This window comes from Mus musculus, chromosome 12 (assembly GCF_000001635.26).
Source record: "Mus musculus strain C57BL/6J chromosome 12, GRCm38.p6 C57BL/6J".
Lineage (NCBI taxonomy): Eukaryota > Metazoa > Chordata > Mammalia > Rodentia > Muridae > Mus > Mus musculus.
This window is the reverse complement of record NC_000078.6, coordinates 43,145,778-43,217,866: the sequence shown is the minus strand read 5'-3', so window position 1 is coordinate 43,217,866 and position 72,089 is coordinate 43,145,778.

The window sequence follows — 72,089 nt, the reverse complement described above, 5'->3', positions numbered from 1 at the left end:
TGAGTTAGATCACTCAATTCATAGAATAATGACATATAATGAATCTATTCTATAGTCTTTTGATTTACTAATTTATGTTATTTTTAATATGTATATTTTCTTTCATTGAAAATATTTTGATACAATATATTTCCCCTTATCCAGTTCTTCTCAAAAGTTCTCTCCTTTCCCCATGCACCATACTTCATGCCATTCTTTCTTTGTCTCTTTAGAAAACAAAAAGTAAAACAAACCAGAATGAGATCATTAGAGGCACACACATATGGTCAAAACCCATAAAGACATGAAGTACAAAAACATAATATACAAAAAAAGGAGCTCTAAAATAAAATTTAAAAAATGTCCAAAGTATTATGACACAAAAAGTCTGTTAAAAAAATACCATTGAATCTGTTTTGTATTGACCATATAATGCTGGGTATAAGGTTTACCCTTAAGTGTGGTGAAAATATCCAGTGAGACTCCATTGGAGAAACCTGATATTTCTTTTCCAGTTTGAGATATCTTCTTGTTTAGTGATGGGAATACATCTCCACTTCCCTTTGTCAATGAATGAGCCCCATATGTCTTGAATCTTTGCTTACCCTTTAAATGCTGCCACAGTCACAATTAATTCATATGTGGATCAGTTTAGTAATGTTTTGAAGACACTGTTTCTTCAGTGTCATCCCTCCCCTCTGGCTCTTACAATTATTCTACCTCTTCTTTCTCATAGCTCTCTGAGCTCTGAGGGGAGGTATGTGATGGAGACATCTCATTTAGCATTGTATATTCCAAAGTCTATCACTTTCTGCACATTATCCAGTTTTATATCTCTGTGTAAGTTCCTATCTACTGTAAGAGGAATGTTATCTGATGATAACTAAGCAAGACATTGCTCCACACAAATAGAAAACTGCTATTAGGAGTTATGGAATTACTATGTGCTTTTAGTGGAATACTAGCATTTGGTTTTCTCCAGGCACATAGTTTTTCAATCTAGTCTACTTGAGCAGTGTCAGGCACAGGATCCATCTCATGGAATGGGCCTTGTACCTACTCAGACAGTAGGCAGCATATACCAGCTGTTATGAGGCCCCCAACACATACACAGCAGATAAATGCTGGGTTTGAACTCAGTGAGAGAAGATACACCTAACCCTCAAGAGTTTGGAGGCCCCAGGGGGTGGGGTGTGGGGGTGAGACATCCTCGTGGAGTTGGGTGGAGGAAGTCTGGGATGTGGAAGATTAAATTTAAAAAAAAAGTAGTTTTGTGGGGAGCCGCCCTCACATTCGCCGTTGCAAGATGGTGCTGACATCCTGTGTTCTAAGTGGTAAACAAATAATCTGCGCATGTGCCAAGGGTAGTTTTCCACTACATGTGCTCTGCCTTCCCCGTGACGACAACTCGGCCGATGGGCTGCAGCCAATCAGGGAGTAATACGTCCTAGGCGGAGAATAATTCTCCTTAAAAAGGGACGGGGTTTCGCCATTCTGCCCTTTTGCACTCTTGCTCTGGCTCTTGCTTTTGCTCTTGCACTCTTGCGCTCTTGCGCTCTGGCTCCTAAAGATGTAAGCAATAGAGCTCTTGCTCGCTTGCACTCTTGCTCCTGAAGATGTAAGCAATAAAGTTTTGCCGCAGAAGATTCTGGTTTGCTGCGTCTTTCCTGGCCGGTCGAGAACGCGTGTAAGATAGTTTAAGTATCTTCCTTTAGGTAACACCATTTTCATTGTTTATTGATTAAATTTGAATAGTTTTTCAAGAGGAGAGACAAAATTATGCTGCCAACAATTCATTTTATCTAAATGAAATGTTGTGCAAATATCTTTTAATGCTTTCATTAATAGTTATGGGCATAATATTATTGTTGTCAATGTATAGATTCCAGAATTTTTCCCTGGAAACAATAGCAATAATAGTAATGCTTTGTGTGATTCTAAGTAATATTATAGCTACTTGAAAAGTTTTCACTTCTAAAGACTATCAAATATAAATATATACTTTATAAATATTCTGAAATTGGCTAAAATTTCTATATACAATATAAATATTTATATATACATTTACTTATATATTCATATATATGTATATATATGTATATATATATATATACATTTTGTTCACATAGGGTTAGGTTTGTAACCCTGGCAACGCCATGAATTCAGATTATATTCTTAATTCTCTCAGAAAGTACAAACAAGTGAGTTAACAAAGAAATTTAACCACTGAAAATGGTTACCATATTATTATTTGGTTCTCTCCTCGCTTGATTTAAATTTAAGGTCTTTATAAACAAAATTCTGATTTTATAAACTGAATGTATGTACTTTTTAAAAGAAATTTTAATAATATAAATGTCTGTTTCCTGTTATTATTCATTCCATTTAAGTTAATAAATAAGATATAAAGGTCAAAATGAGGACTTTTGTTTTTATATTTCATTCATAATTTAAAATCTGTGTTAATAGAATTGTTTATATTGGTTCATTTTCCCCACATCAGCTTTCATTATTTTCCTTAGTTTAGAATTTAAGACCTACGTAGGTAAACTATGCCATATTGAGGGCTATTCATTTTGACTTTATACATTATGTTGGCATGTGACTTTTACATTGGTGGGAATTATTTGAACGTATTTTAACATTGTTAGTGGATAGGAAACCCACCTCTTAAAGGTAACTGTGGTTTATGCTGGCGTACCCCTTAGTTTCATGTATCTTCCAAAGAGTTTCTGCTGCTATACCTCTGTCCATAAATCTATCTGAAATTTTCTGTATGTGAATTGCTGCCCAGTTCAATATAGAGATAATGGGACATATTTCTGTTTTGCTCAAGACCTATAGCTTTCTCCTCATTTATCACCATGGTCGAATCAGGACTTACTTTGATACAAAATTTTAACAATCTTTTGTCCTCTCCAAATTTACCTCTTTTTGATCTTCCTTGTCTGTTTCTAGGTAATTAATTAAATTGTACATTATATAAGTGGATAAACAGTTTGGAGTATTATTTATGTAAATTCCTTTTAATCAAATAAATTTGGTTATTTGTATTTTAATTTGCAGGTAATTTATGTTTTCTGAAGTCTGGTAAAATCTCATCATGCACGGACCTTCTCTTACCCACCCAAGTCTTTGCTTCAGTTTATTAATAAAAGAGAATTAATTCGTTTGTACAACTTAACCCATCCTATCTTCCTCTTTACCTTCACATCTCTTCTCACTTTCTGTTTTAAGAGTGCTAAGAGTCAAACACAGGGGTTCAAGCATTCAAAGCAGACACTCAATGACTGAGCCACTCACCAACAGCTTATTATTGATTTTAACTATAAAGCCTACTTTTTACAGTGTGTTTTTCCTCTGCAACCACAAGGATTATTATGTTATCTTGTATTTTATTCTGCTGCATAAGCTTATATAATTTTCTTTATCGTCTTACAGTTGACAGAGCAGGGGCAACCCCACCCATTCTTGTTCTTAATAATGATCAAGATATTATCTATATTCTTTTCTTGTGAAGACATTTCAGTTTTTCATGATATAGAATTTGATTAAAATATTATGTTAATTATTAATCCAATGTTTCTTCAACTAAACCGAAAATAGCAATTTTCTTTGGCAAATCGGAAATCTGGCAGGACCTTTTCCTAAGCAGTGCTCCATGATTTCTATAAAACCAAGCAAATAAGGGATGAAATCCACTCTTTTGGGTATAAAATTGATTACAAATCATTTTATTGTAATTTTAAAAAATAGAAACTTGTAAAATATACCCTGGAATCCTTTCAATCAGTATATAAATGAAGACCGTTTTAGAACTTGATGTTTATAGGTAGCCCCACTTATATTCACATATTCAGGCATCCCATAAAAACACAAAAGTATCAGGTATGTGTGTGTGTGTGTGTGTATAAAACCTGTAGGTAATAAGATAATACATTAAAAAAATAAAGTAAAAAAGAAAAAGTAAACATATTCGTGATCACTGGAATATTTTGTCAAAAATCAAATGACAACATGATAATTTAAAAGAGATTATATTTTTTGCCCAATTATGTGTGCACCATCTGTTTTACATTCTAATTGCCAACAACAGAAAGACTTTATTCATGACTGCACTATAAAAAAGTTAAATATGCTTTAAATGTATTTTTTTAAGGATTTCAGATTACCTTAGAAAAGGGGTGAATTTGAAAATTACTGTATTTTCTTAGAGATCAGTTAATGTTTCTTCAATAAATTCATCTTTGTTAAGTAAGTAATGATGTAGTATGACACAGGGCAGAGAATGATGCTGACTTCCACAAGGATTCTCATTTAAAGTAGTTATAATTGGATGATAAAAGTGAAGCTCAGAAAAATCTCTTAATTTTTTAATGTAGTGATATTGATGACTAAGGCATACTATAAAAGGAAACATTAGTTAGAATACCGTTGACCATCTATTATCAGTAGCATCTGCTTTGGTGTAAGTATTATTCCTCTTGTGAACTGTTTTTCCCCCTCCCCTTCGATTGCATGCAGCTAGGTATACATGTCAATCAAAATGTCAAATCTACCCACCATCAATTGCTAGCAGGAAACCTGCAGCCAACCGTCAGTTTTCTTTGTTAGAACGGGAGAAAAGAATGTCGTTGGATTGGTTTTGCTTGTCATAGAATAAACGCTTCAGCTGTCTGGAGCTCTGTGACTTCCACCATGTGGTGAAGAGATTCAAAGTTCTGACACTGCTTGAACTCTTAGGCCACATTGTACTTGAAGCCAAATCTTCCCTGGATTTTCAAACAATATTTAAAAGCACTGAATTATTCAGATTCAGATACATTATTTTTAATTGGATATTTATTTTATTTACATTTCAATTGTTATCTGCTTTCTCGGTTTCCCCCCTGGAAACCCTCTATTCCATATCACCTCCCCTTGCTTCTATGAGGCTGTTCCATCTACCCCTCCCGCCCTGGTATTCCCCTACACTGGAGTATAGAAAACTTCTGAGCACTAAGGGTCTCCTCCCATTGATGCCCAACAGGGACATCCTCTGCTACATATGCCGCTAGAGCCATCGATCCCTCCATGTGTCCTCTTTGGTTGGGAGCTCTGGGAGGTCTGGTTGTTTGATATTGTTGTTCTTCCTATGAGGCTGCAAACCCCTTCAGCTCCATCAGTTCTTTCTCTAACTCCTCCACTAGGACCCTGTAATCAATCTGATGGTTGGCTGAGAGTTTCTGCCTCTTTGTCAGGCTCTGGCAGAGTCTCTCAGGAGACAGCTACATCAGGCTCCTTCCAGCAAGCACTTCTTGCTATCCACTGCTGCATACCCTCTGGGTCTCTTTGTCTGCATGGAACAACGGGTCTCTAGTCTCGGGTGGGCAGACAGATGCACACAAGAGAGGTTGTGTGGTATCTGAATGTATTTTCAAATCGAGCATCAAACTTTTTATGCAGAAGACAATAAGGAAGTTGGGTGACACACCAGCAAGGTACAAAGAGGTTACTGGATTCTTACATAAAACAGAGGAATGCAAACACAGAAGTTCTAATAGGAACCACCTGGGATAGAATTCATTGTTAACAACTGGGGTCAACAAGGGCTCCACCTAAGATCCACTTAATCTTAGAAGCCAGGGTCAAGGGCTTCGTGCCCTTGCCATAGTTCTTATTTTAGTCTATTGTATAGTCCACCTTCCCCTTAGGCCATTGTAAATACTTTGTATGGGTGTAACTCAGCTATAGTCTTAGAAGCCAGGTGTGAGGTCTTTACTCTCTTAGGGCAAGGGCTTTCACACCCAAGTCATGGTTCTAACTAGGGAGTTCCATTCTAGCTAACCATCTCATGAATAATGCAATACTCTAAAACCACAGCCTGATCTACTTCCTAAACCATTGTAAATTCCTGTATATGGGAGCGACTTGACTTTTATTCTAAGTGATAGTTTAATACCAGAGGCTATTCTGAATGTCACTGTCTAGCTCAAGGACGTTCTAGGACTGTTGGAACACTGGCTTTAGCTATGTCAGAATTCAATCTTAAAAGGCACTTATAATAGGATAATACTGGAAGAGAGCACGTGGATCCATACACTAGACTAACGCAGGAATGGAAAATTAATGTATGGGTTAGAGAGAACGCCAGACTCCAGGAGCGAGTTTCTGTGAAACTCCTTTTCCTCGTGAGTAGCTTTCAAGCCTCTCAGCTTGTCAAACTGACTCGACCGAATTCTGGGTTTGGTAAATGTATATGGGATGGATCTTCAGGTGGTGCAGTCTCTGGGTAGCCTTTCCTTCAGTCTCTGCTCTATACTTTGTCTCCGTATTTCCTCCCATGAGTATTTTGTTCCCCCTTCTAAGAAGGACTAATATGTATTCTCATTAATACTTGATTAAGTAACAGCACATCTGTACAGAAGCAAAACTTTGATTAATATAAAGCTGGCTTTATATCATTATGAATTTAAAGTGAAATGCATAATGATTCTCATGTGAAAACTTTATGTGAGAATAATATCCCCATTGGAAACCTTCTTATATTCTTATGCCAGGCTTTCAATAAAGTGCTTTATATGCAGTATTTACTTAACCACTTTCATAAGTTGAATGTCTGGATTTTACTTTTTATTAATCTTATTATTTCCAAATATTTTAAATATAGATATTAATATGAGAAAAATAGTATATTTAACTTAAATTATTTTATACATAAACAGGTATGTTATAAAAAAGTTGCAGATTTTCTCTTAAACACTTATATTTAAGCCTGCCCAGAAGTAGAAAGTTTTATTTATTTTCTTAAATGCTTGTAGAGATTGTATATGCTTGTTACAGTGAGTGCCTACTTATATAAATGAAAATGTGAATGACTTTTAGTTTTGAGTACAAGAAATCCAAGTATAATTAAAGTTTTAAAATTACAAATTAAGGCTATATATATATATATGGATGACAAAGATAAATTACTCCTATTAATATCTAGGGGTAATTCTTTAGGAATATTCTGACTTATTAAATGCACAATTGGTTGTGTTCTTTTACATTTTGTAAAACTGTGGCTCATAATTGTATTTCCTTGGGAAATAAATGTCAACATTTTAAAAGGTGGACTTTATGGTTAAAATCATAAATGAGTTGTTGGTTTATGGCTTACTTATTGAGCTGACTTGTCACTAACACTCTAAAAATAGTGAGAGGAGATGTGAAGGGAAAGAGGAACAGTGGATGGGATAAGTTTTCCAAATGAATCAATTCTGTACGCTTAACAAACTAAAGCAAAGACTTGGGTGGGGTAAGAGAAGGCGAGTGCATGATCAGATGACAAGAACTAATAAGAAGCCCATGAACAGGTACTGATCCTCACAACCTGCTCAGCCTACATTTGTTTTATTTATTTTTTTAAATTAGATATTTTCTTTATTTACATTTCAAATGTTATCCCCTTTCCTAATTTCCACTCCGAAACCCCCTCTTCTCTTCCCCTGGTCCCAACTCACATACTCCCACCTCCTAGCCTACTTTCTTATACAACCCTGATCCATAAATCCAGGGGTGGCATGACTAATAATGGACTTGGCTCTGCCCTACCAATCATTATTTAAGAAAATGCCCTACAATTCTATCTTAGGAAGATATTTTCTCAATTGAGCTTTTTTCCTTTCTGACATAAAAATATCCAGTAGAATTATGAATCTTTATTAAATGCATAAGTTGTCAATAAGAAAAACAAAGTGACTTTTGCCTATTAAAATAAGAAACCTATTGCTAACCAGAGGTAGGAGATAATAGTGATGGTGTGATTACTGAAAAAAACAGAGCAAATATGTAGAGCTAGAAACAGGCATGTAGGACTTCTTTTCTCTTTCACCTGTAAAGTAATGTTCTGGAAAAAATCAATAGAATTTATAAAACTCAACCATCACCACTCAAGAGGATAAGGTAGGAGGCTTCTGAAAAGTTTAAAATGTATTAACAGGTTATTTCTTTAAGGATTATAATTTATAATTAACATGTTTATGTGTGGAAATACTAATTTCTACGATGAAATTGTCAACAGAGATGGCATTTTCATGGATCTCACTTCAGATATTCTCTAGGCAGAGCCTTGAGACTAATTTTTAAATAATTTCTCATCTTTGAGCATAACACATCTGAATGGAATTAGTTTATTACTTCTGCTATTAAAAACATAATTTTTCTAGATTTAAAATTCTCAACATACAGAGGGAAGGAGAAGGTGAGTATAGTGAAGCTTTCCCAGACTTGTGCAAAAATATAAATAAATAAATAAATAAATTTTTTAAAAAAGGAAGTACCATCGAACCACAGGGATGACTATGAGCTGTATATAATGAAAAGGATGTGTAAAAACACCCATAAGGAAAATTACAGAGAATACATGACATATTTAAAGGAACCAAAGATACTGATATTAAAGAATAACTAATATGATGATTATCATGTATGATTGATTCCCATAGGACCTTGATAGGTATTCTGGTCCCTGGTTTAGCACAGGCTTGAAACCCCGGGTACCCTGCAGGGGATAACCCTGCAAGGAACTGTAAGCATTTTGCCATACTCCTGAGTCCCTGGCTCCTGGCACAAGGCCACCGTTCTCCATGATTTTGTATCCATCAGTCATGTAAGGGCAACTCCCTAAGCCTCTTCACAGATAGAGGACATAGCCTCAAGACATATCTCCAATTTAATGAGCTACCTGAAGTCCTGAAGAATCCAAGCAAATTAAGCTGTCCTTCACAGACATTGCTCTCTGCAAAAGGTGTTTAACCTCAAGCCTACGCTGAGAAAGTGGGGTATGGTTTTACTAGTCACAACTCTGCCATGACAATAGATGCCTTAAAACCATGGACTGTGTCTTTTTTATCAGGATATGCCTTGAGGAGCAATGGAACAGGCCTTAGTCTAAAAAGCCACATCTAATCTCCAGCAGAAAGCTACCTAGAGCTCCCAGCCATGGCCTCCTCCAAGGCCACCTGCCAGCCAACAAGCCAAGGACTCTCCTCCCCGCAGGACCCAGCAGGAACTCTCCCTCCATTTCCCCTTCGCACAGGTTAGATCCAGCTTGAGGTATGGGGCACTTGATTCTCAGCTTTTCTGCAGAATCTGGTGTCTACTGGGTGCCCAAGAGCCTGAGAACCAGATGGTCCAGAATCCACATGCCCTCAGGCTGATTGCGCTCCCCCATCTCCAGAGCAGTGTGCAGCAGCAGTGTGTGCAGCCTGACACCTACCTGGTGCCTGTGTGGAGTAAGCAGAGTCAAAACTTCCTGCTTCCCATCTCCCTGAGTGGCCCAAGCACCGGACACTCAAAACCCAAAAGATTCCCGAACGTTTTTCTCTGACTTCCATATACATACTATGTCACACACATGTACATCACACACACACACACACACACACACACACACACACACACACAAACACACATAGACAAAATATAAAAATAAAAATGTAATAAAAGATAAAAATATGGCAAAATTTAGAAGAATCCTCAATATAATGAAGTTGAATTTCTATAGTTGAAAGACAACTATTTGAAATATGTTATAAAGATTTAACATCAAAATCAACACAGATAAGTAAAGAAGTAACTTGTTGGTTAAGTAAAAATATAAAAATGGATAAATTAAATTTAAATATTGAGCAGGAAAGAAACACTTGGAAGTGACAGAGAAAGGCTTCAGTAAATGTGTTTATGATGAATCACAATGTCTCTATCAGATGTGTACTGATGTAAGAGAATATGAGACATAGAACTATCACACAAAATAACAACTATCTAATTTTAAACAAAGTTCCCCCAAACAAATCTTGCTCTGGATGCTCTAGGGAAGAGCATCATGTTTCATGCTCCTGAATTCCAACACAGGTAAAAAGTATACTGCAATCAATACGAGGCATTTCAGAGTGAAATCAGTAATTTAGGATAAAAAGCAAAGAGAAAGGTGATTTAAAACAAAACAAAACAAAAAAAGTAGACACACTACTTACTAATCACTAGAAATATCAACCAAACCAAACCAAACCGAACCGAACCGAACCGAACCGAACCGAACCGAATCGAACCAAACCAAACCAAACCAAACCAAACCAAAACAAAACAAAACAAAACAAAACAAAACAAAACAAAACAAAACAAATGACTTTGAGAACAAGGGAATGTAAAGACATTTTGTTAGGAATTTTAAAAAAATTACTGAGAGAAACTAAATATGAAAACTAATTTAAGGATATATTTTGAAGAAAAACATGAATGTTCATATGGACAGCAGAGAAATATGTAATAATAAAATAGTGAAATCACTCAAATAAATGTGTAACTTCATACATTCATATATACATACATATATATCAACTATATAGATGAATATAGTATATTAAAAAAACTGTATTTGTTTAGTTGCAGCATAATAACATTTGTAGAAAGAACTTACAAGTTCTAATAATTTATTTTATTTTATCAAACACTCAAAGTACATAATTTTTAGTTTAGGTTAAATCATAATTTGAATTAAATCAAGGATGCTCATAGTCACAACTTTAATAAATAAATTATTTAAAATGTTAACCATTGCAATAAAAGAAAAAATGAAATACTGAAGATATGAACAGGAAGGGCAAAAATTAAATCTTTCCTGTTTTCAAATGACATGACCTTGTACTTAAAAGACCATAAAAAAATCTTTAAAATAGTTTTTAATTGATAAAAAATTCACCACAGCTGCCAAATATAATTTCAACATTCAAACAGAAGCATAGTTTCTACGTACTCATAGTACAAAAAGAAGTCAAGAAATCTTCCATCCACAAAAGCTTCAGAATAAATAGAATTCCTAGAAATGCATCTAAATAAGAAGATGGAAGTTGCCTATAGTGAAAATTATAAAGAAACTAACGATCATCATGTGGAGGCAGACTAAGAGAGAAAATCACTGCATGTTCTCTTCAGTATACAGATTCTAAGATACACTAAGACACACACTGCATCAATTAAGAAAGACAGATATTTGGAAGCAAAAGCAAAGAGACAGTGAAGGGGAATAATTATGATTAATCATACTTATTAGTACATACAAAAGCCAAAGGAAGCACTTATTTTCTAATTAATATATGCTAATATGAAAATATACTAAGTCTTAATAAAGATATATAGTCTGAATGTGTCTTAAGGAAGACACTTGAAAAGCATCAAGGACTATTAAAAATGTAGCAAATTAAATGTATGATGAATAAATGGAAGAAAATACCAAAAATATCAAAATTGAAAGTGTTACTTCCAAACTATAGTTGAAATTCAACAGACTGAGTGAACGAATGAGTGAATGAATGTACTCTTAACGTTGTGCAGGAAAACTTTTCTAGGGATACTGACTCATATCTCATCACAACATTACTGAGAACATCAGTGTGAAGGTGTGTACATGTGAGAAAACAGCTCAGAGAAAACAACTGAATGATTTCCTTTTTATCTCATGGATACTGAGGCAATTTCAGTGAGCTAGCTAGCATTGTAATATCATATATAGAGATATAAAACATTAAAATCATGAAAAGAAAACACAGAGGTTTCCACCATGGAAATGGAGGCTGCTCTGGTGGAGTGGATGGTGAGTGGAGAGTGAAGAAGACCTACCAGGAGCTAACTGTGGAAGAAAGGGTGGAAATGTGAATACACAGTGCTGGATAGTTTCATAAACAATAAAGATCATAACTAAACAATGAATCCAAAAGCCTGCAGAAAGACAATCTGATATAACTGAATGACCAAAGAAGGGATAAATGCTTATATAAAATAAATTTTCCATCATTTGATTCAAGGACTTATTATCATTATTATTATTATTATTATTAGTCATAGACTGGTTTATTCTCTTGGTCTTAGCAAAAATGCTGAGAAGAGATACAGACTGTTTTCTTATGGTAAAATAAATTGGATTGAAAACACCATAGAAGTGAGCAGATGACTTAAACCATATTTGACATGGACTATACTTGACCTAAGAACTTATTTTCTATATAAGAATAATCTGACAAAATGAAAATAATATGAAAAAAGATGAAGTGTACTTATAATCCAGTTATACTTACATCCACTATATCGAAAAGAAATATTACTACTACTACTACTTGATTCATTAACAATTACAAATTAGGATGCCAAGTCCCCTGGCCAATAAGTACATAAAAATAATTATAGGAAAAATATATCTATTCGATAGAGGGCTGTTCATATTCATTGGTGAGGGTTAAATGGAAGGAATTGATGAACAAGTAGAAGTAATTAAAGTAAGAATACTAAAAATTCTATGAGTTTGAATTCAGAAAAATAAATTCCCTGTTAAGCTTCTCATATGTTTATAGAGTTTGCTTGTAATTCTGTATGTGAAGGAGAAAAGCTAATAGCTTTCACACACACACACACACACACACACACGCACGCACAAGCACACGCACACACATATGACAAGAGGGCCTTTTTGTTCATTGTTTGCTGTGGTCAATAAATGTGAAAATATATTTATACTCTTCAAAGTTTAATATTTCATTGAAATTTCTCTACAGCAGTCACAAGAATAGATGAAAAAAATGATGACTGTATGAGGACTAGGAAGTATGGTTTAACATGGCAGGCTCATATGAAGTACTACTCTGAAGGAAAAATGTATGCCATTTTTACTGTGCTTGAAGTTTACAAGTTTTGTGATACAAAATCAGTGTTCACAGATAGAGGACTAAGAGCAGCCCATGGGTAACCCTCCAAGAGTGACTCATTGCTACGATGTGTGTAACAGTCATAAACTGAATTGTCTGTCCACATTCAAACAGATGCTGGGATTGTGTTTTGTTTAATGAAATGAAGTAATATGCAATGAAATGAGAAAACAAATATTGTAACACACAATTCCATCGCTGAACCTCACAAAGTCACTGCTGAGCAAGAGTATCTGGAACACTTGAGTGTGGTTTTTAAACACACACAGAAACACTAGGATGATTGAAGTGATAGTCTAAATGTCCCTCTCATTTACAACTTGTTAATGACCTGCTGAGCAGCAGCCTCAGGCGATCCTTCACTTTTACTAAGTCAGTCATTAAGAAAAGAAACTGTAAATGACCAGCAGGAAGTAAATTGTCCTTAGTTAAAAATGAAAATGTGTTAACTTCTCTTGACTAATAAATTTACGTTTGGCACTAAGCCACACAATAGAAAACAGCTACAATCCCTGCTGAGCAGCTTAAGGGGGAAGGCAAATGCTTTGTATGGTGGTGCTTCTGCATGTGAAATGCCTCAACTCTGACAACCTTACATTGCAAAAGGCTAGAAAGTGCCTTATCATTGATACATTAAATAGGGTTTTTTTTTGTTTGCTTGTTGTTTATTTTTTTCCCCTCAAAAGAGCTCTCTAATGCTATCAGTATGCCAAGACTGTTTGACATTTTCCCCAAGGCCACAAATTCCCATGCTAAATGCATATGTTAGGACCATATTCACTATAGTTGATATATATGAGTGAGTGCTCTTTTTTTCCTTCCTCTGTATTTTTGAATCTGATTTGATCTGGGAAGACATACCTCACATTTTTGTTTTTCTACTTTCTTACCTACTCATTGAGTGTCCCATCTCTAATACTACTTATTCCAGCAGTCCTTCTCCAATTTAACTTATACATAAAATGTAATGGTGATCTATTTCATAATCATCTACCCATGCTTTTGTAACAGTATTTTAGAAAAACATCTTTAAGGTATGATCACATTTGTGTGCCTCTGGAACACACAATCTATTGTTTTAGAAGGATGGGAGCCAATATATACAATATTGAGTGCAAACTTCATGTGTTCTCTGCTCAAAGTAATTTTCTGATCATTTTCATAGCTGTTTAGTAGTCTGTGTTTACATTGGCTCATGTTTATCTCATTTCTTCTTCGTGAATATCTGCATGGTTGAGGGGGATTAATATATGTGTAGATATGTGTAAACCTGTGTTTCGAGGGGTCACAGAATAACCTAAAGTGTTTTTTTTTTTTTCCAAGAACCTTTCAGCTTGTTTTAAATATAGTTCCTCTTTGTTCTGGTGCTTTCCAATTTGGCAGGTCCTCAAGCTCTAGGGATCCTCCCGTGCTTCTCCAGTGTTGGAATTACAAACACATGCCTGTGATTTTATACACATTGGTGCTGGTAATTGAACTTAGCTGTCATTCCTGGGTATCAAACAGTTTCCCAACTGAGCCATCTCTCCAGCCTTACAGTTCGATGGTAGTAGTCCGTATTGCAAGATTGATGAATGGGATGATATTAATTTAACAGTTGGGGTTTAAGGAGCCACTTACCAAAGATATATGATTAACCTGTGATTTGTTCTTTCATAGATTCCTCTCCTCCTTTAATAGAATTTTTAAAGTACCATGTACTAGGCAGCCTGCTCAGTGTGTAGTTAATTTATTTATGGTCAATGTCATCACAGACATTAAGTTGTACTCTTTTCTCTGTATGTTGTAGATGGAGATCTGGAAACATAGAGGGAAAGTAGCTGAGCTACAAAGAAGGAAGAAGTAACAGTGAGCAACAGCAAACTTCTTACATCCTATGTTATGGACACATCTATTGTCAGTACTGTGGGTGGTATCACAGTCAATACTTTAACACATTATGACAGATTCATCCAACAAACTCTGTGTGTGAAGACCTCCAAATGACTTTCCCAGACATCAAGATTTCTACATTGTCCTTCACACATCACTCATATTTAGAGGTTGTATTTAGTGACATAGAGGTGGCACTTCAAATATATGAAGGAAAATAAATTGCTCAGAAAATCATAAATATTGATAGTTTGAGATACTTTACAATCACGAATGAAATCATATTAGAAATTTATAGTATAATACAATATATTCAATGTTAACTTTTTTGTTACCTTTTAACAAATTGCTTAATACATAAGCTTGAAATTATGATATTGTGGGTCAGAGTTAAAGGATTTATAAGCAAGTATTTCAAAAATATGGCCTTAATAAAACCTTGACTTTAGAAAACATGGACTTTTATTTTTATTATAAATCTTAAAGCAAATCTGTGATTATAAAATATCATATGTATACATTGGAGTGGAATATCATTAAAGCACCAGATAAACAAGGACTGAGCATACTCTGTGTTCTCCAATATTTTGTCTTTAATTATAGTTATGTAAACCAGAACATTGTTCAATGCTTTTGGAACTCTAACTGAGTAACACTGTAAGTTTAAATTATGCCATTATCAGTTGTGGTTTTGAAGAATTGCCACATCTCTTTGGTGTTAATATTCACAAACAGGAAATAGCATAGAGTCAGATGGTAGCCCACATATTTCCAGCCCCATCTGCAGATATTCATGTGATGATGTAAATCAATGTATATTTTTCAGCATCAGAAAAATTCCATGGGATGTAATGGCACAAATTCTTTGTTGCCCTTATGCCAATCATAGCATGTCCTCCTCTGCACACTGGAGGATTTTTACAATTCAGGAAAGTTTAATTAGATCAGAACAGTATTTGAGTACTCTGTCCAAATTTCTCAGTAAGATACAATGAAAATATAGACCAAGATTTTAAAATGTCACGAATTGACAAAATAAAACTCATGTTTTAGAAATTGAGTAGAATTTACTCTGATTGCAAACAGCAATTTTTGCCTTTAATTTCAGCATTGATTTTTTTCCTTTTTATCATTTCCTTGGAGGTACATGAACTTTTAGTTGGATTCAGTTCCAGTTGTTGGTTTTAGTTTAGGAGCCATGTCTAAGCAGACTCCGGAGACTACCATCAGACTACAAGCTTTTCATGTGTACTTTCTTCAAGCAGATCTTCAGCTTCTGGTGCTATGCAGAAACTTCTCATCCATAGTAAAGCAAATGAAACAAAAGTTCAACATCTCTCCAGAATTTTGGAACTTCGAAAGTGATAATTTAGCCAAAATATATGGATTTATTTCTGAGTTTCAGGATCTGTTGCATTAGAGGCATGCTTTTTGAATCACTATGATATGATAATATTAATCTTATAGTCTTTTGTTTGTCTTGTTTTGTTATTCTTATGCTAGCTTTTTTTATTTTTTATTTTTGTCATTTATTTGTTTGTTTACACTCCAGAATTTTACTCCCTCCTGGTCCTCCCTCCCTCTGTACCAAATTTCATACCTCCTCCCCACTCCTCTGTCTTCATGAGGATGCCCCCATCAGATACCCCATCTGACCTCTAAACTCCCTGAGAACTTCAGTCTCTCAAGGGTTAGGTGCATTATCTCTGAATGAATACAGACCTGGCAGTTATCTGCTGTATATGTGTTGGAGGCCTCATATCAGCTGGTATATGCTGCCTGGTTGGTGTTCCAGGTAAATTGAGACTGCTTGTCCTCCTCCTCAGTCTTTTCCTAATTCAACCACAGGGGTCAGCAGCTTACATCCATTGATTGGTTGCAAATATCTGCATCTGACTTTTTCAGATGCTTCTTGGGTCTTCTGGAGGGCAGTCATGATAGGTCCCTTATTGTGAGCACTCAATAACCTTTTTAACAGTGTCAGGCCTTGGGACCTCCCCTTGAGCTGGATCCCACTTTGGGCCTGTTGCTGGACCTTCTATTCCTCAGGTTCCTCTCCATTTTCATCCCAGCAGTTCTTTCAGACAGGAACAAATGTGGGTCAGAGTTTTGATTGTGGGATGGCTACTGCCTCCCCTGATGCTCTGTCTTCCTGCTGGAGGTGGGCTCTATAAGTTCCCTCTCTCCCTAATGCTGGGCTCTTTCATCTAAGGTCCCTACCTTTGAGTCCTGAGAGCTTCTCACGTCCCAGGTCTCTGGTGCATTCTGGAGGGTCCCTCCAACCACCTACCTCCTTCCATTCTTTCTGCTTCCATTCTTTCTGCTGGCCCTCAAAGATTCAGTCCTTTTACCTCACCGAATATCAGATCAGTCAGATCAGGTAGTCTGCGCAAGCCACATCCCCCTCCTCATCCATTTTCCCTCCAGGTCATTCCTTCCCTCTCACTTGTGATTGTTTTTTTCTCCCTCTTACTGGGGCACTCTAGATTGTTGACCTTTTCTAGCTCTGTGAACTGTATCTTGGGTATTCTGTTCTTTTCATTTCTTTTCCTTTTTGGCTAAAATCCACTTATTTAATAATAATAACATAAAATGTAGTAAGATTTTTAAAAAGGTAACACATCAGAGTTGGACAAGACAAACAGAAGGAAAAGAGTAATTGAAGGCACAACAATCAGAAAGCCATTCTTTCTCACTATCAAGAATCCCATAAAAAGCATTAAGTGGGATCTCTCTCTCTCTCTCTCTCTCTCTCTCTGTCTCTCTCTCTCTGTGTCTCTCTCTGTGTGTGTGTGTGTGTAGACAGATGACAAATATAATTTTTACATATTGCTTAATCATAAGCTAAAAGATTATTAATTATTCAGTATGTATATATCAGTACAATGAAAAATACTCAAGACAATCAGAAAATAGCTTTCTTTTTTCTGTACCCAATTATTTTATTGGTTATTTTATTTATTTTACATTTCAAATGTTATCTCCCTTCCTGCTTTCCCCTTCACAAACTCCTTATCTCACCCTCCCTAAACTCTGCTTCTATGAGGGTGCTCCAGCCTTGTTTGTTTGTTTGTTTGTTTGTTTGTTTTGGTTTTTTGAAACAGGGTTTCTCTGTGTAGCCTTGGCTGTCCTGGAACTCACTCTGTAGACCAGGCTGGCCTCAAACTCAGAAATCCGCCTATCTCTGCCTCCCAAGTGCTGGGATTAAAGGCATGTGCCTCCACTGCCTGTCTCCAGCCTTCCTATTTTCCATTTTGTTAAAATAACTAGAAAACAGAATGCATTCTCAAACATGAGTATTTTTAAGAGTGTTCAGGTACGGTTTATAAAATATCTGGAGAGTTTATGAAAACCATTGAGGCATGGGCACATACCAGGGATATCAAAAGTAGAACTATATCATTATTCATATCTAACAAAGTTTGGAGCAGAGACAAAAGGATGGACCATCTAGAGACTGCCCTATCCAGGGATCCATCCCTTAATCAGCCGCCAAACGCTGACACCATTGTATACACTAGCAAGATTTTGCTGAAAGGACGTTGATATAGCTGTCTCTTGTGAGACTATGCCGGGGCCTAGCAAACACAAAAGTCAATGCTCACAGTCAGCTATTGGATGGATCACAGGGCCCCCAATGGAGGAGCTAGAGAAAGTATCCAAGGAGCGAAAGGGGTCTGCAACCCTATAGGTGGAACAACAATATGAACTAACCAGTACCCCAGAGCTCTTGTCTCTAGCTGCATATGTACCAAAAGATGGCCTAGTCGGCCATCACTGGAAAGAGAGGCCCATTGGTCATGCAAACTTTATATGCCCCAGTACAGGGGAACGCCAGGGCCAAAAAGTGGGAGTGGGTGGGTAAGGGAGTGGGGAGGAGGGTATGGGGGACTTTTGGGATAGCATTGGAAGTGTAAATGAGGAAAATACCTAATAATGTATATAAATAAAAAGCAGTTGTATGAGAAAATGGAAAACATGGTTTTATTCCTCTTATATCCCAGTCTTCTGCACTAACTACTAATGACTGAACACAGTAGAATTCCAGAGAGCAATGAAGCCCATTGTCACAGCCCACAAAAGGCAGACTATCAAAGAGTAAGGCAGTATTGGTAGAATACAAAGGAACCTGGAATGGACACATATAACTTCAATGTATATTCCCCAAACTACCTTCATGAAATACATCACACATTACTCCTAGGCCCTTTAACAAAATGCAGGAGTTACATATACATATATGTTTCAGTCTCATTGTTATTGTTTAACGGAAGCCTCACAGTTCCAGATAGTTAAAATCTATGATGGTAGAGCAGGAACATCCTAGCGCTCATGTATTAATCCACAATCAGGAATAGATAGATGATAGATAGATAGATAGATAGATAGATAGATAGATAGATAGATGATAGATAGATAGTTTGATAGACTTATAGATAGATTGATAGACAAACTGGGAAACTGGGAAATCATGGAAGTCTTTTCAAACATCAAAACCTGTCTCAATTGTTGACACACCTCCAAATCCATTCCAAGTAGTTCCTCATATTGGGGACAAAGCATTCAATAGTATGAGCCTATTAACGGTCATCCTCATTCCAACCAACATTTTTCTGGACTAGGACGAGTTTTATACATTTTTCTTTTATATGTTTTCATTCTAATTATCAGTGTATCTTTTTATTGTATTGTCTTTTAAAAATTGTTACCTATCAGTTCTTTCAGATGTATCTGAGGTCAAAACACATCATGTGCATGCACCAATGTTACAGTCCAGTGTTTTACGATAATTTAAAGTTAATGCTGGTTTATACCTTTGTTAGTTTTTAACTTTTGAAAGTTGAAAGTAAGGATTATAAAGGAAATTACTTGTATCTAATTTCTTTTCAGAGATATGGGAGTTAAGGTTGACATTGCTGCAAATTTGAAGTCATCATCTATCTATGAACAGATTTAGATAAATTTGGCCCTTTAAGGAATAAACTAATCTCACAAAATTTTTATATGTATATATGTATATATATATACACATAAATATATACACACACATATATATGTATACACACACACACACACACACACACACACACACATATATGACATTGTATCCATAGTGCCTTCTGCAGTGCATTTTCCATTTATAAAACTGCAGTACAAATCATAAGAAATCTCTGATCTAGACGCTCGTCAGAAGAGTTTAAGACACTATTAAAACAATATATAATATTACTATTTACCTTAGGTTCACGCTGAAATTGGACGGTAAGTTCCTGTAGCTGAAGACACCATTCACTTGGATATAAAACTCAGAGGATTTGAGCTAGATCTGACCTGAAACTTTTCTTCCTCATGATTAGATTTCATGGCACCAGAAGGTGTGAGGCAAGCCTCAAAGGGAGGAAGGCAATCCATCATTCCCCTAAGCATGGCATAATAACTCAAAGAGTACAATACTGTCACTCATGTCTTGACAAGAACAAACAGCTGTATAAATGAATTCAAAGGGCCGTTCAATGGAAGAGAATTCATGTGTGGTACTAGAAACATAGACATCTAAGAAAATCATGGATATTAGAGTACTTTACTTTCCTAACAGCATTTTAAATACCTTCAGATAAGCATGGGGATAAGATCATTCACTTTGAAGATGATGGAGACAAATATGGAAATCTAAATGAAGAAAACAACTGATGATGGTGTATCCAGTCCCAAATGATGCATCTGTGAAACAACACACAGACCTAAGGCTCAGGGAACATTGGTGAAGAGGAGCTGGGGAGATTTCAAAGATTTAAAAGATCAGGATGTCTGCTCTGTGAGATTGTGTCTTCAAGACATGGAAGAGGAACAATATACATGAGACCTCACCAATATGACTGCCTAGACATGACATAAGCAATAACATCAGTTGATATGCTATATAGATGGGGAAAATATCATAAGACACAACTCCTAGAAATTTAAGTTTAAGCAAATAATAACTGCTGAGGGTAGGATAATCAGGGTTTTTTCCAGGGATAAGCCTCTAATTGGCTAACAACAGTATATAACACAGACCTCAAATCAAGCAGCAAAAAGTGGGTTAGGCAATATCTATATCTGTATCTGAATCTATAATGATATAAATAAATATCAATATATATGACTTAATGTATGTTAATATATTACATGCATATATATGTAGATATGTAATCAATGTAACACATACATGTATTACCCATTTGTAACAAGACATGAATAAAGGAAGGTATGTTTGCATTTACATGATTTCAGGACCGAACACTTTGCCTTTTTTTGAGAGAGGTTAAATCTTTGTCTCTCTGTGGTCATTGGTTGTCTGTAGTTCTTTCCTATGACAGTGACTTTCCTCTATCATGTTAAATATCTTATGATATTATCATTGTCTGGTCTTATACAGGAAGCCGTATTATTGAGGTATCACAGATTTCATGCTGTTAAGAGTCTTACATTTTTTTTTTTTGCCTCATTTCACTAAGATGTACCCTGAGCTTTGGGAGAACGAGATGTGTTTGTTATACACATATTTGTTGGGGTTCCGCATCACCCAGTACCATGATCTCTGCATTATAAGTCATTGTGGTTTTTTGTGATGGTCATCCATTGCTGTAAAGCAAAACTTCCTTGTCTAGGGGTGATGTATAAGGTTAAGCTCTATAATGGAATACAAATTACTCTTATGTAGTAAATATTTCTCCTATGATCTATATCATTCTTACCCTAGTTGGCTAGGTTTCTAGTACCAGGTATGATTTCCCTCCTACTGAGAGTGTCTTAATTCCAATTAGACAGTTGTTGACTACCTACAAGATAATTTGGCGGGTATTATTTCTATTTTATCCATCATATATATATATATAACTATTAAATTAACTGAGAGGGTGTGAGTGGCAGCATGGGAGAATTTAGGAGGTTATATGATAAGTACTGAATTGAGAATAGGGAAAGGGGGAAGTAGTATGACATAATTAAATATAGATATATTTTAAGAAAACGAAGCCATACAATTGAAAGAGAGAAAGCAATGTGTAAACATAAGAGATATTGAAGGGAAGAGAAGAAAGGGGAAATTATATAATTATAGTTACATTTCTTTCAAGTTGCAAAAAATAAATGGAATCATTAATATTATTTCACTATTGTGTGTACCATATTCATACAAATGAATAAGTGCATTTTCCCAATTTTATTCTTTATAAAGGTTCAGAGCCGAGGTCAGAAGTCTTGAAGTCTTTTAAAGATTGCCCAATTCTCAAGTTGGTTATGTCTGTTAGGGATCATCCTGACCTCTATGAACCTCTTTCATTGATTGTGTGCTCCCAACAGACCTTTCAGTAAGCCAGCTTCTGACTTTATTAGGCAACCTGGGGCAGGTAAATTGTAACCAAATACAGTTCTCTATAGATTTTATCCATGAAGTAACATGAGTACTGTCCTCATCTCCTCAATGTCTTTGATTTTTATTCAATAACAACTGAATGCTACTATCAGGGAGTGTAGAACCATCTTTTTTGAGTAATTATTTTCATTAACATAATGTAGGCAGAAAAAAACCTGTATTGAATAATTACTGATCCCTTGTATATTTGTTCCAATACTAAGTTTAGATTCTATGATTTTTATTTTTGTTCACGATTAATTTTTCTATTCCTTTATTTTATGATTATTTGCTGAAATCTGTATATTTGAATTCTGAACACAGGTAAACTCAGGAAACTGTGAGTTTCCACTTCTGTGTTTGCTAGGCCCCAGTATAGCCTCAGAAGAGACAGCTATATCTGGATCCTTTCAGCAAAATCTTGATAGTGTATGCAATGGTATCAGTGTCTGGAGGCTGATTATGGGATGGATCCCCGGGTATGGCAGACTCTAGATGGTCCATCCTTTCGTCTCAGCTCCAAACTTTGTCTCTGCAACTCCTTCCATGGGTGTTTTGTTCCCAATTTTAAGAACGGGCCAAGTGTCCACATTTTGGTCTTTGTTCTTCTTGAGTTTCATGTGTTTTGCAGATTGTATCTTGTATCTTAGGTATGATAAGTTTCTGGGCTAATATCCACTTATCAGTGAGTACATATCATGTGAGTTCTTTTGTGATTGGGTTACCTCACTCAGGATGATGCCCTCCAGGTCCATCCATTTGCCTAGGAATTTCACAAATTCATTCTTTTTAATAGCTGAATAGTACTCCATTGTGTAAATGTACCACATTTTCTGTATCCATTCCTCTGTTGAGGGACATTTGGGTTCTTTCCAGCTTCTGGCTATTATAAATAGGGCTGCTATGAACATAGTGGAGCATGTGTCCTTATTACCAATTGGAACATCTTCTGGGTATATGCCCAGGAGAGGTATTGCTGGATCTACCAGTAGTACTATATCCAGTTTTCTGAGGAACTGCCAGACTGATATCCAGAGTGGTTGTACAAGCTTGCAATCCCACCAACAATGGAGGAGTGTTCCTCTTTCTCCACATCCCCGCCAGCATGTGCTGTCACCTGAGTTTTTGATCTTAGCCATTCTGACTGGTGTGAGGTGGATTCTCAGAGCTGTTTTGATTTGCATTTCCCTGATGTTTAAGGATGTTGAACATTTTTTCAGGTGCTTCTCAGCCATTCAGTATTCCTCAGGTGAGAATTCTTTGTTTAGCTCTGAGCCCCATTTTTTAATGGGGTTATAAGTATTTCTGGGGCCCAGCTTCTTGAGCTCTTTGTATATATTGGATATTAGTCCCCTATCTGATTTAGGATAGGTAAAGATCCTTTCCCAAACTGTTGGTGGCCTTTTTGTCTTACTGAAGGTGTCTTTTGCCTTACAGAAGCTTTGCAATTATATGAGGTCCCATTTGTCTAGTCTCGATCTTACAGCACAAGCCATTGCTGTTCTATTCAGGAATTTTCCCCCTGTGCCCATATCTTCTAGGCTTTTCCCCACTTTTGTAATCCACACTCTCACCTGCACAGACTAGTCTCTGAGGGATCCTGGAACCCAAGATGGCTCCCCCAGTTGCTCTGGCAAAACCCTCCCAGGCAGGGCATACACCTCTCTGCTGGCAGGGAATGTGCCCAGATGTCTGGAGCCCGAAACAGGGTCTGTCTCAGAATCTGTCCTCTAGGGACCTTGGGGGTGTCCACTGACTCTGTGCCCAGGTGACCCAGTGCTGGTGCTGACCGGAAGGGACTTGGGACTCTAGTCAGGCTGTGTTTCCTGCTTTCCTAATGCTGTCTCAGGTCCCGTGCAATTGGATTGGAACAGAAGTTGTGTTCCACTCACTGGCATTCCTAAGATCACGTGGAGAGTCCTCTAGGGAACCTGGGGGGTGTCTGCTGACTCTGTGCCCAAGGTGACCCGGTGCTGGCCTTGACTGGGAGATGATATAAGATTTATTATCATCTTTAGAATTGTTTTTTCGTATGTCCTGGAAATATTGAAACAAATATTCATGGAACAAGATAAAAGAAATCTAAATGTTAAAAATTACAAACAAGGATGAACTTTCTTTATCTTTGCAAATATTATCTTAGGAGTTTAGGGAGATGTGTTCAAACATTAGAGAAATTTTACTGGTAGCTATAATCACTAATTATATTCTGAAATTTCAAACGGAATAAACTGAGCTTCAAAATGCCTTAGTTCAAGTTATAAATAGATAAAAGATTATCTGGTAATAAAATAAATTATAATGTCATTATAATTATCTAGAAAAATTTTGTTTCCTTTGCAACATTCATATAAATGGACTCCATAAACTTTTAATTTTTATTAAAAAATAAAATTATTTTCATAAAAAGAGATAAAGGACTGTAGGAGAGAGGATCACTAGAAAAATGAAACTAATTTTAGGAAGATTATTAAAAAAACCAAAACAGGTGTTGAAACAGCCTACCCATTTTACTGACCTATGTCAGATGTTCAAATATTTGAAACACGCTAGTGTTTGTCACTTTTCAGCATAACATTACAATTAAAACTGTTAATTTAAACTAGATATTTTATTATTTTGAAGGTCTGGTATTAACCAGAATAAAAACAGTGCACAAAACACAATAATTTTCCAGATTGCTAATTGGTTATAAATATTCTACCTCAGTAATGACCTGAATATGAAAACAGCAATTACAGTAGCTATTTTAAATAAACTGTGCCATTGTCATATGACAACCGCCCAACTCTTTTTAAAGAATGCTTACTACAATCAAAATACAATTATCTTTAGAATATATTTAGAGTTAGAAATGCAATTTTAGAAAACATATACATCATAATTACATTTGTGCAAATTAAATAACACTAGACTAGGAGCAAAGATGTAGGCCTATAATCCAATCACCTAATAGGTAGAGGCAGGAGAAAAAAAGTTCAAGAATGTTTTTTTAGAAGCATATGATGCTATTTAAATATGCGTCATGAACACATACTGAATTTGTATTCATTATGGTCTCATGGTAAAGCATGGATATCTTAATAGTAGGAAAATTTGAAGGTTATTTTCCTCAACCTTTCATACAAACAAAGTTAATGCAATTAAACATATGAAAATATTTGCTTACATTTTTGTTAATTGTGTAAAAACAAGTTTGCTTTAAAAAATCAAATGGAAAGGGTTGGGAGAAGAGAGGGAAGGAATAAATGAGATAATTACTTAATTTCAGAAAATTTTAAAAAATGCATATTACAATGAAACCCTGTACTCATAAATTTCTTATACTAACCTTCCCTTACATCTTCACAGCCCATAGATTGTTTCTTGAATGCTGTGTATTCTTTTTTATTGGATATTTTCTTCATTTACATTTCAAATATTATCCACATTCCCTGTCCCCTCCACCCCTACAACAACCTATTCCATCCCTGCCTCATCCTGCTCCTATAAGTATGTTCCCCACATACTCACCACCTGCCACCCTATACTGCGGCATCGAGCCTTCACAGAACCAAGGGCCTGACCTCCCGTTGATGTCCAATAAGGCCATCCTCTGCTACATATGTAGCTGGAGCCATGGGTCCCTCCATGTGTACTCTTTGGTTGGTGGTTTAGTCCCTGGGAGTTCTGGGGGTCGGGTTGGTTGATATTGTTGTTCTTTCTATGGAGTGTCAAAGCCCTTCAGCTCCTTCAGGCCTTTCTCTAACTCCTCCACTGGGGACACTCTGCTCAGTCCAGTGTTTGCCTGTGAGCAGAACATCAGCCTCTGTATTTGTCAGACTTTGGCAGAGCTTCTCAGGAGACAGCTATATCAGGTTTTGGTCAGCAAGCATTTTTCGGCATCCACAACAGTGTCTGGGTTTGGTGACTGTATATGGGATGGATTCCCAGGTGTGGCAGTCTCTGGATGGCCTTTCCTTCAGTCTCTGCTCTGCACTTTGTCTCCCTCTTTCCTCATATGTGTATTTCATTCCCCCTTTTAAGAAGGACCAAAGCATCCACATTTTGGTCTTCCTTCTTGAGCTTCATGTGGCCTGTGAATTGAATCTTGGATATTATGAGCTTTGGGGCTATTATCAACTTATCAGTTAGTGCATACTATATCTGTTCTTTTGTGATTGGATATCCTCACTCAGGATGATATTTTCTAGTTCCATACATTCGCCTAAGAATTTCATGAAGTCATTGTTTTTAATAGCTTAGTAGTACTCCATTGTGTAAATGTACCACATTTTCTATATCAATGCTTATTTTTTATATCAATAAAGCATTATTGAAGGACATATAGTTACTCTTAACATTTTAAATATGGAAAAATAAAATAAAATAATAACTTTTCTGGGAAGGATGTGTTGCTGTTTTCACATACCAAAAGGTTGTCAATGTTTATGAGTTAGGTAGCATACAAGAAAACTGTCCCATTATATGAGCAGCTGTAATATCCTTATCCACTCAGACTTTTGGTATCTCAACTTTACCTATAATTAGTAATGTTTCTTTTCACATGGAGTAAGCAATGGAGAAATGTTTTGTCTACATATTCTCTTGGTTCTCACATGTGCATTCTAAGAATTAAGTTGCTAAGATAAATAGTAACTGTGATAAATATCTTGTGCAATTACTAACTATGATCCAAGGTGTGGCATCATCATACACTTTAGCCTGGAATAAATGAAGGTTTCAATTCCTATATGACACAATTTGTTATTGTTCAGCACTGTAGCTATATTAATGTAGGATTACATACTGTGTCAGATAATCATGGTTACACAGTGCAAGATGGCTGGGCAAGAAAAGCACCTGCTACAATCTGTGATGGTCTAAGATCAATCTGCAGAAAGCATTGTAACCTGACACAACCCACTCCTAGAATTTCTCTGAGTTTCACACATATTTCCTTATATGTGCAGTCAATGTAATAAAACAATACATTATTATTATTTAAAAGGTTTCTCTCAAGCATGTACAAAAGTCCATCTCCGTTGTACATTCTGGATCTCATTGACTTGCACAGAAGTTCATTTCCAAGATGACAAGGTGATTCTAGATTTCATCAATTTGACAAGTCAGGTTATTCATATTGATATCCAAAAGATATTTCAGCCTCTATTTCATATTTCAAAATAAAATGAGTCATTAGTTAGCATTGTCTCTATTTGTTGTAAAATAGTATGTAATGTCTGAAAGAATGGTGGAAGAAATATGGACGCCACATGGGCATGAGAAAGAAGAAAGCAGATAGGAGGAAAGGATTAGGAACAAGGTACCATTTAAAAAAAAAAAAACAAGGTACCATTTAAAATCGTGTTCTAGTGGCTTATTTTTTATTGTAAGAACTGAACTTCTAAAGTCCCCAATATAGTGCCACCAACTGATGGCCACATGTTCAACATAAAAGCATGTGGGGGCATTTCATATTCCAACCATGGCAAACTTTATCACTTATATTCTCCTCTGTTGATCCTGCAGTTTTTCTATGTCACATTTATTTCTCTTTAGTTTTCAGTTTGTTATGTATATGTGTACATGTTCGCTTCGGTGTTGATATGTATGCGTGTGTTTGTGTGTATGTGTGTGTGAGAAAGGTATAATTTAGTGTTAGATTTCTTCTGTGTATCATTCTCTATCTTGTTTTATGAGACAATACCTCTCTCTAATTTTGGACCTCCAAAATTAGCTTAAAATGGCTGGTCAAGGAATTCTGGAGACTCATTTGTATCTATATTGCCCTTTCCTCCTCAGTGCGGGAGTTACAGATATGTGAAATTTGCCACATAGATACAATGAGTCACATTTTGAGTTATTCGATTTATTTTTACAATCTGTTTTAAGTACAGAAAAACTGATTAGAAAAACAGACTTGTTATTATATTCTCTAGACATATATGAACAGCCTTTCCAAATGACATTATCCCCACTCAGCAGTACATGCTGTATACTAATGAACTTCCACTGAAACATCAATTGCTGGGGACCTGCCCCAGTCTTTGGAGGTACTGAGGTAGAACACAGTGTTGGGTGAAGACCGGAGGCTGTTGATCTCTTGTAATTCACTCTTACTGTTCTGAGAGCCAGAAGCTGATGGCCACTGGGAATTTAATTCTCTCTTGCTATTCTGTGGCTAAAATCCATTGGTTTCTGGCAACTTGACTCCCAGTGTTAGCCACAGGAGATTAGGGGAAGTCAGTTACTTGGCACTTTTCTTTCAGACTCAAGGACCTATCACTGACCAGGTAAGAGGCTTAGAGTTTATGATCTCTTTGTGAATCAGAGAGCAAAGAAAAGAAAAGAATAAAGAAAACACGAACAGAGACCACATACTGGATGAAGCTGAAGAATGTTGCACCATTGTTTTATTGTGGTTCTTAGCTTTTATACTTGCTCTAAAACATTACCTCATACAGCTGTCAGGTAGAGCCATTATAGGAATATAATTAGCTACATGATTTTCTAAATGTTTTTACATTCCAACAAGTTCATATTAAATTTAAAGAATAATTCATGTTATAAATCACTAAGGGTTTAGGAATTATAACAGAATTGTTTACATGTCTTTCCACTAAATGTAGTATCTGACTAAATATTCATTATCTGTTAATAGCCCCTCCCCTCACATATAAGTTCATTATTAAGTTTAAAGTAGTAATTTTATGTCACAAGTTAGCATAATTTTGCCAGAACACAAATCATTTGCCTTGTGTCTTATTATTTTAAGCTTTGTATAGATAAACTATTCAATACTTTTTAATGTTTTGTCCTTGTACCTACAGTAAGTTTTCCATTCCCAGTTTATTACCTTAGTTACTATATAATAGCCTAGTTCCTAGCCTAGAAAGAATGTTTTTCTTGATCAAGCCTGCTTTCTTTCCCAGTGAAATTAGCCCTTAAATCAGAAGGTTTGCAGAGTTTTATTTGCTGCTTTCATTCTGCTGGGGACTGAAATTACTTGTATCAGTTTAGAAATTCTATAAAATCATTATCAGGAATTATGAAATCATCAATTTTTCTACACAATATTGCTATATTAAAGTGCATCTTCATGTTGATATGCAGAAAGTATGCCCAACAGAGGGCCCAGGAATCATTAGACTATGTATAGTAGTGATAGGAAAGGCATATCAGCATCAAGAAATAATCTTGGAATGAAGCCTTTAAGGACCTTGTATCTCAGAGCTCACCATTGCAGGTCATGCAAAATGGCTAGTCGTCGCCAGAAAATGGTAAGGCATCTCTACTTGCATGCCTAAGCCTTTCCCAGATGTTTTCTGACAATCAATGTTTCTGAAAGGTCATCATTTTTCTGAGTGTTCACTTTTGGTTTCTTTGTTGTTGTTTCACCCAAATTTACAACTCCAGGTAGTTACCATGATAGCACCATATAGAATTTGTCTACTTTACAAATTCTCTGCATTTCACCTTTGTCTTTTGGTCTCTCAGCTCTTATGCCGGCACAGCAATTTATATCTGTTTCTGTGCTTTTGCTTCTTCTAGAACGTCATACAGCTGGGATGATATAATTGATAATCCCTTTTCACATAGTCCAGTTATAGCATTTTCACATTAATTCTAAGTCTTTCTTTTCCAGTTCTGTCTTTCTTGACATCTTTTTCATCCTTTGTCCTATGATATATGTACTTTAAAACATCAATCTTGAAAATAAACCAACAAATCACATTGTCTTACTATTTTATTATTTTTATTTTATTTTATTATTATTTTATGTCCCTGTCCTTCCTCACAAAAATTAGAGATCTTTCTTTTTCTCATTTTCTTAATAATCCAATTTGGAATGCTTACTGTCAGGCTGTTTTCTCACTTTCAGTTTGCTTTCACCAACACAGTGAAATCAAGCTTCCCTCACAAACATCCATAGTGTCCATCCCTTGCTGGATAATCAAGGACTAACTTCCTTTGACTTATATGTGAATAAAATACCAGTTTCATTGTATGATTTCTTCTTGATGTAACTTGCTAACAAACATTTTTCTTCTCTTCATATTATTCAATATAGTGCTAAAGAGAAAGACACCACTATAAACAGTGTCCTTTAATGATCACATTTAAACCTGATACATGTGTTATAGTAAAACCTCCAAATGTCCCGTGCTTTGCACGACACATTATAACTAAAACATGTACAGATAGAAATTATGTCTTTGCTTTTCATGTATATAAAATAAAAGCAAGACATCTATACACACAAGTTTTAGCTCACAAAATAATGTGTAGATTATGAAATGTGTTAGTTATAGGTCTCATTTTATACAGGTCTCTATACTTGAATAAGTAACATTTATATAAGAATATATGAGTGTCTTTCGTGAATATATGTCAGTACACCAATTGTGTACATTGCTCACAGAGGCCAGAAGAGGCCATTGAATTTCCTTGCAGTTGGTGGTATAGACAGCTGTGATTCATTATGTAGATGCTAGGAATCAAACCCTGTTCTTCCAAACAACATCCAGAGTAATTCACCACTAAGTAGTCAGTCATTCAGTCATTGCTACAGTCAATATATATATATATATATATATATATATATATATATATGTGTGTGTGTGTGTGTGTGTGTGTGTGTGTGTGTGTGTGTTATGATTTGTTTTGTTTTGTTTATCCAAAGTATTTTGCTGTATTTCTGAAAGCATTCTTTTTTTTATTGGATATTTTATTTATTTACATTTCAAATGCTATCCCCTTTCCTGATTTCTACACACCCCAGAAACCCCTATCCTATCTTCCTTCCTCCTGCTTTTATGAGGGTATGCTCCCAACTATCCACCCACTCCTACCTCCCCACCCTTGCATTACCCTACATTGGGGTATTGAGCCTTCACAGGACCAAGGGCTTCTTCTCCCACTGATGCCTGACAAGTCCATCCTCTTGAAATTTCCTCAGAAAATTAGAAATAGTACTACCTGAGGATGCAGCGATATCACTCCTGGGCACATAACCAAAAGATTCTCCAACATATAACAAGGACACATGCTCCACTATGTTCATAGCAGCCTTATTTATTTTAGTCAGAAGCTGGAAAGAACACAGATGCCCTTCAACAGAGGAATGGATACAGAAAATGTGGTACATTTACACAATGGAGTAGTACTCAGCTATTAATAACAATGAATTTATGAAATTCTTAGACAAATGGATGGATCTGGAGGGTGTCATCCTGAGTAAGGTAACCCAATCACAAAAGAACAAACATGATATGCACTCACTGATCAGTGAATATTTTCCCATAATCCCAGAATCTTGGAATACCCAAGATACAATTCACAAACCACATGAAACTCAAGAAGAAGGAAGACCATAGTTTGGATACTTCTATCCATTTTAGAAGGTGGGAACAAAACACCCATGGAAGGAGTTACAGAGACAAAGTGTGGAGTAGAGCCTGATGAAATGATGATCTAGAGACTGACTCACCTGGGGATCCATCTCATTTACAATCACCAAACCCAGACACTGTTATGGATGAGAAGAAGTGCTTGCTGACAGGAGCCTGATATAGTTGTCTCCTGAGAGGTTCTGCCAGAGCCTGACAAATACAGAGGCAGATGCTCTGCATTCAGCCAACCATTGGACTAAGCACAGGGTCCCCAATGGAGGAGTTAGAGAAAGGACTGAAGGAGCTGAAGGGCTTTGCAATCCCATAGGAAGAACAACAATATCAACCAGCCAGAGCTCCGAGTGTCTAAACCACCAACCAAGAAGTATACATGGAGGGACGCATGGCACCAGCCATATCTGAAAGCATTCTAAAACATACAGTGATGGATACAACAATTATGTCTATACATGATCTTTCTAATCTTTATCTGAATACTTCTGGACATACTCCATAGACATTTCCTTCACTGAAAACCATAAAGATTCAGTGCTGGTACTATTTTAACACAATGATCCCTGCCTTAATGTTGTTAGCTACCTAGAATACAAGGAAACCGTAAGTAAATAACTAGACACATAGTATATACACAATGATCACCCGATATAGGGGACTACAAGATATTTTCTTTAATTTTGAAGTTGATTTTATCAACTTACTCTATGTCCTATGGATACTGTAAAGTAACATAATAATTTTCCATGCTTACACTATCTTTTCTGGACAAGCTGCTAGGTATATAATTGTGAGTTAATAAAATTTTAATGGACGACTTGATAAATCATTGAAGAACTATCTCTGAAAATTAAAAAAAAAGACAATAAAAGTAAAGTAATGTTTTCAAATAATGATGTCACACTAACAATTATGTTCATTTGATTAGAAGAAATAAATAAGAATGAGTAAGCAATGCCTGCTGACCTGGAGGAACCCGCATGAAAAATAATGGTACCCAATTACCACAAAAAGAAATGAACACAATTACAAGATGCACGTATTAAAAATAATAGTTCAAAATAATGTGTTTGCTGATAATTATGCTGCTGTACTATCTTTATTTTATGTACATGAATTGCTTGAAATCATAAAGCAATTCTAAAGCATTGTAAAACCACTACACAGACTCCATTAGCTTTAAAAACGCATGCTTTATGTGGTCAGTTAGCTTTTCTAGGGACTGTATACACAACTTGTATGTTCACTGATACAATTTTTAATTTATTTATCTAACATTTATGTGTATAGTATTAACTATTATACTGACATGGTATTTGGAATGTCTAGGCATTTAATTGTATTTCATAAACAACAACTCCCTCCACAAAATAATAATAATAATAATAGTTCTATTTGAGTGTGATCACAGGATTAGGGAACTGTACAAAAAAGTGCTAGAAAACTGGAGACATGTATTTGGAAAGAAACATAAGGAAATATCTTAAAAACCAAGCAATAAAAATTAAAAAATCATTGATTCAAAACAAAAAATCTAGAAATGAAATTATACTTTCATTTTAGGTTTTTGCTGTTTATACATGGGTATTCTAAAAACTGACATTTTGAATTACTGAAAAATAAAACAGTTTTGCTATAGAAAGTGTTAGCCATTATCATATTCTGCAAAGGCACCAGGTAGATATAGCTGATAGATGCCTTTTGAAATTGGTGATACCATCTGGCTATAGGAGGTGGCCTATTCAGGTTCATATTCCCACTGCTGTGGATCTCAGCTAAGGGCATTCCCAAAGGAAAGGGAGCCTCCTTTCTAGGATCCTCACTCCTCCCAGTCTCTGGCACCTGCAAGAGATTTTCCGTACACTCCACACCCGAGGATAAAACACCAACTCACAAACAAAACTTTCCCAAATTTGTCCTGTCTAAAAAAATGTCAGGGGAAAAGATGGAGCAGAGACTAAAGGAATGACAAACTAATAACCTGCCCAACCTTCAGACCCATCCATCCCATGGGCAAGCACCTAACACTATTGTGCTTGCAGACAGGAGCCTAGCATAACTGTCCTCTCAGATTCTCTTCTGAGAAGCTGACTGAAGCAGATGCAGCTACCCATGGCCAAATATTGAACAGAGGTCTGGGACTCTTATAAAAGAGTTGGGAGAAGGAATGAAGGCCCTGAAGGGGAGAGGAACTACACAGGAGGGCCATTAGAGTCAAATAACTTGGACCCTTGTGAGCTCCCAGACACTGAGCTACCAATCTGAGAGCATACCTGAGCTGGATTGAGGCCCAAGGCACATATGTAGCAGATGTGTTGCTCTGTTTCCTGGTGGGTCCCTCAACAACTGGGGCAAAAGCTGTCTGTCCCTAAAGCTGTTGTCTGAATGTGGAATCTGTTCCCCAGTAGGTTTGCCTTGTCTAGGTTCAGTGGGAGAGGATGCACATAATCCTGCAGAGACTTGATGTGCCAGGGTTGGAGGATACCTAGGGGGCGTGGTCTTGGAATGAAACAAAGATAAATTAGTTAAAATTTCAAACAAACAAACAAACAAACAAACTGGCAATTCTAAATTCAGAGACAATCACAAGGGTGACTTTCCATAAGACAATGGAATGAAGAATTGGCAGGCAAGTTTTGTAAATTGATGTGAGTGATATTTCTTCTCTTATAAAACAGAAACACACATATGGCCATTTCTTATAATAAATCTACCAAATACACATAGCTGTGTATCATTTCATACAAAATTTCTAAGTATTGATAGGGTTTATGATAGGATTTGAAGACCAAGAAGGTTATGATCTAAGTACATTATACACATACATATACAGGAATGTCACAGTGAAACACATTAAAGTATGTTAACAAGAATGTAAAGAGCCAGGCAGTGGTTGCATATGCCTTTAATCCCAGCACTCGGGAGGCAAAGGCAGGCAGATTTCTGAGTTCGAGGCCAGCCTGGTCTACAAAGTGAGTTCCAGGACAGCCAGGGCTATACAGAGAAACCCTGTCTGGAAAACAAACAAACAAACAAACAAAAAAACAAAAAACAAACAAAAAGAACGCGAAGAAGAGAAATCAGAGACTAACAAAGCAAGTATGTCTTAGATATTTCCTCATGATGTGGTCCAGTTCGTCTAATAAGGTACAACACTGAAGAGTGTCTATGGTTAGAAGTTCAGGCCCAGAATTTAATTTAATTTTAGAATATTTAAAAATAATTATTTTTATTAAAGTATATGTCTGGTTAAAGGAACCAAAATTAAATATCATACAATCATAAACAAAAATAAAAGCAATGTATTCAAATGTTGTAACACTGTGAAGTCAATACTGCACATGGGGTTGGGTGGCAAGGGGAGAGAATCTTAATATTAGCCAGTATGAGCAGCAGTGGAGGAGAGGGAAGGAGACATAGCCTGTAACCAGAAGATCCACAGGGAAGAACCAGTAGATCACTGTGAACCCCGTTGCTTCCAAATGGCTCAACTGCATAGTGGCTCCTTAGTAAAGGCTGCAGAGATGTAATCTTTAGGACAACCAAAACATAGCCTAAAGCATTTTATGATGACAATAGACTTAACCATCATAGAGAATAAGGATTGTTTTCTGAAGATATGAAATAAAATTTGACTCACTGGTGTAGGTGTGTATTACTCTGCCTCAACATTTGTATGCTATATTTTAGAATATAAAAAAAAAGGATCTGTCCTTCTTTCGTTAATATTTAATATGTTGAATGTGCTAACTCTAGTTTACTATTGCCATTCTGAATGCTGTATATACACTCTGCTCTGTGTTAGCAATATACCTCCTCCTACTCAGTATAGCCAGAAAAGCCTCAAAAGCCAGGTGAAGAATGGATCAGCATTAGTATGGCCACAGCATGGTATCAAATGCTTGCTGTGTGAATCGACTTATATTCATTTCTTCGAACTGTGAAACCATATTTCTTCATATAGATTTGTTAATAGAAGATTGGTACTCTTCTCAAAATGAGCTACAGGTTGCTAATTTAACTCACACGCTTCAAGAAGTTTAATATATAGATAGTGCTAATGTTTGTGAACAAAGTAATAGAAATAAAGTGATTTAGGATTTTCCCTCAGAAACATAAATAAATGGCTATTGGCATCGGTAATATATGCTTTTATATGCCAACATAAAAGGGTTCTGTGGAATGTAGTTTTAGTTTCAATGTCAAAATTGAATTCCATAATATAGTTCATTTTGGAACTTTATTTGCTGTAGTTTACTACAATAAATGTACTTGATTTCCCCCCAGAGATCATGTGAAAAGTACCACCCAGAGATCCTTTTGCTCTCACAGGAAAAAAAATGTTAGGAGGTACAAAAATCAACACATACTTTGTGATAGAAAGCAACAGAAATCTCGAATCTTCCCAATGCTACAGACCAGAAAAAGAAATGGAAAATGCATTTTCAGACTCTCAGTAAGAATCCTGTCTCATTTCTCCTTACCTTTTGCTAGAGTGCCAAGACTTTTGCTTTTCTTCACAAGTGATTCACTCCAGTATTTACCATCTTTCACATGATCTTCTCCTTATGGGTCTCCACTTTCAGATACTGCTTCAGGAAGACATTTGTCATGTCAGGTTAGGCATCTATCCTGCAACATCATGACTTCATTCCAAATAATGGCATTGATAACCACCCAGATTGTCTTATGTCCCGTGTTCCTATAATAAATGTTGAAGTCTGGGTAATTTATAACAAGTAAAGATTTACTTGTATGTGATTTGCAGATATCTGGCCAATGGCATCTTTTTTTTTTTTTTTTTTTTTTTTTTTTTCCATTTTTTATTAGGTATTTAGCTCATTTACATTTCCAATGCTATACCAAAAGTCCCCCTTACCCACCCACCCCCACTCCCCTACCCACCCACTCCCCCCCTTTGGCCCTGGTGTTCCCCTGTACCGGGGCACACAAAGTCTGCGTGTCCAATGGGCCTCTCTTTCCAGTGATGGCCGACTAGGCCATCTTTTGATACATATGCAGCTAGAGTCAAGAGCTCAGGGGTACTGGTTAGTTCATAATGTTGTTCCACCTATAGGGTTGAAGATCCCTTTAGCTCCTTGGGTACTTTCTCTAGCTCCTCCATTGGGAGCCCTGTGATCCATCCATTAGCTGACTGTGAGCATCCACTTCTGTGTTTGCTAGGCCCCGGCATAGTCTCACAAGAGACAGCTACATCTGGGTCCTTTCGATAAAATCTTGCTAGTATATGCAATGGTGTCAGCGTTTGGATGCTGATTATGGGGTGGATCCCTGGATATGGCAGTCTCTACATGGTCCATCCTTTCATCTCAGCTCCAAACTTTGTTTCTGTAACTCCTTCCATGGGTGTTTTGTTCCCACTTCTAAGGAGGGGCATAGTGTCCACACTTCAGTCTTCATTTTTCTTGAGTTTCATGTGTTTAGGAAATTGTATCTTATATCGTGGGTATCCTAGGTTTTGGGCTAGTATCCACTTATCAGTGAGTACATATTGTGTGAGTTCCTTTGTGATTGTGTTACCTCACTCAGGATGATGCTCTCCAGGTCCATCCATTTGGCTAGGAATTTCATAAATTCATTCTTTTTAATAGCTGAGTAGTACTCCATTGTGTAGATGTACCACATTTTCTGTATCCATTCCTCTGTTGAGGGGCATCTGGGTTCTTTCCAGTTTCTGGCTATTATAAATAAGGCTGCTATGAACATAGTGGAGCATGTGTCCTTCTTACCAGTTGGGGCTTCTTCTGGATATATGCCCAGGAGAGGTATTGCTGGATCCTCCGGTAGTACTATGTCCAATTTTCTGAGGAACCGCCAGACTGATTTCCAGAGTGGTTGTACAAGCCTGCAATTCCACCAACAATGGAGGAGTGTTCCTCTTTCTCCACATCCTCGCCAGCATCTGCTGTCACCTGAATTTTTGATCTTAGCCATTCTCACTGGTGTGAGGTGGAATCTCAGGGTTGTTTTGATTTGCATTTCCCTGATGATTAAGGATGTTGAACATTTTTTCAGGTGCTTCTCTGCCATTCGGTATTCCTCAGGTGAGAATTCTTTGTTCAGTTCTGAGCCCCATTTTTTAAGGGGGTTATTTGATTTTCTGAGGTCCACCTTCTTGAGTTCTTTATATATGTTGGATATTAGTCCCCTATCTGATTTAGGATAGGTAAAGATCCTTTCCCAGTCTGTTGGTGGTCTTTTTGTCTTATAGACAGTGTCTTTTGCCTTGCAGAAACTTTGGAGTTTCATTAGGTCCCATTTGTCAATTCTCGATCTTACAGCACAAGCCATTGCTGTTCTGTTCAGGAATTTTTCCCCTGTGCCCATATCTTCAAGGCTTTTCCCCACTTTCTCCTCTATAAGTTTCAGTGTCTCTGGTTTTATGTGAAGTTCCTTGATCCACTTAGATTTGACCTTAGTACAAGGAGATAAGTATGGATCGATTCGCATTCTTCTACATGATAACAACCAGTTGTGCCAGCACCAATTGTTGAAAATGCTGTCTTTCTTCCACTGGATGGTTTTGGCTCCCTTGTCGAAGATCAAGTGACCATAGGTGTGTGGGTTCATTTCTGGGTCTTCAATTCTATTCCATTGGTCCACTTGTCTGTCTCTATACCAGTACCATGCAGTTTTTATCACAATTGCTCTGTAGTAAAGCTTTAGGTCAGGCATGGTGATTCCACCAGAGGTTCTTTTATCCTTGAGAAGAGTTTTTGCTATCCTCGGTTTTTTGTTATTCCAGATGAATTTGCAAATTGCTCCTTCTAATTCGTTGAAGAATTGAGTTGGAATTTTAATGGGGATTGCATTGAATCTGTAGATTGCTTTTGGCAAGATAGCCATTTTTACAATGTTGGTCCTGCCAATCCATGAGCATGGGAGATCTTTCCATCTTCTGAGATCTTCTTTAATTTCTTTCTTCAGGGACTTGAAGTTTTTATCATACAGATCTTTCACTTCCTTCGTTAGAGTCACGCCGAGATATTTTATATTATTTGTGGCTATTGAGAAGGGTGTTGTTTCCCTAATTTCTTTCTCAGCCTGTTTATTCTTTGTGTAGAGAAAGGCCATTGACTTGTTTGAGTTAATTTTATATCCAGCTACTTCACCGAAGCTGTTTATCAGGTTTAGGAGTTCTCTGTTGGAATTTTTAGGGTCACTTATATATACTATCATATCATCTGCAAAAAGTGATATTTTGACTTCCTCTTTTCCAATTTGTATCCCCTTGATCTCCTTTTGTTGTCGAATTGCTCTGGCTAATACTTCAAGTACTATGTTGAAAAGGTAGGGAGAAAGTGGGCAGCCTTTTCTAGTCCCTGATTTTAGTGGGATTGCTTGCAGCTTCTCTCCATTTACTTTGATGTTGGCTGCTGGTTTGCTGCAGATTGCTTTTATCATGTTTAGGTATGGGCCTTGAATTCCTGATCTTTCCAAGACTTTATCATGAATGGGTGTTGGATCTTGTCAAATGCTTTTTCTGCATCTAACGAGATGATCATGTGGTTTTTGTCTTTGAGTTTGTTTATATAATGGATTACATTGATGGATTTTCGTATATTAAACCATCCCTGCATCCCTGGAATAAAACCTACTTGGTCAGGATGGATGATTGCTTTAATGTGTTCTTGGATTCGGTTAGCGAGAATTTTATTAAGGATTTTTGCATCGATGTTCATAAGAGAAATTGGTCTGAAGTTCTCTATCTTTGTTGGATCTTTCTGTGGTTTAGGTATCAGAGTAATAGTGGCTTCATAAAATGAGTTGGGTAGAATACCTTCTACTTCTATCTTGTGAAAAAGTTTGTGCAGAACTGGAGTTAGATCTTCTTTGAAGGTCTGATAGAACTCTGCACTAAACCCGTCTGGTCCTGGGCTTTTTTTGGCTGGGAGACTATTAATAACTGCTTCTATTTCTTTAGGGGATATGGGACTGTTTAGAAGGTCAACTTGATCCTGATTCAACTTTGGTACCTGGTATCTGTTCAGAAATTTGTCCATTTCGTCCAGGTTTTCCAGTTTTGTTGAGTATAGCCTTTTGTAGAAGGATCTGATGGTGTTTTGGATTTCTTCAGGATCTGTTGTTATGTCTCCCTTTTCATTTCTGATTTTGTTAATTAGGATTTTGTCCCTGTGCCCTTTAGTGAGTCTAGCTAAGGGTTTATCTATCTTGTTGATTTTCTCAAAGAACCAACTCCTCGTTTGGTTAATTCTTTGAATAGTTCTTCTTGTTTCCACTTGGTTGATTTCACCCCTGAGTTTGATTATTTCCTGCCGTCTACTCCTCTTGGGTGAATTTGCTTCCTTTTTTTCTAGAGCTTTTAGATGTGTTGTCAAGCTGCTAGTATGTGCTCTCTCCCGTTTTTTCTTGAAGGCACTCATAGCTATGAGTTTCCCTCTTAGAAATGCTTTCATTGTGTCCCAAAGGTTTGGGTACGTTGTGGCTTCATTTTCATTAAACTCTAAAAAGTCTTTAATTTCTTTCTTTATTCCTTCCTTGACCAAGGTATCATTGAGAAGAGTGTTGTTCAGTTTCCATGTGAATGTTGGCTTTCTGTTATTTATTTTGTTATTGAAGATCAGCCTTAGTGCATGGTGATCTGATAGGATACATGGGACAATTTCAATATTTTTGAATCTGTTGAGGCCTGATTTGTGACCTATTATGTGGTCAATTTTGGAGAAGGTACCATGAGGTGCTGAGAAGAAGGTATATCCTTTTGTTTTAGGGAAAAATGTTCTGTAGATATCTGTCAGATCCATTTGTTTCATCACTTCTGTTAGTTTCAGTGTGTCCCTGTTTAGTTTCTGTTTCCATGATCTGTCCATTGGTGAAAGTGGTGTGTTGAAGTCTCCCACTATTATTGTGTGAGGCGCAATGTGTGCTTTGAGCTTTACTAAAGTTTCTTTAGTGAATGTGGCTGCTCTTGTATTTGGAGCATAGATATTCAGAATTGAGAGTTCCTCTTGGAGGATTTTACCTTTGATGAGAATGAAGTGTCCCTCCTTGTCTTTTTTGATGACTTTGGGTTGGAAGTCAATCTTATCAGATATTAGGATGGCTACTCCTGCTTGTTTCTTCATACCATTTGCTTGGAAAATTGTTTTCCAGCCTTTCATTCTGAGGTAGTGTCTATCTTTTTCTCTGAGATGAGTTTCCTGTAAGCAGCAAAATGTTGGGTCTTGTTTGTGTAGCCAGTTTGTTAGTCTATGTCTTTTTATTGGCGAGTTGAGACCATTGATGTTAAGAGATATTAAGGAAAAGTAATTGTTGCTTCCTGTTATTTTAGTTGTTAAAGGTGGCATTCTGTTCTTGTGGCTGTCTTCTTTTAGGTTTGTTGAGGGATTACCTTCTTGTTTTTTCTAGGGCGTTGTTCCCGTTCTTGTATTGGTTTTTTTCTGTTATTATCCTTTGAAGGGCTGGATTCGTGGAGAGATAATGCGTGAATTTGGTTTTGTCGTGGAATACTTTGGTTTCTCCCTCTATGATAATTGAGAGTTTGGCTGGGTATAGTAGCCTGGGCTGCAGTTTGTGTTCTCTTAGTGTCTGTATAACATCTGTCCAGGCTCTTCTGGCTTTCATAGTCTCTGGTGAAAAATCTGGTGTAATTCTGATAGGCTTGCCTTTATATGTTACTTGACCTTTTTCCCTTACTGCTTTTAGTATTCTATCTTTATTTAGTGCATTTGATGTTCTGATTATTATGTGTCGGGAGGAATTTCTTTTCTGGTCCAGTCTATTTGGAGTTCTGTAGGCTTCTTGTATGTTCATATGCATCTCATTCTTTAGATTTGGGAAGTTTTCTTCAATAATTTTGTTGAAGATGTTTGCTGGACCTTTGAGTTGAAAATCTTCATTCTCATCCACTCCTATTATCCGTACGTTTGGTCTTCTTATTGTGTCCTGGATTTCCTGGATATTTTGAGTTAGGATCTTTTTGCATTTTCCATTTTCTTTGATTGTTGTGCCGATGTTCTCTATGGAATCTTCTGCACCTGAGATTCTCTCTTCCATCTCTTGTATTCTGTTGCTGATGCTCAAATCTATGGTTCCAGATTTCTTTCCTAGGGTTTCTATCTCTAGAGTTGCCTCGCTTTGAGTTTTCTTTATTGTGTCTACTTCCCTTTTTAGGTCTAGTATGGTTTTGTTCATTTCCATCACCTGTTTGTATGTTTTTTCCTCTTTTTCTGTAAGGACTTCTACCTGTTTGATTGTGTTTTCCTGTTTTTCTTTAAGGACTTGTAACTCTTTAGCAGTGTTCTCCTGTATTTCTTTAAGTGATTTATTAAAGTCCTTCTTGATGTCCTCTACCATCATCATGAGATATGCTTTTAAATCTAGGTCTAGGTTCTCAGGTGTGTTGGGGTTCCCTGGACTGGGCGAAGTGGGTGTGCTGGGTTCTGGTGATGGTGAGTGGTCTTGGTTCCTGTTAGTAAGATTCCTCCGTTTACCTTTCGCCATCTGGTAATCTCTGGAGTTAGTAGTTATAGTTGACTCTGTTTAGAGATTGTTCTTCTGGTGATTCTGTTACTGTCTATCAGCAGACCTGGGAGACAGATTCTCTCCTCTGAGTTTCAGTGCTCAGAGCACTCTCTGCTGGCAAGCTCTCTTACAGGGAAGGTGCGCAGATATCTTGTATTTGGACCTCCTCCTGGCCGAAGAAGAAGGCCCAAAACAGGACCTTTCTCAGACACTGTGTTGCTTTGGCAGTTCCCAGGTGGTACAGACTCTCACCTAAGCAGACTAAATTCCTAAGTTCCTTGGAGTCCCGGGACCAAGATGGCGACCGCTGCTGCTGTGGCTTAGGTCGCCTCCCCAGCCGGGCGGGCACCTGTCCTCTGGTCCGGAAGGTGGCCGTCTGTCCCAGGCCCACACAGGGTGCTGCCTCAGCGCCTCTGTGCTTCTGCCTGTTCCAGAAGCTGTCAGGTTCTCTGGCGCTCCCTCTCACCTGTTCAGACTAATTTCCTAAGTTCGGCGGGTCCCGGACCAAGATGGCGACCGCTGCTGCTGTGGCTTAGGCCGCCTCCCCAGCCGGGTGGGCACCTGTCCTCTGGTCCGGAAGGTGGCCGGCTGTCCCCGGCCCACGCAGGGTGCTGCCTCAGCGCCTCTGTGCTTCCGCCTGTTCCAGAAGCTGTCAGGTTCTCTGGCGCACCCTCTCACCTGTTCAGACTAATTTCCTAAGTTCGGCGGGTCCCGGACCAAGGCCAATGGCATCTTGTATCACTATAATGATGAAAGTTTCACAAAAAGAAAATCAAAACAAAGAAAAAAGCAGAAGGGTGAAACTAACCAGTCCACTCTGGTCCCACAGCCTTCTTGACCTAATACTTCTTAGCACACACATCCCATGATCAAAGGTCATTAAAAGGCAAGTCACTGTTAACCTAAGGTTTGAATGGACATGTGCTCAAAGCATATCAGGAGCTATTTCGAGTGAGGTCATCTTTTCAGTTACTAAAGTTTTAGGCTTCAGCCTACTTATGGAACAATTGCACACAAATAATTCTAAAGAGAAATATATGCAGCACATTAAAAAAAAAGAGTTCATGAATGTGAGAGAGGGAGAGCAGAATTTCATGGGAGCAGTTTGAAGAAGGAATGTGAGAAGTCAAAAGATGTGATTTTATATTTTAGTTTAAAAAATACACAATACAAAAACTAATACAATTTAACAAAAAGCTTAGGTTTATTTATTCTTTTTTTGTGAGTGAATGTTTTCCGTGTGTGTGTGTGTGTGTGTGTGTGTGTGTGTGTGTGCTATATGCATGCATTATGCCACAAATATAAAAAGAATGTGTTGGATTCCCTCAAACTGGAGTTACAGATGGTTCTGAACCATCATGTATGTGCTGGGAACTAAATTCAGGTCCAGTAAAGGAGTAGCAATTTCTTAACCTTGGAGCCTTGCTTTAGCTGCCAAGCAACACATTTAAAATACTTATGTAGAAACAGGACCTTTACAGGTTCTTAAAGAATAGTTTCCTTCTCTAATATTTCTGTTGTCAACTGGGATATGCTTTATTGTATTTAAATGATTAAAATGCAACGTGTTAAATTGTAAATGAATTATATGTCTTTTGTGTTCAGTAACCCAAAAGAATATTAATTTTTGTACTATTCATTCATGCTGTTGGTAAGTTGTCATGAATTAGAAATGTCAGAGTCAGAATTGCCAAAAGATACACCAGAACAGGATAATACTGAGACAAGAGGTTGAAAATGTTACTGTAGCTCAGGAAGCAAGTAGAAAGCATCTCTAGATGTTAAAAGTAGAGACCTAAAGATAGCAGCCTGGCAAGATATGGGGTGCTGTGGTGCTGGTAAGAACCACTTATACCAGAGACTTCATTAAAATAGAAATATGTGAAATGTTTGAACAGCATTTTGATAGGAAAGCATAAATAAATTCTCTACTATATTCATATACTCTCTAAAAAGAGTAGTTGTGTAAATCTGACATGGAATGTGAATTGTGGGAAAATTTGCTCAGTTACTCCACAGTCTGTTGGAAGAAAATGTCTAAAGTCAAACAGACAATTCTTTTAAGTGACATTATGCTTGAAGATATAATTATTTTTATTTTATGTATGAATGTTTTGCCTGCATGCATGCATGCATACGTGTGTAGCACATGTGTGTAAGATTATATGCCTCAGTACAGGGAAATGTCAGGGCAAGGAAATGGGAATGGGTGGATTGGGGAGCAGGGCAGTGGGAGGGTATAGGGAACTTTTGGGATAACATTTGAAATGTAAATGAAGAAAATATCCAATAAAAATGAAATAGAAATATATATAAAAAAAGAAATCTAGAAAAGTAAATGGACACAGAACAGAATTCACAGATGGTTATGAGCTGCCATGTGGCCATTGGAAACTGAACTAGGGCTTCTGTAAAAACAATTAACTTTGAAGGCAATTTTTCAATCCCCCCAATATTATATATTAATAGCATAAGACAAAGGACATACATCCATGATAGATAAATTTGCATCTTTAAATATACAGGATAAAGTAATGCCACACAGAGTTCATAGAACTTGCCCTTCTGTTTGTGGTCTAGAATATTTCTTTTCAGTGTTTAAGCTTTGAACTAAGTATATTTTCCAGAAAAATTCTGCATAATTGAAAGGAATAAAGAAAGCAATCACAGGGGAGGCAGAGGGAGGATGGGAGGGACCTGGGTGGCAGAGGGGACAGAGAGTGAAAAGGGAACATGACGAGGTATTGGGGGAACAGGGCTGAAACTCTGAGGGCTAATAGAAGAATGGAAATGGCAACTTAGGGAGATAGGAGGTGGGGGTACCCTCTGGAATGTAATAGAGACCTGGGAGATGAGAGAATCTCAGGACGCAAAGGGAGGAACTGTAGATGAAATGCTCTATAGCGTGGAGAGGAATCAAATTGAGGGATGGGGTTGCCATTACACAGTCCAAAACTCTGAACCAGCATTGTTTCTGTCTAAATGAACTGAAGGTACAACATGAAGAAGAGACTGAGGGAAAGGAGGTTCTGTATCAGGCCCAACTTGAGATCTAGTTCAAGGGGAAGCTCCAAGGCCTGACATGATTACCGATGCTATGCTGTGCTTACAGACAGGATCCTAGCATGGCTGTCTTCTAAGTGGCCCAACAAGCAGCTGAAAGAATCAGATGCAGATACCTACATCCAACCAATGGACAGAAGCTGGGGACCCCTGTGGTTGAATTAAGGAAAAGCTAGAAGAAGCTGAGAAGGAAGGTGACCGCATAGAAAAATCGGCAGTCTCAACTAACCTGGACCTCTAAGATCTCTGAGACACTGAGCCACCAATCAGGCAGCAAATACCAGCTGAAATGAGGTCTCCAACACATATACAGCAGAGGACTGCCTGGTCTGGCCTCAGTGAGAGAATATGCACCTAACCCTTAAGAGACTTTAGGCCTCAGGGAGTGAGGAGGTCTGGTGGGGTGGGGGTGTGTGGGGAGGAGATATCCTCTTGGATACAAGGGAAGGCAATATGAGATGAGAAACCATCAGAGGGTGGACTTGGAGGGGGATAACAACTGGAGTGTAAAAAAAGATTAAATAATCATAATAATATTATTATTTAATATTATTATTAAATAATAATAAAACAAAGAAGGAGGAGGAGGAGGAGGAGAAGAAAGAAGAAGAAGAAGAAGAAGAAGAAGAAGAAGAAGAAGAAGAAGAAGAAGAAGAAGAAACAGATAAAATATTCTGATGTAATTTTGTTAGTTTTGTTATGATAACTAAGGATTGACTTATGATATGTCTATAACACCTCTGTGAAGCAACAGTCATGGAAGCCATGTGTTTACTCTACACAGAAACATAGTTCAGTAGAAGGAAGTAGTGTGTGACAGGACACAGACACACAGCTCAGTAGAAGGAACAGGGAAGCCAGAGAGGGGCAAACATAGGCTGTCCTCACAATGAGTCAAAGGCAAGAAAATGAAAAAGGAGCAGGTATTCGAATTACTGTATAAAATTGGTATGAGGATGGAGGGAGGAACCTCCTCTGATTATTATGCCTTGGGGTATCAATTCAAAAGAGAACCTAGGAGAGTTTGCAATACAGTGGAAGGTAATAGAGAAGAGAATGATCATAACCCAAGGTTTGGCAGAGTGCTTAGGCATGGCAAACACAAACACACAAACACATAAACATGACTTAAAACATTTAAAAACTCAATTCGACTTAATTAAAATTAAAAATCTTGATCAGTACAAATCAAAAAAAGAATAGGTAAAGACTGGAAGAAAATATATACAAGGACATCTATCCAGGTTTAATATGTAAATGTGTTTTAAAATCTTAAAACATTACAAAAGGAAATAAGCCAATTTAAATTTGGCAAAAGATTTAAGCAGATATTTTGAAATGAAGCTCTCTGGGTCAAAAATGAGCATATAATATATAGTCAGAATCATTAATTATAAGGAAAATCCCTCCCAGATTCATAATGAGGTACTAAAATTTTATTAGGAGAGCATACATTAAAATGAAAATACAACCAAGAACATCTCCTACAAGGCTGCAAAACAATTGGAACTCACAGACAGGTGGTATTCATATAGGAAGAATATCTACAGCATAACATTGCTCCCTAGGTCACCTGCAAAAACTTTCCTGTTTGATGTGGAACTTTAACTTTTCACCTGACATGATTCCCTGAAGATATTGCAGCTCCTGATGTAAGGAGATATGATTTATAACTCTTACATTATTTTTTTTTTACCTAGACATTTATTCGTTGAACCCTGGAGTCAGTCAAAAAGTTTTTCTGTGCAATATAATTGTAAATTTTTATGTGATATAAGTTGATGATGGTTAATTTCCCTTTAAGCTAAATAAGTCTTGTTTACATCAAAAGTAAGTGAAAAATCTTAAAGATAGAGTAGAATTGCTTGAATTTGCCAACCCACCCAACAACTCCTTTTCTGGATATTAAAGTGCATAAACTGAAAGCCACAATTTATGCTAGATTACTGTATCTGAAATATTCAGAGCACAATAGGAATGGCTTTAGTATCAGTCAGGTAGATGATAGATTAGGTTGTTTAATTCACCAGGTATCATATCACTTGGGGCAGCAAAGGAAACACCAGACTGATTACTTTTGTCACTTCTAGCTCAATGGATTCATGGGGAGGCCTCCAGAGAAGAACTGCCCAAATGATGAATTGAGAGCTCTATGCTTAGTGATACCTATGGAGTCCAGAAATCTAGCCATCTCTAATTATCCCCCTTTCTTCTATGTTCATTTATACATTTCTTGGAAAAAAGTTAAGAGACAATCTCCTTTGTGAAGTTACAAAAAAAAATCAAAGAAATTAGCAAAGCAGATACAACTAACTTTTTATTAAGTTGCTGATAGCATCAAGAATAAGTGCAAGCTTTACAGCTCATCCATCAAGGAATTATACCGAGGAGCAGGAAGGAGAGTGCCTGGGAACCACCACATTCCAGACAATTTTAATGTTCTCAAATGACAGAAGTGTAAAATATAAAAATGCTAGATTCCATTTCTTAAAACATTTACCAAATCTTAGAGAATTTGGTCAAAAATTTTTTTTCATAATCAGCATGCAAAAAAGTCCAAATTTTATAATTTGTTCCATTGTACACATAAGTACTGTCAATGACATTTTTCTATCAACTGGAGCATTTATCTTCAAAGAAAAAATATATTTTGATGAATATCTGCAAAATAGAAGATTATAAAAATTCTGTTATGTATCAAGATTGTAAATAAAACCTGGTGTAGTCTGTATCAAATAGAAGGTAAATGTTTTTAAATAAGGTACACTTCTAACCTTCTGCAGTACAGACCACTGAAAACTTACCTTCAATGGGTTGGCAAGGCTTGAGACAATAGTGTATTCTGGTATTCAAGTTATAGTAATGAAACATGAAGGCCATCCAAGAATCATTAGTCCAAATGATGAGAAAGCAAACCCATATAGCCTATCTCTTTTCTTGTTTACAACAAAAACATGAAAAAATTAAAATTTTGTTGTTATAGAACTTTAAGAAGAATCTGTATTTTACTGAAGAAAATAGTAATTAGAGAAGTGATTATGGCTTGGATTGGTTTATCTCTTGGTTTCATGTGTTGAAATTTGATCACCATTTTTCATTATTAAAAGGGTGAAATTTTAATGCAGTATAGTATTTAGAGATAGTGCCTTTGGGAACTTACTAGAATGCCACTAAGTCATTAGAGTAGAACCTTTATGACTGAATACAAATGGCTTTGTAGGAAGAGAGCAGAAGACAGGCATATGAACACACACACACACACACACACACACACATATGCACACAAACACATATATGAGAAGTGTAATATTCATCAATAGATTAAGTAGAATTTAATATTTCTCAACTAATAAATTGAAATTGTATATGAAAATAAGTAGAAATATTAAAAATAAAAATTAGGATAATTCATAAACATCAAAAGATAGATGTAACTATAGAATGAAGATGATAAAAGAGTCAAAGATATTGAAGTCTGATTATTGGATAGATTGATTTTCCTAACATAGTGACTAGAAAATAAGGAGGTAACTGGAAGATGTATTTATTTGACTCATGATTTTAGAGGATTCAGTCCATCATAGAGGGGTCTGTGTTAGAGTTTGAGGCTTCTTGCCAGAGCAATGAGTAGCAGCCTGCTCATGTCTGAGCAGACTATGGAGCTGACACAGAGGTAATTAAGCAGATGTATATTATGGACCCTTAAGTTTGCTTTCCTTGTCAATGATCCACTTCCCTCATTTCCTAATGGTTCCAAATTACCCCCAAATATCCTGACCCCCTGGAGAAGAAGGGTTCAGATATACAATCCCTTAGAAATAATTTCCACCCAAACCATAATACATACCAACAGATTTTAGTCATTCATTCTACATCTGAGAAGAATACATGCAAGCTCTGAATTTCTGCCTAGGACACCTATCTGGTATTCATCCTAGGTATCCAAGGCATTCCAAGGAGTCATCATAAGTAGCATGAAATAAGTAGGTATTCATCTCTGCAAATGCCAGGGATGAATATATTTATATATTGATTAATTGTGTTTGTATGTAAATGGTTGCTCTATTTTTCTCTATACCATGCTATATATCGCAAAGCAAACAGACCAAAATAAAATTTATCCACATATTCCATGCAACTGGGAACACCTTTGTCTTATATAACCCTGTTTTCTTGGAATGACATTACTGTCTGGTTTATCTGGGTGGTGGAAGAATAAATCATCAGAGTCACCATAGGACTGATTTGGCAGCGACTATTCTCCTCATGCCCAGCTGGCAGAACCTTGTCTAATTTGTAAACTTCAGGATGGATTGCTGTCCTTTAGAAGAAGTCATATTATTTATTTTCTATAGACATTAATTTTATTTCAGTTTTTCTTCACTAGGTAATTAGGGTGTCTTGAAGCCTAACCCATTATTCACCTAGGACATATAAATCCTTCCACTGTTTGACCTGCCTTTCTAAATTGGATCCTACTCTCAGGGGGTTTTATTCTCCCTCTCCACACCTTTTTAAGATATGTGGATGAAAGAGATAGCACATTTATCTATGAATACATGAATCATAGTTTTAACTATGAGTGAAAGAATGTGAGTGTTTTTAATAAGATAGAGATATAAATATACTACAGCTCTTATATGTTCATAGCATTACATATGCAAGTATATATAAGATCTGACATGTAAAAACTGTATTTTAAGTGGTCATAACATATACTTTTGTTTTTACAGCCATGTACTATGTTTAGCTCGATTTTTGCTGGATCACCCTAGCATTTAATGATTACATTTTATTTGCTAATTTTGTAAAGTTTCTACATTGCTATATACTGTATGTTGAACACATTCCTCCTATATGTGCTGTTCTTTTTGCTTTCCTGTTTTACCTCCTGTTAGCTCCCTCTGTTCCCATAGCCAGTTTTATGTCTATTTTCCTGATATACATACATATGTGATTTTAGATATTCTTAAACATTTTTATCTAATTCTTATATTAATATCCTCTAGTCTTTAGGAAATGTTGACAATGTCTATTTTTATTATTTTCTAATAATATTAAGCAGTTATTGGTGTCCAGTTGGCCTAGTAAGTAATTCATTGTAGAAGCATTTTCTCTCAGTGTTTGGTCTCAAAGCCATGGCAGATCCCAATGTTTATAGTTCTTCTCTCTCTTTCTTCAGTCCTGTTAACATCAGTTCTCTGCAAGATACACTGTTTTTTAAAACAAAACCCTAAATTTTACTAAAGGAAGTCTCAGGACCCAATCACTGTGGTGAAAACCTTCTAGTTTGGAGAGGCTGAGAGTGCCCAGCTGAGAGCTGATCTTCCTCCTCAGTGATCTCCCAGCAAGGAAAACAGACAAAACAAAACATAACAAAACAAAACAAAATGAAATGAAAACAACACAAAACAAAGCAAAGCAGTTCTCCTTTCACATGCTGTCTTAAAGAAAAAAAAAACCCTCCAACTGAATGTTCATCCTTATCTATCCTGACTTCCTCTCATTCTCCCCGTTTCTTCCCTAAGTTCTCTCCCTATACCCTAGGTGCTTGCTCAGTCTCTTGACCTATGGTTGTCCTTATTCAATTTTGTTTACAATAAACAAAAATCTTGAAGATTGAAGTTGTGTGCTACTATGGCTGACCCACACCACAATTTGAAACAGATTTTTCCAATGTGCAATCTCACAGTGTGATCAACTATCCTGCAAAAAAGATATCTCAGCCTCATGAACAGGCAGACCTCTTAAGTTTAAGGCTAGCTTGGTCTACAGTGAGAGTTCCAGGACAGCTAGGGATGGCTTCTCAGAGAAATTCTACTGCCAAAAACAAACAAAAAATTAAAAACAAACAAGAAATGTATTCTGGACAGCTAGGGCTGGCTTTCCAGTGAAACCCTGTGTTAGTCAGGATTTCTATTCCTGCACAAACATCATGACCAAGAAGCAAGTTGGGGAGGAAAGGGTTTATTCAGCTTACACTTCCATACTGCTGCTCATCACCAAAGGAAGTCAGGACTGGAACTCAAGCAGGTCAGGAAGCAGGAGCCAATATAGAGTCCATGGAGGGATGTTACTTATTGGCTTGCTTCCCCTGGCTTGTTCAGCCTGCTCTCTTATAGAACCCAAGACTACCAGCCCAGATATGGTCCCACCCACAAGGGGACCTCCACCCTTGATCACTAATTGAGAAAATGCCTTACAGCTGAATCTCATGGAGACATTTCCCCAACTGAAGCTCTTTTCTCTGTGATAACTCCAGCCTGTGTCAAGTTGACACAAAAGTAGCCAGTACAAACCCTATTGCTAAAAATAAAAAAAACAATTAAAAACAAACAAGAAATGTATTCTTGGGATGGTATTTGAAGAGGTATCAGAAAATTAATATTTCAAGCATTATAACTGTCCTTTGATTTGTTGAAAATGTGCTTTTGCAGAAAACATTTGTGTTTATATTTTGTAAGCTTTTATTTTCATACTAAATTCCTAGTAAGTACAATATGTTTCTGAGAGGCAGATCCTGTGATTGTGAATGCTACATTTTTTGAACTGGAAAATGGACCATCTTAATTAGCTCATCAATAAGAATTGTATTGGTTGCTGGGCATGGTGGCACATGCCATTAATCCCAGCACTTGGGAGTCAGAGGCAGGCAGATTTCTGAGTTTGAGGCCAGCCTGGTCTATGGCGTGAGTTCCAGGACAGCCAGGGCTGCACACAGAAACCAGTCTCAAAAAAAAAAAAAAAAAAAAAGAAAGAAAGAAAAAAAGAAAGAAAAAAAAAGAAAGAAAGAAAGAAAGAAAAGAATTGTATTGGTTGTTAAATATTCAAACACACATTCATATTTCCTTTCTTATATGCCTTTCTACTTGGAAGTGTTGATGGGTTTTTAAGATGACATACCTTTATTGGCAGATATTTAGAGTGTGGAACGAAGGCATGAATTGAGAATGATATGCTGTGATGGCTTCATATTGAGCCATAGAATCAAGAGTGCCATGGTTATTGATCCATAATATCTACAGTGTCATGGCAATTGGGCCATTGAATCTATGGTTTCATGGCTACTGGGCCAAAGAATTTACAATGCTATGGCTACTGGGTCATAGAATCTATTGTGCTATCACTATTGGTCCATAGATTCTAATGTCATTATTACTGGGCTACTGAATCTTCAGTGCCATGTGTATAATGCATGCTCTGTGATCAGTACCCAGTGAATAGTAATAAATTTAAAAGTATATGTCTAAAGAAATACATTTTGATATGAGTTACTATAGCCTTTATTCATAAATGGAAATACTAGAATCATTGACCAATAAGAAGGATAATTAGTTATCAAAAGCAAACAAATTATTATATATTTACAATCAATTTCTGTGTTTGTGTGTGTGTGTGTGTGTGTATGTGCTTTTTAATTTGGAAATAGATTTTCTTTGTATAATATATGCTGATCAGGTTATCCTTTTTTTCTTCTCTGAGGTCTTCCCCACTTATAAAACTTCATGCCTTCTTTTTCTCTCTCTTTAGAAATCAAACAGGAAAATAAGAGGGAAAAAGCTAAACACAGCATAATAGAACAAAATAAAGTTAGAAAAAAAATTAAAAAGAAAGAAAAGCCTAAGAAGCACATGAATGCAGAGAGACATAATGTGTGCCAAAAAGTCCAGTAGGTTCATTTTTGAGTTGTTTATCTACTGCTGACATAGGACCTGCCCTTGAGTGTGGTTTCTATACACAGTGAGATGACATTTGAAAAAACTAAAATTTCCTTGTGTGTGGTTGTCAGTCAGCAATGGTTTCTAATTAAGGATGGGAGATCATGTTCAATTCTCCCTCAGTTCTTAGACCCCATCTAGCTTAGACCTAGGTAGTTCCTGTTCATGCTTCCATAGTCTGTGAGTTTGTGTTTCCTACAGCCCTATTGTGTCTAGAAGACCTTGTTTTCTTTGTTTCTTTCATCATCACTGATTCCTACAATCTTTTTATTTCTTCTTCTACAGAGCTTCTTGAGGCTTAAGAGATAATTTTGTTGGAGACATCCCACTTAGGACTATTTCAAGATCCTTTACTCTCTGAATATTGTACAGTAGTATATCTCTTAGTTGTTCCCATCTACTGCAGGTAGAAGATTATTTTATTATGGCTAAGAAAGATACTGATCTATGGGTATAGCAGAATGCCGTTATAAGTCATTATATTTCTAGATTCCTTAATCAGAACAATATTATTTGGTTTTCCCATTGCCAATGGTCTATAAAGTTCCAGTTCATTGACCACATGAGCAGTATCTGTAATGGATCTTATATCATGAAGTGAGGCTTAAATACAACCCAAAGGTGGTTTATTACTCCCACAACTATTATGCCACTGTTGCACAAATAAGTCATCTAGTCAGGTTACCATTATATATCTATCTATATCTACATATCTATATATGTATATCTACATATGCATACCTATATATGTATCTCTATCTCTATCTCTATATTTATATACCATTATATATCAAAGAGGCTATCTGTGATTTGGTGATTACCTTTCTCCTTTGGTAGCATGCAGAGTATTTTCCAGGAATGTAAACACTATTTAGTAGGGTGAAGCTCTAGTTATATATTATCTTGAATTCTCCATATTCTTTGATGTAGAAGCCAAAAGTGCACTGGAGAAAATAGCATCTTCAACAAATTATTCTGATCAGGCTGGATGCCTATGTGCAGAAGAAACAAAATAGATATGCACTTATCACCCTGCACAAAATGGATCAAGGACCTCAACATTAAGTCACATAATCTGAACATGATAGAACAACAAATTGGAAATAGCCTTGAAATTGTTGGCACAAGAAGAACTTTCTGAACATCCACTAAGAAGAATAATTAATAGATGAAATCTACTAAACTTAAAACCTTCGGAAGTCAGAGGTCTTCATTCAATCTTCATTCAAAAGTCTGTACACAAAACCATCATTTGGTCAAAGTGTCAGTCTGTTGAATATGAAAGAATCCATTCAATACAGGTATAATGTCTAAAATATATAAATAAAAAATTTTAAAAATATATAAAACTCTATATACATGTATATATAGTTATATCTATCTATCTATATCTATATCTATATCTATATCTATATCTATATCTATATCTATATCTATATCTATATCTAATCTATATCTATATATACACACACACATACACACACACATGCATGCATGCATGCATGCATGCCCACACACAGGCACACACACGCACACACGCACGCATGCACACACACATATACACACACACAGTAGCTAAATAGAATCACCAAGCCATGGGGAAACAAAGCCTCAATTAGGTATCTCTTGCCGCCAAAAGAAAGCCAGGTGTTGCATCTAAGTGAGTTGTTGGCAAAAGATGCCCCATGGAATCCTCCAAACAACGCAGGATATAACTAAGGATGTTTATTCTTTCTGTAAACTTTTGATAATGCCCTTCCTATTTGCATTCCCTTAATCTACTTCTGTTATCTTACTTTTCAAGTTGTGGCTTTAAGTACTATATTGAACTGTTCTGAAAATAGTGGACATCCTCCTCTTGTTCTTGATTTGAGTGGAAATCCATTTAACTTATTTCTGTTTATGTTGATGTTGACTGAGTGTTTGCTCTAAATGACATTATATTGAGCTATGTATTCCTAATGTTTTCAGAACATTCATCATGAAGGGGTATTTAGTTTTGTCAAAAGCCTTTCTGTTTCTCATAATTTGATAGTATGGTTTTGTCTTTCATTATGATTATGTGGAGGATTATTATCAATTTGTGTATGTTGAGTCATCCCCACATTTCTGGGATGAAGTTTACTTGGTTATCCTGGATTATCATTTTTTGTGTGTGTTCTTGATTTGGTTCGCATGCATTTTATTGGGAACTTTCATAGGAAAAATTGGTCTATAAATTTCTTTCCATCTTGGATCTTTGTGTGTTATAGGTTTTAGGGTAATTGTAGCTTTTCAAAAAGAATTAGGCAATGTTCCTTCTGTTTTTTTTTTTTTTTTTTGCGGAATTTTTCTTTTGCATAACTTTTGTTTGCAATGTCTAGTAGATTGCTATGCTGAATCTTTCTGTGCCTATGCTTTTTTTTTTTTTTTAAACCAGTGGAATTTATTATTACTTCTGTTTCACTAGAATCTACAGGCTTTTTAAAATTGCTTATCTGGTCTAGATTTTACTTTTCTATGTCATATATACAAGTAAATTAGTGCATTCCTTTTTGGTTTCACAATTTGGTTGAGTACAGTGTGGATTTCCTCAATGTCTGGTTCTAATGCTACAATTTTCAACTCTAATTTAATATATTTGGATTTTCTCTCTGTCTCTTTTAGTTAAGGGTGAGTAACTATCAATTTTATTTATTTTCTCAAACAACCATCTCATTTCGTTGACTTTTTATATAATTTTTTTCTTTATATTTTATTGGGAACTTTCATAGGAAAAATTGGTCTATAAATTTCTTTCCATCTTCCAGATTGCCACCCTGCATTTGATTATTTCTTTCCAACTTCTCCTTTTGAATATCAGTTCTTATCTTTATTTTAGAACAGTGGTTCTTAACCTTCTAATGCAGACAACCCTTTAATACATTTCCTCATGTTGTGGTGATGCCCTATCATAAAATTATTTTCATTACTACTTCATAACTGTAATTTTGACTCTTTTATAAATTATAATAAAATATTTGATATACAGGATATCTGATATATAACTCCTGTGAAAGGGCAGTTCAACCCTATAGGACTTGAGACAATGTTGAGAATTATCCATGATCACTACTTATTGATAGCTGTTATTTTGTTGTTATAGTGTATATTATCCTTCCCTCCTTTGATTTTGTTGTTTGAGATTTGTTGTTATCTAAGATTTGTTTCTTAGATATCTTTAGGTAAGTTTAACCTCTTCAGATTAAAGTTTCTCTCCTAAGCCTTCTATAGAACCAGACTTGAAGAAAGACACTACATTAAATTTTTATCATGGTATAGTATTCTTTATTTGTTTAATTGCTTAGGCATCTGGAATGGGGGTAATTGTAATTCTAGGTGTTTATACTGCATTCTCCTTGTTGGGTGAGTATTTCATTCCTAAGCTTATGTTGCACTTTGGATTTTCGTGAAATGTGGAGGATATAGGTTGCCTCGTATGGAATACTTCTACAGGTTAATGGGTGGCAGAGAAGAAGGAGAGGTAGTCTAGGAGAAAAGGCTGAGATAGACTTCAGGGAAAGCTAAGGTTTATCCTGTTCACAGCTACAGGTAGGGTCTACAGAGATTTGTGGGTTTAGTGGCCAGAGGAAATCCTGTAAGTCAGTTGAAGTAAGACAAATAATTATCTGTAGAGACAGGAATGAAAGGGCTGTAGGTATCCTTGGTCTCTGGGGAATAGAATTGAGTTGGGAGTAAGGATGCCTCTAAGAAAGTTGTTACAAGGGTGAGAGTGATGATGGTGCTATCCTAAGAGGAGACAGGATGAACAGTTTGATTAAGTTACCTGAGTCCATGCCAAGTGTGGCTATTAGGGATCCCTGGAAGAAAGCAGTTTTAGTGTTAGAGGATGACACTGAGGAAAGGGGATAGACTAGACAGAGAGCTGGGGGTCCACAGGAAGCAAGAAAGCATGGATGATCATGGCGCTTCTAAGGAGAAGAGATTGCCTACAGTTGCTGTTGGCTAACACAAAGGAATATGGTTAAGAAGGAAAACTGGATCTTCAACAAGGTCCAAAAGATTCTGCAGGGAATGGAGGCAGAGCCCTTCAAGCAGTCTACTACAGAGCTGAGGATAAAGGTGGAGATATTGTCATTTAGGAAAAGGAGATTAAGGATTACCATTGGGTTCCCAGATATAACCATTTATTTTTTATTTATATCTTTCATTCACTTCATTATAAACAACAAATAAGTTTCATTTATGTGGTCAAAACTTCTCAGAGCACTGAGAAAACAAAAGTGAAAATAGCCACCTGCATGTGATATCCTATGCCTGGGAAACTGAGACAAAATCAGTACAGTCATATATAGTTCCAGAAAAGAGTATACTGTATAACCAGACCATATCAGATATAAGAAAGAAAAAGGAAGGAAGGAAGGAAGGAAGGAAGGAAGGAAGGGAGGGAGGGAGGGAGGGAGGGAGGGAGGGAGGGAGGGAGGAAGGAAGAACGAACAAATGAAAGAAAGAAAGAAAGAAAGAAAGGAGGGAGGGAGGAAGGAAGGAAGGAAGGAAGGAAGGAAGGAAGGAAGGAAGGAAGGAAAGAAAGAAAGAAAGAAAGAAAGAAAGAAAGAAAGAAAGAAGGAAAGAAAGAGAAAGGAAAAATAGAAGGAAGGAAATAAGACTAGGAAAAGAGAATGCTTTAAATGTTCTAACAATATCCAGAGATGAATGAGGCTTAGAAAAAGGCAGCATAATGAGACACTGAATAGAAAATGGAGAAAAGCAAGAAAAGAGGTCTTTAGAATAGTACATGGCTTTGTTGTTTGTTTACCATGCAAAGTGATGTAGAATACTTTATAGTTATCAAAACAAGCTGAACATTTCTTGCCACAGTGACTTCATGTAAGGTTCTTTATCTTTGAATGCTTTTGACCTCTGTTTTCTTGAAGTATTTACTTTGCAAGAAAGGATGGACCACCTAGAGACTACCCCACTTGGTGATCCATCCCATAATCATCCACCAAAACACAGACATTATTGCACATTCCAGCAAGATTTTGCTGAAAGGACCCTGATATAGCTCTTTCTTGTGAGGCTATGCCAGTGCCTGGCAAACACAGTAGTTGCTCACAGTCAGCTATTGGATGGAAAACAGGGCCCCCAATGGAGAAGCTAAAGAAAGTACCCAAGGAGTTGAAGGTGTCTGCAACCCTATAGGTGAAACAACATTATGAACTAACCAGTACCCCCATAGCTCATGTCTCTAGCTGCATAAGTATTAGAAGATGGCCTAGTTGACCATCATTGGGAAGAGAGGCCCCTTGGTCTTGCAAACTTTATATGCCCTAGTACAGGGGAACACCAGGGCCAAGAAGTGGGAGTGGGTGGGTAGGGGACCAGGGCGCAGGGGGAGGGGGTTATAGGGGACTTTCGGGATGGCATTTGAAATGTAAATGAAGAAAATATCTAATAAAAATTTGAAAAAAATATTGTAAGTATAAATTATTTTCCTGTCCTTCCAATACACAAGACCTTATAGAAAAAGCCTACTATAATCCAGGCTGATCTGTCTAAGGGAACTAGCAGCTATCCTTTTAGAATACAAAGAAAGATTTTATGGGATGGTATAAGAAATGTAACTTAGACAAGATCACATTCCAAATTATCAGAATGCTTCCTGCCACAAAGATATGATAATGTTGACTTTTCCTTTAGACAAAAGCATTAGTATATACAAGTGACCTAAGATTTTCCTCTTGTGTTCTGAAACACTCTGTAGAACATTGATTTGGGCACAGGTTCTTCTTGGCATCTTGTTTCAGTCTCATTGGGCAAAGTCACCATCACCTTTTCTCTCTGTCAGTGTGGGTTTTCACTCCAATGCTTAATTATTATGGTTAACATAGAAGAGGAATTTGCTATTATTAGAAATTAAAATAGAAGGAATGAACCTGGAATAGTCCTTTAAGGAAAGAATACTGACAGGAAATTTCATCTGAGATGTAAGGATATAGTGATAAATTACAAGTAAGTATGTGAGTCCTGAAGAAGTTGGTTCATGAATAATTGTAACAAAAAAGGAGAATCCCAGTGAAGCTAGAGTGAGAAGATGTTGTGTCACTTCTAGGATAATGCTAAACATCTAGCTTTATTTCAAATTAAATAAAGACTGCAAAAGTGTTTAGGTAAATAGAAATGTTTGCTTTATAGTAGCATAATTAAATGCCTTAGGTGTAAATGTGACAACTGGATGAAAGTATTCCTGGGGATTCAGCATAGAGAAACCAGATGGATACAGGAGAGGGCACTGCAGATTGATATGGGTAGGAGTAGAGATAAGGGAAAAATGAAGGGTATGGGAATCGATGAGCCCAAATAGAAGAATTTGAATAAATGTGATAGAAGAAATGCTACAGGAGCAAGAGATCATTCCAGAAAATGCAATGAATATGAGCAAAGCTTCTATTCTGTGAGCAGAACTCTGTAGGAATTTGAGCAGAAAGAGAGGCTGCAGAAGGGAGGCCTTATAGAGACAAAGGGTCAGAAGAAAGCCACTAAACAAAAGAGAGTAAGTAGGTTTGGTGGGGCATACCTATTAATACCTATTAATCAGTCCTAAAAAGGCAGAGGCAGTTCAAACCCATTCTTTGCTGCCTGGAAACTTAAGACCACTCTTTTCTATATGAAACCAAGTCTCTAAAAAAAGGTCTAATTGATCACCTTCATGACATTATCACAAGAGTGGTTAGTGGGAAGTACATGACAAAATATAGTAAAAATAACCCATTGACTCCAAAATGCATATACTGCAATCAGAGTACCTTCATCTCTTTATTCATACATGCATACATTTAAAATAAAAAGTCCATCTATTGAGAATCAACTGTTAGGAAGATTAACTTAAAAATGTAAGAGTCATGAAATAGGATTGTCTCGTAATATATCTACCTCTGTCATCTGTCTATCTATCTATCTATCTATCTATCTGTCTGTCTGTCTGTCTGTCTGTCTGTCTGTCTGTCTGTCTGTCTGTCTGTCTATCTGTCTGTCTGTCTATCTATCTATCCATCTATCTATCTATCCATCTATCTATCTATTATGTATGTATGTATGTATGTATCTATCTAGTATGTATGTATGTATGTATGTATGTATGTATGTATCTATCTTTAAAATGAAATAAAAAATGGCTGACTCTAGGACATGGATATGCAGAAGATACCAAACATATAGAATTCCATTGCAGCATGATTAATTTGTGCATATATATATATCCTTAACCTAGAAAGAACACGAAGAGGATTTTATCACTTCAGAATGTACATAAACTCCTTTGCATTAGCCAGCTCCAAAACATGTTCATGTACTTGTTACATCTTATATCTTGAATGGAAAGCTAGCTTAACTTAGAATTAGAACTTTTGTGCCCCTACAAATATCCTCAAGGTAACATTTTTGGACCATTCCATACTTAAGTTATTTTTAAAGCATGGGAAATAGTTCATTTTTCTATGAATACAATTTAGCATTATTGGAATTAACTCTTACCCTTTTAGATCGTATAGCTCCTAACATTTAACTACTTGGTGATTGGCTAATTCATCTTTCAGTAATGTTGCCAGCATGCAGACTTGACAGACTATTACCCTACTTGTAAACAGATTGCTTGATGTTTTAAAGTCAGTTGTGATTTGACAGAACATGACCTATAACTAAAGAAATAATTTAAAAACTATATGCCAATCCAGTTTACTAGTCTATTGATTTCCAGTTAGTGCCTGGTGATATGTAAAACGAGTTATAGAAGTAGCTGCTTTCACCCTAATGAAGTTTGGTGTGGTTCTGAAAACTTAGAAATATATTTGTCAGGCAGACTATGGATTAACTCACCTATTTTTTTCATGAACGTCTCTCTACATTCTTACTGATGCTCACACTGTACAGTTATTGTTGGCTTTGACATAAAGTTTGTAAAATTTCTATAGTGAACTAGAAGAAAGGAGATTTCAATGAGTGGATGAGAATCAATAATAAAACTAGACCTGACAACTGGCATTGGCATTTGCAGAAGCAATAGTTTCTTAATGAATGTCTATCAATCAAAGATTTGTTTCTTTTTTTTAATTATGTATTTATTTCATTTACATTTCCAATGCTATTCCAAAAGTCCCCCACATGCTCCCCCACCCACTCCCCCACCCTCCCACTCCCACCTCTTGGGTCTGGCGTTCCCCTGTACTGAGGCATATAAAGTTTGCACGACCAATGGGTCTCTCTTTCCACTGATGGCCGACTAGGCCATCTTCTGATAAATATGCAGCTAGAGACAAGAGCTCCGGGTGGGGTGGAGAGGTACTGGTTAGTTCATATTGTTGTTCCACCTATAGGGTTGCAGATCCCTTTAGCTCCATGGTTACTTTCTTTAGCTGCTCCATTGGGGGCCCTGTGATCCATCCAATAGCTGACTTTGAGCATCCACTTATGTGTTTGCTAGGCCCCGGCATAGTCTCACAAGAGACAGCTATATCAACGTCCTTTCAGCAAAATCTTTCTAGTGTATGCAATGGTGTCAGCGTTTGGAAGCTGATTACGAGATGGATCCCCCGATATGGCAGTTTCTAGATGGTCCATCCTTTCATCTCAGCTCCAAACTTTGTCTCTGTAACTCCTTCCATGGGTGTTTTGTTCCCAATTCTAAGAAGGGGCAGAGTGTCCATACTTTGGTCTTTGGTCTTATTGAGTTTCATGTGTTTTGCAAATTGTATCTTATATCTTGGGTATTCTAAGTTTCTGGGCTAATATCCACTTATCAGTGAGTACATATTGTGTGAGTTCTTTTGTTATTGTGTTACCTCACTCAGGATGATGCCCTCCAGGTCCATCCATTTGCCTAGGAATTTCATAAATTCACTCTTTTTAATAGCTGAGTAGTACTCCATTGTGTAAATGTACCACATTTCTGTATCCATTCCTCTGTTGAGGGGCATCTGGGTTCTTACCAGCTTCTGGCTATTATAAATAAGGCTGCTATGAATATAGTGGAGCATGTGTCCTTCTTACCGGTTGGAACATCTTCTGGATATAGGCCCAGGACAGGTATTGCAGGATCCTCCGGTAGTACTATGTCCAATTTTCTGATGAACTGCCAGACTGATTTCCAGAGTGGTTGTACAAGCTTGCAATCCCACCAACAATGGAGGAGTGTTCCTCTTTCTCCACATCCTCACCAGCATCTGCTGTCACCTGAATATTTGATCTTAGCCATTCTGACTGGTGTGAGGTGGAATCTCAGGGCAAGTCTGTACCATAATGGTGACTAATTTAGTTTTCCATTATGTGGGGAAAAGAACTACATCCCAGGATGATGAGTCAAACAAAACTACATCCCAGGATGTTCATTTCTCCAAAGATGTCAAAACTTCTTCTCATCTACCTGCCTTCTTTTTATGAAAATTTGATACAAGGGTTTGTCCATGAGCTTTGCTTGGCCTTTCCTTACCATGCTCCTAACTCAGCCTCAAATGTGCAAGCATTACAGGAGGATGCCACCATGGTAAACTTAACTGCCTTTACTTAAATTAGTAAAACATTGTTGGATTGAAGGGCTTTTTTACCTTTATCATTATGGATACCTATGGAGTTAAGTCTGAAACTTTCAACATATATTTGCTAATAAATATTAAAAAGAAATCAGATATAAAATCACTCCTGAGAACATTTTAATTTGTACCTGAGTATACTGTAAACAATTATTTCATATTTTAGTTAAACTCAGTTTAATGAAAAAAACGTTTTGACTCTAACAGTCTTTCTACCTCCTCTTCTATTATGTTCCCAGAGCCTTAGAGTGGGTAGTACAAGATGTGATCATAAGGCTGAGGCCTCAACAGTCATCATCCTCAGTACATAAAGAGCTATGAGTTTCTGAACCCACGCTGAATCACTGCCAGAGGAAACTTCTCTGATTAAAGCTGAAAGCAGCCTTTGTTATGTTATGTACAGACATAAACATCAAAAAGGTAGTTTAGCATCATGTCAATTTAGTGAATCAAGCATAGTAAGTTCTCTCCTAGGCCCTAAGCCTCTTAAGCCACAGGCTTTTTTGACTGGGTTTACCACACCAGGCATGAGTCTTCTCCTCTGGAGTGGTCCTCAAGTGAAACTAGAGAGCAATTAGTTATGCCCATAATAGTTACTCCACTGCATTATTGCAACAGTTGCATCCGAGGGTCCCTTTTTCCTGGCAGGTTAGTCTAGTTCATAGGGCTTCTGGCTGGGTAAGACTGTGGATGTACTTTCTCTCTGTGCACTGTACACAGCTAAAGTTATGAAGGCTGGGCCATAGAGAAGCTCAAATCTCCACTGCCCCTGGATTTTTCTATACATTGTAAGCATGGTATATGGTATCTTTAGCAAGAGGGTCTCATCAACTGGCTTTAGTAGGCTACCAGGAAAAAGGCAAGGCCTTATGTTTTTGCAGGGAGCCTCTGTGGCCATGCACTCTGACAGTCAGGTTATGAAGCATTCCACATATGGCATTTGAATTTCATTTGAAAACTCTTGGCTTGCAGCAGCAGTGCTATACAGTTATGTGGAATATCTCCCCTTTCAATGTTTTTGTTCAAAGTACATTTTTATTATAGGCTTAAAAAAATTGGGTTTCCAAATATCTTTTTCATAGACTTTTGGCTTTTGCTATTCTCTCTTCATATTCCACATCATCTTTCACTTTCTTTTTGTTTTCCTTTTTCTTGACATGGATGTTTAAGCTTTACTCATTATTGATGTGAGTTGTTTACACTACTCTATTGACTTTGGGATTACATTTGAAAATGTCACCAAAAATAATAAAACAATTGTGTTATATCCTAGTTATATCTCTCCCAAGCATGTTCTTAAATGACTCTTTTATTTATTTATTTATTTGAATGTGCACCTTCTTTACTTCCAAAGAGTAGAAAAAAATATAAGAGCTGAAATATGTGAAGAGAGCTGTGAAATGGCGTTTTCTGGGCATGCTGCTATAGCTATGATTGCCTTCACTGGACCTGTATAAGACTAGAACTGTCAGTTGTCAATTATGGTTCTAGTAGGGGTCCAAGGATCCTTACCCATACCTGTTCAGTAGCTCACTTCTTGATTATTGATGGGTATTGAGGAGAATCAGTAATTGTCTTCTGTTGTATAGCTACTAGTAAATCCAATATATTCCAGTGGAGTGTTCCAAACACATGTTCACACATAAAGCCCTGATCAAATCCACTTGATTGTGGAGCACTGCAAAAAGAAATGAAAGGGTGACATGTATTTGTAGGAAGAAGGGTGTTATTAAGAACTGGGTAGTTATGAAAGTCTGAGTGTTGACAGGAATCAGAATGCATTATATGCATATATCAAATTGTCAATGGAAAAAGAAATAAAACTTACTTTTAAAATATTTTGAGACAAATAAACCAAGCCAGGAGCTAAGAATATGTCTTAAAGGATGAGTTGGTTTTGACATTGGTAGCTGATATAAACTGCTAACTACTGCTTCTCCAGTAGCTAGAGGACCATTTTTAACCCCTCAAAAGGATAGCTGATACAACTTTAAAATGGTCTATACAGTACATCACAGAGTAACATCATTTTGTTCAATACTAGTAGTGAATACTGTAAAATGTTGGCTTAGGGCCATTGTATTAAAACATCTAAAATGTTTTTATAAAGGTAAAGGAGACACTACCGTGCAATGTAGAGCTCTGTCTACACACAGGATGAGGAAACGGCTTTTCACAAAAACCAATGTTCCTCAACTCACATGTGGCAGAAAATAATTCAACCTTACTTTTCCAGCTTCCTGTGTTCTCAGAAAATGGATTTTTTTCTCTTTTTGTCAAAGCAGTCATGCCTCCCTGATTATTTCTGGTCCTCTCTCATCACTGAAGATAAGTTGACATGAGCTTTAAAGGTGTTTATTGCACCCAGTATTTAGAAACTAATGTATCGTCACATCTTTGAAAATCAGATCCCTAGACTGAAACTATCCAATTTACAGAGAAATAAGTTATCTGCAATTTTTAAGCCACTTTCTCATAGAAAAAAAATTATTTAAAGTTTAAGCAAACATGTATGGCTACAAAGTGGACACTGTCTCAAAAAAAAAAAAAAAAAGAATGAAAAAGAAAATGCTGGGGTCTAGCAAACACAGATGCTCACAGTCAGCTATTGGATGGATCACATGGCCCCCAATGGAGGAGCTAGAGAAAATACCCAAGGAACTAAAGGGAACTGCAACCCTATAGGTGGAACAACATTATGAACTAACCAGTACCCCGGAGCTCTTGACTCTAGCTGCATATGTATCAAAAGATGGCCTATTCGGCCATTAGTGGAAAGAGAGGCCCATTGTACTTGCAAACTTTATATGCCCCAGTACAGGAGAATGCCAGGGCCAAGAAGTGGGAATGGGTGGGTGGGGGAGTGGGTGGGGGAGCATGGGGGACTTTTGGGATAGCATTGGAAATGTAAATGAAATAAATACCTAATTAAAATAAATAAATAAATAAATAAATAAATAAATAAAAAGAAAGAAAGAAATAAGGAAACAAGCAAAGGGAAAATGAAAATCAATATCTGAAAATGAATCCAATTTGGTAGCCAAGTTTTCTTAGACAAAATTTTGTTGTTTTTTGTTTTCTGTTTGTTTGCTTGTTCATTGTTTGTTTATTTTCTAAGATATTTATAAATTATCTAATAAATTAAATAAATCGTGTGTTAATTATCCTAAGTATCAAATGGCTTATTTAAATTAATTAGTATTTTTAATTCTCCCAAAACATGTAAGTATAGCACACTAGCTAAACAAATTTCTGTTCTAGTTTCATCTCTGTTGTTAAGATAAATACCATGAAGAAAGACAGCAGCACAAGGAAAGTGTTATTAGTTTCCATATTATAGTTTGTTAGCAAGGAAACCAAGGCAGAAATTCAAGTAGAAACCATGGAGCAATCCATGCCTTAGCTCTCCATGTTCACTAATCCTTATGTTACCAAGAACCATCTGCCCAGGGTGATCCCTCCCAATAGCTTCTAATCTATTAATATGGTACTTTCCTTTCTCCATACTTAGCCCTTTAGCTGGAATTTTAGTTCTATAAATTCTGAAGTACTTAATCCCCTACCTAACTATGGGAAACAGAAAACATTCCTAATACGGAACTTTTGTTCATGGTTTGTTTCAAGTAGAAACTAGGAATCAAAAGAGATGATATGCAAATAAAGAGAAAAATATTATTGCTAATATTTTATTAAGATTGCAAGGGGAACTAAAAATTACCAATGAATGGTGAGCATACTCAGTATCTATAAAGAGAAAACATTCACAAAGAATCCCTGATTTCCACCAACGGAACTCTCAAAGAGAAGGTAAGTAGAAAGGCAGAAGTCAGAAGGGATGCAACAGGTAGCTGTTACCAGAGCAGACAATGGAAATAATTTGCCTTGCTTTGGGAACTCTCTCACTGGTGGTGGAACTAGAAAATTAACAGTATTTTCTCTGTCTGAGAAAACAACCACCACAACAAACAACTGCAAATAATGATATCATAAAGTTTAAATTTTTAAAGTAGTTTTTACTGCAAGGTATAAGATATGCTTATAAAATGTATTTAATTTTCCTCTGAGAATGAATCATTGAGCTCTCAACTCCTCCATGTGCAGAAGAAGTGATTGAAAAAAAAAAGGGGGTGGGGGGAGAGGCCCCTTGGTCTTGCAAACTTTATATGCCTAAGTACGGGAGAACGCCAGGGCCAAGAAGTAGGAGTGGGTGGGTAGGGGAGTTGGTGGGGAGGGTCTGGGGGACTTTGGGATAGCATTTGAATAATAGTAAATGAAGAAAATACCTAATTAAAACAAATAAATTAGGATCACCTTCATAAATTCCAGGAAGTTTCCTCTGCACAAGGTTTTAATACCAGCTCCACAAATCCTCCAATTTCATCTGTCTCTTCCCTCACTCTTACCCTCTGTTCCATCTTCCCCTATTTCTTCTGCACCTGTCTCTATCTATCCCCAGTCCACTCATAAAATCTATTTTATTTCCTTTCCAAAGTATTTCTGTGCTTCTTTTCTAGACATTTCACCTTTACCCAGCCCTTCTGAGTGTATAGATTGTGGCTTTGTTATCATTCAGTTAATAGCTAATATTCACTTACGGTAAATACAAACCATATTTGTCTTTCTGAGTCTGTGTTACTTCACTCAGGATATTTTCTTGTTCCATTTTCTTCCATTTGCCTATAAATTTCATGTCATTTTTTTCTTAACAGCTAAGTAATAATCCTTCATGAAAACACAATACATTTTGTTTGTCTATTCCTCTGTTGAGAAACATATAGGTTCATCAAGTTTCAAGCCACTAGGAATAAAGCCACAATGAATATGGTTAAGTAAGGGTTCTAGTAGTAGGATGGAATGACCTTCATATATATGTCCAAAACTTATACAACTGGATCTTGAGATAGAGTGATTCCCAATTTTCTAATAAATTGTGATATTGATTTCTATAGTTCCTATAAAATTTTTCTGGTTGGTAAGGCCAGTGGTTTAGACGGAGTTATCTGATGGAATTGTGGGATGGTATAGTGATGTGTGAGGGATGGATGTAAGGAAGGGATGGTCTGTGATATACACAGGAGATATGGACACAGGGAAGGAAGGATATAGTTGATGATCCATTGCAGCACTAGGGATGAGACTAAGAGATTGGGTCTAGGAAAAAAGAGAAAGAGGAGAAGGAATATAAGTTGCCGACCAGTCTTTGGTTATCTTTTTTTTTCTTTATTCACTTTACATATTTGTCACTGTACCCTCTTGCTCCCCGACAGTTCCTCCTCCCGTGTCCACTTCTCTTCTTCTCTGAGATAGTGGAGCTCCACTACCACTGCCCCAGTGGTGGGAAATAATCTTACATTCATTGGTAGAGGAGACAAATTTCTGAACAGAACAACAATATCTTGTGCTCTATTCATCAACATTTGTCAATGTATTAATTTATCAACAATTAATACACCAATGATTGATAAATGGTACCTCATAAAACTGAAAGCTTCTGCAAAGGACACTGTCATTAGTACAAAACTGTCACCATCCCTATATCTGACAGAGGGCTAAAAGGCAAAACTTATAAAGTACTCAAGAAGTTAGACAACAACAAACCAAATAACCCAAGTGAAAATAAAATGAGGTACAGAGATACACAGAGAATTCTCAAGAGATGAATCTCCAATAACTAAGAAACACTTAAAAGAAATATTTAAAGTCCTTATTCATCAGGGAAATGCAAATCAAAACTCCTCTGTGATTCTATCTTATACCTGTCAGAATGGTTAAGATAAAAAACTCAAGTAAGAGCGCTTGCCTGGAAGGGTGTAGAGCAAGAGGAATAGTCCTCCATTGCTGTTGAAAGTGCAAACTTGTACAACTGTTTTGGAAATAAGTTTCACAATTTCTCAGAAAACAGAAATATTTCTACCTCAGTAACCATCTATATCACTCCTTGGCATATACCCGAAAGACACCCCACTATACCACAGGGACACTTGCTTAACTATGTTCATAGCAGCTTTATTTATAGTAGCCAGAAATTAGAAACAACTTAGATGTCCCTCAACTGAAATGGATAAAGAAAATGTGGTTCATCTATGCAATACTATTATTCTAATGGTATTCTAATACTAGAATACTATTCAGCTATTAAAAACAAAGACATCATGAATTTGGCAAGCAAATGGATTGAACTTGAGAATATCATCTTGAGTGAAGTGACCCAAAACCAAAGCACATGCATGGGTATACACTCATTTATAAGTAGGTATGGGCCATAAAATGCAGGATACCCATGCTACACTACACATACCCAAAGAAGCTAAAGAAGGAAGGCCCAAGAGAGGAAACATGAATCTCACTTAGAAGGTGAAATAAAGTAGTTGTAGGAGTCATATGAAGGAAGGTAATTGTGGAGGAGATAGGCAAAGAGGTAATGGGGACTACAGGATCAGATGTGGGGAGAGATAAGAGAAATGGCCAGATATCCATGAAAATTAATGGCAATCTGCAGGTGGCAGGGGTAATTGGTGGGGCATCTCAAAGATATACCAGGGGCCTAGGATAAGGGAGGCTCCCAAGAATCAATGGGGGTAACCCTAGCTGTCACTCACAGTGGTAGGGATATGGAGCATGAAGAGCCACATCCTGTAGCCAAGAAGAAACCCCAGTGGAGCAAAAAAGATACCAAGTATCCACAAAACTTTTGACCCAAATTTTATCATGCCTACAAGAAAAGCATAAAAAGGGGATGAAGCAGAGACTGAGGGAATCATCAAACAAGAGCCAACATTTAGTTTTCTTAAAGGTCTATTATATAACTATTTTTCGACCACTACCCATCTCCAGTAGGAAAATTAATACTCATTTATTATCTTCTCACATTTTTAGAGTAGATTAAATGTTTTGATGATTACCTCCTAATTACCCACACTGTACATATATTACATTTAAAAAATCATTCTCTTGGAGTTTAACCAAGAGCAAGCCAAGTTTTGAACTCTTTACTTCATGGTCCCTTCCCTCCATGTTTTCCTTCCTCTATTTACTGTATGAGTCTGAATCTATACCTGTCTATAGACTGTTGTATGAATCTGTCTTGGTGTTTCTGTTTTGTGACACCCCGTCTCTAACAAAGAGCTTCATTTTTTATTGAGCAGCACAGAATTACATGAGGAAAGAATAGAATTCTTTACAGAAATATTTAAGAAAATTTGAAAGGAATTAAGACACTGACTATAACTGATCCCAAATGACTGACAGCAGCAAACACTACAACAAATATCTTCATCAATATCCATAAATGTTGCATTCCATCTATATGGTGGATTTTAGGAGGTTTCTTTCAGCCTTTGTATTTGCTGCCTTCAGCGAATGATATGCATGCATTGTTCTGAGTTGGGGGCATGGAAGAGCACATAATTTAGGCTTACAGCTATGTATTAATTTAGGTTGTAAAATTTGATAGCATAGGAAATTCAAAGAGATTAAAGTTGATTGTTACACCGTTCTCTTAAAAGCAGGTTAAACCAACAGGCTGAGTAGTCAGTAAAATAGAAAGCTGTCTTAATATCTCCAAGTGTGATATTAGTTCTGGCTCTGAGATCAAACAAAAGTTCCAGTTCATTAGATTATAAGGGGTAATTTCATCATCTTGTATTGTCACTTTGTGTGTGTGTGTGTGTGTGTGTGTGTGTGTGTGTACTTTCTCCCTTGTTACCTGACCTGATTTTTGTCTCTTTATCATGTATATTCCATGATATAATATCCCTCTGTGCTATTATCCCTTGTTGGTAGTTTGGTAGCATTCTCTGAGATGCCACAATATGTCTGCTCTGGTTACATGCAGAATCTGCTCCTAAACTCTGTCCTTGTCTCTAGGACATTATGGCAAAGGTAAATCTCTACATCTCTCAAATGCATTAGTGAGGCTAATATTTATCCAGGCTAACAAACTAGATATGTTAACTCAGTGTAGGAGCTGATATTTCAAAATCAGTTTGATAAATATTATTATTTACATTTGATTGCTTTTCTTTTACTTTCTTTTTTTTGTTTTGGTATTTATTTATTTATTTATTTATTTATTTATTTTATTTATTTTGGTTTGTGTATTTCTGTCTGACCTCAAATTCCTTCTGAAACCTAGATTAACCTCTGGCACTCTGCAATCCTTCTGACTCCACATCTCAGGTACCAGATTCCTGGGATTTCATAAAAGGTTGGGTTTTTTTGTTTGTTTGTTTGTTTGATAAAGCTCATTTATTCTTGAAACTACAACTAATTCCTGTAATTATGTTTTCCTATTGAAATGTTCATGGTTCCATAAATGAAAAAAAATAATTTCAAAATTTATACCAATCCTTCTTCTACCCATTGCTTACAGGTCTTTTCTCTTTGTGGAAATTTTAAATATATGTGAAGGGAAGTCAGGCAGAAATATCTTGTTTTCTTTCAAAATCAGGGCACTTATAGCATTAACATTCCAATTTACATTTTAAATAATGTTTCAGAACATTTATCACAGGAGACAAGTGTATATTTCATTAATATGAATTTAAGTTTTCAAACAGAACTTACAGAAATGAAAAAGCATCCAGACCAGACCAAATAATCTGAGTAAATGTGTCTCCTCTCATAGAATGCATAGATGTACTACATTGTGTTTCTCAGGACACTCCATAGCCCAGTATCTGGAATGGACACAGTCAGTGTATCTTCCATATGTTTTTTCCATTCCTTTAACCCACATGTGCAAGTAGATACATATTTGTGAAGAAAGGTGTGCGAAATGGAATAAGCAAATTTTATTTTATTGTAAAATAAAGGATATACCTGCTTTTGTTGCCAATATTGCCTGTATATGTCTAATGTCAAAAACAGGCTTTAGTTTTTTAATGCATCTTGGAAAACATGATTGCTATTATATTATCTCAAAAGTATTGTGGGCAATTTGGTGTCTATGGTGAAAAAAACAGACAAAACAGCAAGAATCCTTTGTAGGGGGAGGTGCTGATTCCCTAATTGGTTCTTGATTGTGTCAATATAGAAGGCAGGAGCCAATTGATGGTGAAGGGTAAAGGTAGGATTTCCACTTGCCAGGAGGAAAGAGATGGAAGGAAATGGAAGGGGCTTTTTCCACCAGGCTTTGGAACAAGAAGCATGCAGCAACCATGCAAGATCTTGAGGTAGCTAGAACCAGTGGCTTCTGCATCCAAAGGAGGCTGGCTGATATAGATTAGCTGACAAGGTTAAGGCAGAATAATCTGTGCCCAACTGGACTGACAAGTTCAAAATTAATAATGCTGACTAGTGTTTTTCTACAGTAGAGCAAAGCGGGCAGAGATAGAGAGAAGTTGGGTCCTTGAAGGTGGTTTGGCAAAGCTAATCCAGGTGGAGCTTGGGAGTGTGATTGCAGCCATCTGGGGAAAGGTGGTAGGGGGCCATTGGAGGAACAAAAGTGGAATCAGGGAGTGGACACAGTGCAGGCAGCAGTTCTAGCGTCCCAACTCTCAGGAATGCCAAGAGAGGGGTTTGCAGCAGCCATTCTCAGGCTGCAGTCATGGAAACTTGTCTTCAGAGCACAAGCTACAGTCCAAAGCACAGTCAAAGGCAGAGGACTTTTTTTTTTTTTAATTACACGCAACAATCATTTCTTCCTTGTCTTAAAATGCCTTAGTGTGCTGTTTGCAAGGACTTAACATACTTTTAAATCATGTAATGACAAGAACCTTCCCTAAGTAGTGTTTCTGAGTCAACTTTTCTTGAATGTACATAGTTAACTTTTATTTTAAGAACATGTCAAAGCAAAGTCTTTGTAAATATTTATTAAATGGAAATAAAATATAGTACTGAAGAACAAAAGAAAATAGCCATGAGTTACAGATATTCTCCCA